The sequence below is a fragment of the Solea senegalensis genome, linkage group LG1 (assembly GCF_019176455.1).
Source record: "Solea senegalensis isolate Sse05_10M linkage group LG1, IFAPA_SoseM_1, whole genome shotgun sequence".
In the NCBI taxonomy this organism is placed as follows: Eukaryota; Metazoa; Chordata; class Actinopteri; order Pleuronectiformes; family Soleidae; genus Solea; species Solea senegalensis.
The window spans coordinates 31,328,017-31,398,647 of NC_058021.1; the positions used below are offsets into that span (position 1 = coordinate 31,328,017).

Here is a 70,631-nt window from a genome sequence, read left to right on the forward strand (position 1 = left end):
TGGAATAAATGTGTTGTTAACAGCTACATAGTACATAAATTAGGGGTGTCAAATGTAAGGCTCGTGGGCCAGAACTGCCCGCCAGGTCCGATCTGGCCGGCAGGATGAATTTGTTAAACAAATTTAAAATTTGGTAAAAAATACTATATTTTTTAACTTCCAGATACCCGTGCCTTAATGCTTGTGCCTTTATAGATCCAGTGTGATGTGTACATTGGTAATTTTAGGCAGAATATTGTTGAAATTGCACTTGTTTTTCACAAGAAATGTCATGTTTTGTAAAAAGATACTTGATTAAATGTAAGTTCTTGTTGTTCATAGGTTATTATGCTATTACTAGTCCGGCCCATTTGAGATCCAATTGTGCTGTATGTGGAGCCTGAACTAAAATGAGTTTGAAACACTGCGTCATAAATAGTCTACAATGACTGTATCGGAATAATATCGGTATTGGTATCAGACACAAACAAGTGGTATCATCCTGTCCCTAGTAGGTTGTTGTTTGGTCGTTGCTTTCCATGAGTTCTGCCACATGCTGTATTCCTCTTTTTCCCGTCTCCCTCGCTCTCTCTGAAGAAGCACTATTGTTTTCATTGCTGCCGTCACTCTGACACACTTTAAGGGAGATTTTTTTGGGTCTGCGTCTCTGAACATTTCACACTCAGCAACTACTCATCATGTGCCGACTAGTCCTGTCTTGCAAAACTTGTTGGCAAGTGGATTATTGAGCTGAAAATGGTGAATAAAAAAAACCCCAACCCACTCCCCCTTTTCCCCAAGGCCCTCAAAATCCCTTGAAGCGCCTCCACACGCGCACACATGATCATGTCTGTCTGTGATCTGTGGACTGTGTAACTTAATACTCAGTGTCTTTACCCAGCTCCCTGTGGAGCAGGTATTACACGAGCAAATTGGATGCTCAAACAGTCAGCCCGTGACCTTGCCTCATCCCGGATGTTGACCCCCGTATAAAGAGAGACATTACATCTCGTTACACAACAACACAGTGGCGGCGCTTTGTTCCAGATAGAGAAAAATGTCTCAATTAAATCTTCTCCTACCCACCCCCAGTCGGAGAGTTATCACTGCCCCCGGTAGCGCTGATCGCCACACTCACACATCCTCAAAAGTTATTTGACATAAATTGCTGGAGTCATATCATTTCCCGCCACACTCGGAGCAGGATTTACGGCTGATCCCATTGACTGGGAGCTGAACCTCCAATAAAATTCCTCAAGAGCCTATGTGTGTGTGTGGGGGGGGCAGTGAGATGCACCTATCTCACTGCACACATTAACCATGCAAACACACACAGCACATGCACATATATGCAACTATAGGCAGATATGGCACACTGTAGATGAGAACAAGACTGAGTCTGATTGTATGTTATCTGATGTGGGGGGGGAAACTGTGAAGAGGCTTATCCAAACAACTCAAACATGGAGGGAAAGTGAAATTATCTGTGGCTTTAATATGAAAATGAGAGGCGAGCGGCTCTTCATGGTCAATAGAGGTGGAGGAGCGTCAAGAGAAGTCATGTCATTAAGAGGCAGCATATGAACCTTTGAGGAAAAATCATTTGGAGCTGAAAATGACTTAATATCAGTGCTCAGCCATAGTGGGGAAAGGTGCACACACTATATTAACTACTAAAAACAACCTTATGGCTGCATTAGTGATATTACATTCCGAGGTGAACCAAAAGTTAATGCTCAAAGCAGCCAAATGGAAAATGTGGCTTCAGCAAAGCCGTTGGTTTAGACATCTCAGGTCGTCTACAAGTGTATTTCAAAATCTGGACCTCTGGACACTCCATCTCCGCTTTTGTTTGGCTTACTGTCTCTCTCTAGTGGTCGTGTGTAGAAAAAGAGCAAGCTCTCGGGTCACAGGCAGCTGCCGACTGTGGATTTTAGTCACTGTGCATGGTTGACATTTGTCCAGGCTGCCTGTGGCACCTGACACGCAAAACATCACTACCATCCACCCCCTAAAAAACAGTGAGGTACCCAGTGAATCTGCTGGGGTGAACACATTTTACAGAATTATATAAAATGATGAAAACTTACAAAAAGACTGGTCTGACCACTGATCCAGGTGACAAATACCCATCCATGCATCTTCTACTGCTTCATCCTCCACAAGAGGCTCACGGGGTGTCACATGCTGGACAGGTCACAAGTCCATCACAGGGACACATATAGAGACACCATGGGACAAATACATGACATTGAATGAATACTTTTGCAAATAAATGGGATAAAAACACTTATCTGAACTTTTCCATATACGCCCTCCACCCCCGTTTATATCTAATGCAACCGTTTCATTAGAAGTCTGAAAAACTTCACATAATTTTGTCAAAAAATCAACTAGAGCTACTGGACACAACGAGGCAGTGAAGGCCTCCTCTCCAGTTTGGTACAGAGATTCGGCAGCAGCAGTGGCAGCAGCAGTGGCAGCAGCGGTGGCTGCAGGGCCTCCAGCTGCTGCTGGCTGCCACTGCTGCCTCTGCTTGCCTACCAGCACCACAGCTGGGGGAGGAGGTGGTGGTGGTCAGGCTGCAGGATTTGCCCTGGGGCACCACACTTATGCACCAGTACAGAAAACTGAAATCCTCCCCCCTCTCTCCCCCCCCCATCTACCAAGAGAGGTTTGCTGCCCTCAGCAATCTGATTTGACAAAGTGAGGTCTGGAGGAACTGGTGCGACGACTGCACACGACACAATCAGAGTATCCTGAGATGATAAAAGAAAGAAGAAGGTAAATGTAACAAAAAAAAAAAGCACTGGACACATTGTGATGTTTATAGTTGTTTGCTTTAAGAGTGTATGGGAATCTACAGTTTGAAGATCTGCATAACAGTACATTATATTACATTTGATGACTAGATTAAGTCTGCACGTGGACTTGGTTTGGGGGTGGTTTTTTGTCAGACGCGTCGAATCCAACAGTAAAGGGACATTTACACTTTGTTCAACACGAGGACAGTTCAAAGTTCAAAGAACACACATTTTCAAGTAAGTCTTTCTTTGTTGTATGAGTGCAGAGGAGACACCACATATGAACATGAAGACACAATTAGAAATCAATGCTTTCGTAAAATGAACAGATCGTGTTTTTGTTTTTTTTAAATACTGATGAACTAGAATTTTCAACTAATACTTTTAATTCAAAAGATTAATTTGAAGGATGCTGTCCAGCTAGAGCCACTGCACATGATGCCAAAAAAGATTATTGCATTTCCAGAGAACAGCACCATCAATCCCATCTCATCAGTTTGACCTTTACAGACACGACAGACGTCTCTGCACCATCGAAACAATAAAACTCACCTGGTCAGCATTGTGTTTAACTGTTAATGACAATCATGCGAGTCAGAGGAGATAATTAAAAAGCAGTGTGAGTCACAGGATAGTACAGGCGAAAAAAAAGAGAGGGGAAAATACTCAAACTGATTATTACAAAAACTGAAGAAGAAAAAAACTTCCTCTGCCCAAGACGCAGGCAGCATTTACAAAATGTACACAACCACGCCTTTGTTACAGGAAGCTGCGACTGCTCATATGACTGCGTCTGTGAGTCATCTTGACGCGTAGGTGTGCGGGCACCAATAACTATCTTTGCTTTAAAAGACACTCCTGGCTTAACTGAAAACTGAGCTGAACAGAGCAGACGGGTCTGCAATACTGTAAAAACATCGGGTTCACAAGCAGGTTTGTCTTCTTCATGCTTACGGATGTAGAGCTTTAACTAAAACTACACATGGCCTTAATGCTAATGATGTGAGATGTGACACTGAGAGCAGAGAGGTAGCTTTAAAATCTGTGCAATTAACACAAGAAGGAGGAGCTGTCAGTCAATTAACCACCACTGCAGAACTCATATTTTGACGTTTGATGAGCTAAAAGCAACATCAGGGGAGTCCTGACTTGTAACAACTCAGTGAGCATGAATAAATAAGCCAGCGAGCCAATCAGATCCTTTTTTCCAGTATACAACTTACAGCCTTATACATGTGAGCCAGAGGCTGAATGGGCTGCAGCCTCCTCTCGCTGGTGTCAGTTTCACCATTTTCTACTGAAGTGACGTCCCTAAGTGAGCAAAAGCTGGGGGAGGCCCGGCTGCTGCCTTGAGAAGCACACTACACACTACATGAAACATACTCTGAGCTCTCAAATCATTTGTCTGAATTGATGAATAAATAATAGTTACAGAGAAATGTCAAAAAAAGGCACACACACACACACACACACACAAATCACAAGTGTAGGCATCAGGAAAAATTGGCACAAAAATCATAGCCTGTTAAAAAAATTATCTGTAAAGAGAGGGGGGGGGCTGAGCTTAATTAGATTCAAAAATGTGAAAAAAAATAATAAAAGAACAATGATTGGGAAACATACCAGAAGGAAAGCAGCCAAAATTATATAAAACTAAAAAAGGCCCAATTCTTAAATGTACACAAAACCAGCCGATGAATACTGAAATGTGCCTGCCACATGTCAAAACCTTCAAAGCAGCCATACACATTTTCAGAATGTTATTTGGTTTCCGGCTGAAGTCCGCTGGCTATGCTTTGTGAGATACAAATGCATTTAGTATATTGTTGTACACACACACAGCCTGTAGTGAGGTTTATAGCACAATATATATTCGCAACTTATTGCGGGATTTACTGGGCGGGCGGGCGGGCAGTCAGGACGTGTGGCTGGGTTCTATGTGCTTCGCAGAGGGGCCTCTAGATTAAGTGTAGGGCTGAGAGGAAGGATTTGTCCGGGACTAGGCTGAGAGATGCTGAGGCTGCAGTTGGATGGGACCTTCGGGAGAAAAAAGGGGACCAGAGGGTATGAACATTGGGAGGGAGGCGGGGGGGTCACCAGTAAAAGGAGCGGGTCAGGAAGTTAGCAGCCGTGCTGAGCCATCCCGCACCGTCTGCAATAGAGCCTACACGTGTGACGGCCTTGTCCTGCTCCTGTGAAGGACTCTCCTCCTCCGGCAGGTAGTCCGGAATGTCCGTGTTCTCCTCCACCAGCTCTGCCGAGTCTTCTTGGAATGGCACAATCAGCTGCACAAAAGGATAAAAAAAAAAATCTTTTGTTTATGGGGAATAAATTCTGCTTTTGTCCAAAGCACGTGTTAATAAAATTCTGAGGTTCATGTCAAACACTGTGTGCGGAACACAGAACCAAATATCATCATGATCATCTGGAATCAGAATACATGACTGAGTCAGGTCTGACCCCTGCTGGCCACTATGCATATGACAACTAGTGCAACATTTTGGCAATTACTTTCAGATCAACAATTATTTTTAAGATTTATCAGACAACAAATACTTATAAAACTGCAAAATACAGCTTCACTGCACAGCTCAGTATGTGTGGAAACGGTCATGAGCCAACAGGCTGAGGCAGAGATGTGACCATCTAATCATGTCAGTGTAAATAAGTCTCTGCCACAGGCAGGAGGGCAACACTTTGTACACATCTAGAGAACATCCAACATAGGACCCATTAGTGGACTGGAAATAAAGCAAGTCTTTGAGCAGTTACAGTTCTACAATCTCACCTCTCCTCCATTTTCAGTCTTTACCACCTGCTGAGCCTTCATGACTTTGGTGGAGTTGATTGCTGTACCCAGAGCCTGTGAGAACAACAGATATGTCTGTCTTCATCTCAAACATGAATACTTACAACAGCACATTTGCATCCATTTTAGGCAAAACAAGATCATTCATGATTAAAATGTGACAAATATAAGGTTCTGAAAACATTTGAAGTAACTCAAAGGAGTAACTCAACAATTAGACAGAGGAAGAGTTTATTGTATACATTGAAACTGGACACATGGAAACAATTGATTATCATATGCTGGGGAATTGTCTATCCCCAACCTGCTGGGTGATTGTTTGTGTATACTGACACACACGTACCTCGGCTTTAAGGTCAGAGCGGATCCTGACGACACATCTCTTGACAGCCATCTGGAAGGTGAAGCTGATGACCCCTCGGATCTTCAGCAGGGCCTCCTCACACAGACTCCTTCGAGTCTGATGAGCAGGGATAAAAAAAAAAAAGGCCAACATGCCATATGTTCAGAAACAACTGTGGCTTAAAATGGATCATTATACAGTGTGATACTTCAAATGTAGATGATGCTGAATGAGTTTCAGTTGAGTGTGGCCACACAAGTATATTGTAAAACATTTTGTTGCGCCATACAAATGAGTATAAAGCAGTTTACCAGCTGCCACATGGTGTGTGTTTCTGCTGTAGTGATAGTGATGCAGCCCACCAGAGGCCGTCTGTCTGCTGTAATGTAATCTGGCTATGTGCAGGCTTCCTGCAGAGCAGCATTCAGGTTCAATCTCAACGTCCTGCTGTTCAATGGCTGACATTTACATCCTAACCACTCCACCCTTCCAGCCCTGTGCATCGCTAACATGCACTGTGATTATGACAGCGACAAACATGAAGCCCCCCCAAAACAAAGACTTTCTAGAGTGCAAACTTACAGAGTCGTCCAGTCCATCGATGTGCAACACCACCGTTTTGGCTCTCTTGTTGTTGGAGCCCAGAAAGAAGTGGGCTTTACGTCGGCAGGAGGCGGCAGCTGCTTCTGCCTGTGCAGCCTCCTCTTTACCAGCTGACTGGAGGATTTCATAGATCTCAGAGGCCAGAAGTTTGGTCTCGCCGGGTGATGTACTCCTAAAATGAAATGGAAGAGAAGGTCAGCTGAGAGAAGAAATGTAGTCATACTGTATCATGATGCTTAAATGTAACTCATTAAGCTCCGAAGAGTGTGGCGGTGTCCAAAATGTACTAATGCGACTTAAGCATACATTTCAGAATTTTACTGTTCATCTAGCAAAAAAATCCATTACAGAGCCTATTTTAGTGGGCTGTTGTTTGCCCTGCAGAAGCCACATGGGGTCAGCTGTAATGCCAGGGATTCCCCTGCAGGCTTTATTGCTTTATATGTCAACGCCCTCACCCTCTCTCTATAGTAACCATATACAACATCCACTGTCTAGCATGGCATTCCTCCGGGAGCCTGGTGCTTTGTGGCACTTAACAACACACTCTGACTCTGTGGAAGCCTGTCAGCAGAGCAAACACTCCCCTCAACCGAATTATCTCATGATCATGGCTTGACATACTGAATAGCTATTTCTTGAGGCTAAGATTGTGATAAAATGAAAGAATAATAGGGGCAGTCACACCTGTTTTGTGCAACTGTGCTACATTCCCCTGACAGCTATGTGTTTCGTCACTCTGTCCAGCTAACATCGACCTCTACTCAAAGTCAGACTGACTGGATTGTGGAGTACAAAGAGCTGCTGCTGTCACTGTAGGGCGTCTCTTGATCCAACCCCCGACTAGCTGAAGTGACTGCTTTTCTCTGAGGTGATCAAGAGCTACCCTGCAGGAAGAGAGGGGGGGGGACAAAATCATGCAAGCTACAGTCAGCCACTTCAACATAGATCTCATCCTATCAGGGCACTAATGATGAACAGCAAACGTTTTGCACAACTGCTGCTGACCCTCTGGTAAAAGCCAGTGATCTGAAGCGCAACACGTCTTCACCCTGGACGTCTCACCAACACTCGAAGTGACTACAATGTGTTTATGTTTTCAGAAAATACAGCACAAATAACATAAAAACAGAGAGTGAAACTAAATAACAACGAAAGATGCTTATAATAAATTACATGCGCAAAGTCAACCACAAAGCAAAACCAGAAACAGCAATTTAACCAGTTACAATCTTTTTTCTAAAATCAGCTTGGATCAGATTCATCTGGACATGACATTTTCTGGCTTTGGGAGAATTTGCAGACAGGCACACATTGTCCACTTTCAAACGAAAGAAATCCTCAGGTATGCGAGTAAAGTGTGCATGGGTGTATGTGTGATGTGGTGACACTTGCTTCTGCATGACATTCTGCAAACTCAGCATCATGCCCAGTTCGTCCTTCATCTTCTCTCTGTTGGCTCGACATTCTGCCAGGTAGCGCACGGCCTGCAAGGGAAAGGGCAGACATTATCTGTCCAGCAGTAAAAAAAAATAAAAATAACGGACCCTCTGAGATGTAACACAAAGCACTTTTAAAATGGGTGCACATGTGCAGTGGTAAGTAAAGTATTACGTAACCAATATAAATACATGTGCACTGACCCTGTGTTTACACTACCATCAAAGAGCAGCTCTTACATAAAGCCACTTGAAAGTATGCTTGCACAACAAGTCATGTACTGTGAAAAAATGGCGTCGGGGTGCTGTACCAAGAGTGTCTCACAAAACATAATGTCGACAGCAGGTGTCACCACTGGACAGGTCATTACCTCTACCACGGAGGTTGTTTTTGGGGCAAACTGTCTACCTGTTAAATGGTATAAATAATTAAAAATGACAGAAGTGATTTCCATGAAATGATGTGTAGGAGTGGACCATGGTCAGAGGAAAAAACAGTACATTTTTAGATTGGGTAGATACAGGAAGTAAATTCAAATTTATTTTAAAACTCATCAGGGCAGGGTGTTCTAAGTGTTAGTGGGAGCATGTGGTCACAGAACACTTTCTAAAATATAGACATGGCTGTTTTAATACAAACATGCATGTGGCTCAGTAAATGAAACTTGCTCCAACATTTGTGACTTGTAGGAGGTAAAACTTTTAATATACATAACCAGTAGGCTCACTTAGATGAACCAATTGAACCCAATAACGAAGGTTATGTTTAACTTGCAGAGCCTTATGTCCCACATTGTAAGCAAAAACAAATTAAAAACATTTTATTATCAATGAAAATACAACCTTTCAAAATCACCGGCAGAGAAAAAATAAATACACTTCAAATTAACCCAAAAGGCTGAAATTTTGTAGTGAAAAAGCACATTTTCATTACAATTTTAGCTAGTTTCATAAATGCACAATTCAGATTCAGTTAGTTATCTGTTTTGGGGGGGGGGTTTAAACTCTAGTTTTAGTTTTATTTCAGTTAGTTTTATTTAGTTTTCGTATAATAGTTTACTATAATAACCTTGGTGCTTGTCTGGAGCTGAGTTGACTATTCTACCAAAATAAAAGTGACATCCTGATCTGCTCTAGACATATAAGCAAAAATGTTTACAAAACAAATTTACAGTGTACTCGAACTATTTTTTATTGTGAGACCAAATAACACTTGAAAGCGATCTTTACTGCCTCCGCCAAGGAGGTTATGCCGTTTGTCTGTTTGTGCACAGCATAAATGATGAGGTAAAGAGTGGATATTGATGACATTTTCTAGGGATGCAATTTATAGCCCAAGGAAGACATTTTTAGATTTTGGTGGTGATCCAGACCCACATTTTCTCAAGCAGATGTTAACCTAGGAAGATAGGTGACTGCACTGTGGGGAACTGAGTAGTTAGTTTATTGCCCCTTGGGGGATTTCATTCTCACAGTTTCTGTACATTTGCATGTCTCACTTTGCAAAAGTCACAGCAGAAACCACATGAATGTATTGACTAGTATCTAGTATTGACATAATGAATACTGCTTACCAGTAACGCAGAGTACACGACCTGTGGGTTGGGATGGTCCAAGAACAGGATGAGACCTGGCAGACAGCCTTGGTCTTCTACTATCGCTCTCCGGTTGAGGGGGTCTGCTGCAAGATCGCGCAGCTGGTTCACCACAGTCAGGGCATCCAGCTCTGCACTCATGGTGCCTCTTGTCTTGATGCCAAGCACATCAACCCAACCTCTTCACTCAACTGAAAGGAGAAAGTAAATCAGAGAGTTTGCTTAACATTAAGGTGATCATTTTTTCATTCATCATTTGCGGCTGTATGTACACATACTTAAACATATTTAAACATACCACATTGTGTACATAGTGTACAGGATGAACACAACTAAATTGAATTGTCCATTGAACTGAAAATAGTAACTTTTCAGTATGACTCTTAAGTAATGGCAACTACATTTCCCATTATTAGTTTTAGTTTAAAGTAAGGCTACAAGGGTTTGTTAATGTTTTCCGCAGAAATAAACATAGTATAAAGCCAATGAAATTCTTGTTTTTGAATGATGAGCTACCAACAAAGCAACTAGTTTTAATATTATACCTGATTGGTATAAATCTAATTAGGAGTGCAGCTTTTCAATGCTTAACCAAACACATGTTTCAGTTAAAACGTCTGTCACAAGTTCAGTGAAAACCACACCAAGACATGTAATTTGCATAAAACTTGAGACAAAAACATTTTTGACGTCTAAGAAGCAGGAACCAGAAAATGTATTTCCTTATCTGAATGACGAGAAAACTGCTGACATATGGATCAATGTGAATCAGGAGGAATAAAACCACACATGTTTATATTACTTTACAAAATGTAAAATTATGTGCGTGGCGTGAAACTAGGAAACCTGTGTTCAATTGCCTTGAGTGACTTTTTGCTCAGTTGGTGAAAGTTTCTGAGGGATTTATATCAACAATAAACCCCTGAATTGACTCTACCCAATGCCAATTCTCGCTGAATAGTTTAATGTAACTTACTGATTAGACCATTCCTCTCACACGACTGACGTGTTCAGTGGGCAACATGTAACAAATTCTGCCGTTTACACCCAACGCGACCACAAGTGATTCCCAGAACCCAAAACACTAACACCCGTTTCTGACAAAGACACTTTCCACGACCCCCAACCTCACCTTAAATCACGCCCTGTGACACGGAGGGGATTCGGCAGCTACGCTAAGCTAAGCTAGGCTAGGCTAGCCGACGTTAGTTGACAATGACAGCAAACCTTTATGTCAGTTTGTTTTAAAAAGTCCGTCACAAGAGATGAGACAACGACGTAGCAACAGACGGTTAAATGTCGACGACACCTTCGCAAAAACAAGACTGACAAAACCAATTTCAGTGTCGTGGGGCCTTCGTCGCTTCCATCACTTCGGTTCTTTAACTACTAGCAGCAGAAGCTGAGCTCGGTGTTTGGGTTTTTTGGGTACGTCAATGGGCACGGTTGTTTTGTGTATCAGGGCGTCCCGGTTTTCCCATAAGGATCCCAACGATTCATGTCGGACACAGCTACCGCCGGGACATGTGGAGAAATATAACGAACACACACACACGATTCCTTACCCGTGATTGGACAATGTAGTTTGATCGACAGCTTCACAACCCAATCATGAGACGGTTTTGATTTACAAAGTCCGGGTGTGTTTGGTTTTACTTTCTGTCACTCACGTTGAAAAACCAATGACGATTCTTACGTGGCACAACTATCCACCGTGTCATTGGCTCCAAGTGTTCATCTTCCCCCCGCACTCGCAGTGGAAATCCAACAAGGTGGAAACATTCCCGAAAGTTACTAGCTCGACTCCAACCACTTGCTCGGTAAGTTTGAGTGTCAAAGTCACACACACATTCACACCCGTTCACTTACAGTGTTCTTTTAGTCGGATTGTGTGTTAATGTAAATACATAATGTAGTCGGGTTTCCCTTGTTAGTCAAGTTTTCATAAAGGTATTTGCGGCGGGTGTACAAGTTGGCTGTCGATGTTAGCATCAGTTAGCCACACTGTCCGCTAGTAATTTAGCGCCATACGGTTTGTACCTAATTCTGTTAATTTGAGTCACATGTACTACTGTGATAAACTCAGTACAAGAGTAAAAGCACGACAGAAATGTCAACAGTACATGTCAGCAGTGTTGAGTCACATCGCATCTGGATGTGCTACAGATGTTTCCACTCTGTCAAACACTGAGTCAGATCTTCATCACTTTACATGTTTTTCTTCATGGAGATTCTGATGATCTGTGGAGATGTTTTTTTTTTTTTTTAAAAAGGCAGCTTGCGGAGACTTACTTTGGCCTACAATGACAGTATGAGGCTGCTGCTAAAAGCTCCAAGAAGCTATATATAGATATATACACACACATATGTATCTCTCTCTCTCTCTCTATATATATATTTATATATGTATATATATATATATATATATATATATATACACATATATATACACACTGTAAAGCTTCATAGTTCATAAATCTTCAAAAATAAGACTGTATCGAACTAATACTGGTGTATACTCTATAATTTGTGATATGAGATCGGACACAAAGTATCTGGACATCCCTAACTGTCACCTGTCAGATATTGGCTAATAACAGTTGAGGCTTACACAGAAAAGTATGTCATCCATGTATAATTGTAGGTTATCTTTGCTGGGTATAAGACAAGATGATTGCTGAACTGTAATGCTATGCTTGTAATGTTTTTTATTTTCCTTTTCACGGGCAGAACTTTTAGGATACTATCTACATTCATTTGGCTTGTATCTGTAAGCTTTGGTATCGTGGACCATGTATTGTATCGTAAGGTACCCTGTGATTTCCACCCCTAGTGCACATTTCCTCAATATTACATAAACATATTTTTTTTGTCATTTTAAAATGTTAGAAAACATTGTTTCAAAAACATGTAACTAATGTTGGATTTGTTCTTGTAGCACTTCACTAGAACTGTATGTTGGCGAGTTGGGACAGTGGAAACTGAGTGCTTTTTATCGCAATGCACTAACCTTTTACATCATCTCACCCCTGGTCAGATAAAAGCTTTAAGCTGTTTGTGTGGTCACTGTTCCACTGTCACTCTCTCTGGTTCTAGATGAGCGTCAGGTGATGATTCCCTTGGTGTACAGGCATGTGCCCATCTGCCCATTAGAAACTTATCAACAGAGATGAGTAACGACAATGAACAAACCGACATGGACCTGGTATGTCAGAGACTTAAATTTATGTATCTATAAATAATAATAATTGTGTCTTTTACTCAGAACATGAACACTGCTGTCATTGTCGGGCTGTGATGTGACATCTGACATGTAGCATCTGTGAACTAACATAGTTTTTGCTGTTTTCTCTCAAATGCAACGTGTGAAGTTTTCATTTATTTGATTACGTCTAACATGTTGTGTTTCATTGTGCAGGCTTCTGGAGCAGCCAAGCCGTACGGGTCCTCCAGGAGTATAGTGAGGAGAATAGCCAGTAGTCTTCCTCTTCAACCCTGCCCCAGGGTCCATTTTCAGGTGGATATTATAATCCTTATCCTTTCTGATGTTGTGCAAATTAGTCTTTGAAAACATCTTAAAGTCTGTCACCTGTGACACGGCCCTGTCTTCTCTCTTTCTCTGCTCGTCTTCCACTGTCATGTGACAGCAAATCTCACACCCTCTCCTCTTCAGCTTTTGTTTACCTTTCCTTGTCCAACTGTTATCATTTATGAACCATAAACAGAGCGAATGGAGTCATGAGAACAGAGAGAGGTGTTTTCGATACATTTGTTTGTGCGCTTTAAACCAATAACAAATCAGCCTTTTGTGAAAGGTTTGAACTCAGTGGCGAGTTTTTTTTTTTTTTTACCAGCCTGTCTTTTTTCTCTCTCCTGTTCTTTCAACTTTCTTCTCTCCTGTCTCCAGCCTCCCACTCTCTAGCTATGAGGAATGCAGTATGTCTGCTTTAGGTCAGTTTGTTCAGCAACCTTCAACAACCTTGCGTTGATAAAAGAGCTACTGTGCTAGGTGCACCTTTCATTACTAACAGCCCCTCCTTCCCCTACAAGATAATGTAACTGAATAATGCACTGCTATAGTTCAGTTTTCTGAATGTTTTCCTTATTTTTGGGGTTGTCAAAATGCTTACTGTGGCCGGTCTTTTTCTCTTGACAGCTTTATCCGTACGCTGAGAATGTCGGTGTCCTGTTTGGCTCCAGGAGGCAGAAGTGTCAGGTGGCCTCTCTGGCTGACGTCGGCTGGATCGACAGGGAAGAGGAAGAGGATGAGGATGAGGATGATGTAGAGTACTTTGACAGGCCCAGGTAAGAGGGACAAGAGTTGGCTATAAACTATTTTGTCAATTTAGGGTGTCCAATTTACCTAATCCCCATATTTCACATTGAACTGTGGAAGCCGGAGAACCCAGAGAAAACCCACACACACACACACACACACGAGGGAGAGCATGCAAACTCCATGTAGAAAGGCCCAATGAAATCAGATTATTCCAGATATTCCAACCTTAGCACCATAAGCAACTCTTGTTATGACATCTTCACTTGTCACATACCTGTGAATTCCCCTTCATTCTGACCTATTATTTTATTTTTTTACCGTCTTGTTGAAGCAGGTCAGGGATTCCACCAGGACTTGTGTTCCGTGCGCGACAGCCTCATCCTCAGAGAAAATCCTTAACCCGCCAGAGTTCGCTGCCCAGCCTGCATCAGGTGGCCCCGGACCCCCAGGGGTCAACTGTCGCCAACGACGAGGCCTTTCAGAAGATCAGCGTGCTGGAAACGGAACTCGCCAAACTCAGAGCGCAGATAGCACAAATTGTGTTGGCTCAGGAGAAGAGCACACAGCCAGGTACTGGCTGCCCACTGCAGTAATACAATGTCTCCCCTAGATGGCAGCAGAATGTCATATTAAACTAATATCCCCCTTTTTCTTCATTTCACTATAGCTGCTACCACAGGGCCCCCTCCTCCTCCTGCACCCTGTGGCTCTCTGCCTCCCCCTCCACCACCACCACCACCACCGCCTCCTCCTCCTCCACTACCACCCCCAAATCTCCAGCGGACATTCTCTGCCATTGATTTGATAAAAGAGCGCAAAGGCAAGAAACCGGAGGGCCAGACAGTTTTGGAATCAAAGGCAGCAGAATTCCCCAACATGCTCGATGTCCTGAAGGACATGAGTAAAGTCAAGTTGCGATCGGTCAAGAGGTAAGGCCTTCACGATACAAGACTTATATTAATACTTATAACTACTGTATATGATAAGTGTTTTTTAAAGTCAGCAGAAGTGAAGTCAGTCGTTCATTTTACAGTAGAAAAGCAAAATATTGTAGATTATCTTGATTTTCATCTGTGTAACTTTTATACTAGTACTTTCTCCGCTTATTTTTTTTGTATGTGTATTTATTTTGCACAATGAAGAAAAGTTTGCTGAAGTTTGCAAAAATATTGTGTTAATTTCACTGCAGAAGTCAGAAAAAGGTAAATATCGGTTATCGGCCCAGGTTCTCCTGATATGGCAGGAGCAATATATCAGATATTGGCAAAAAAAAGCCTAGTGTCTAAATATAACTGAGCCATCGTCAGACAAATGTCCTAATCCCTGCTGTAAATGAAGACACGCTTGTTTACAACACAAATAAGTCGGCGTGTGATGATGGAGTTTTGTCCCTGCCCCTGTCGCCCGTGTGCTTTCAGTCGTCCAAGTGAAGGTGACGCCAAAGTCAAGTCCAGAGAGCCTGCAGACGCCGCCACGCTCATCGCCGAGGCCCTGAAGCGCAAGTTCGCTCACCGCTACCGACACAACAGTGGACAAGAAGACAAAGACGAATTCACACTTCCCGTTCCGGACGTGAAGCCTCGAACCGAAACACCTCTGGTGAGCGATCGCTCTGTGGTTCATTGGTGTAGTAAATCTAACATAGGTGTGTTTTCATGTGCTTATCATGCATCTTGTGTTTATTTTAACAGTTTGGTCAGCACATGTTGAAATCGACTGGAAAAAGGACACATCACTGAACTGTAGAGTCTCTCATCAGCACCCTTTTGAACAGCTGCTCCTTCTGTGGAAGGAGACTCGTGTCGGGACGCTCTGCGTATGAAGTCCTCTCACAAGTGCTCCCGTGTCTTTTTGCACTTTTCTAACATAGACTTCCTTCCTATTTTTCAAAAGGGATTATGTTTTGTTCAACTGAATGTTTTCGCTTTGAGGTACACACACCTTTTCAATCTATTTTAAAGAGCAACACTACAGAATCTTTTAATGTGAGTTAGATTATTCAGTCTTTTGTTCGTATTAAAGTCATTTGCACATCATAGGTGAGTCAGTTTCACATTCCAGTTTGTTTTTTTTAATTGTTCTGTGAAAGAGTGGACGTTCCTCTAACACAGAAGAAGAAAGCGAGCACTTTCTTACGCGTGGGATATCGTGATGTCACGTTTGTATGTGTATACGGACGTGCAGAGTAATTTATGTTTGGAATCCACATTTATTTGTGTGTGTGCTTTAAATACATCCGTTTTGTCTTAACTATCAATCATGTCCTCGATTAATCCGTTTCTGTTTCTGTGTCGAGCAGCAGGTGTACGTTGTGTCATAGTTGTCAAGTCTTGACGGGGCCTTTTACTGGTTCAAATATATCCCAGTTTTAGTTGTTTATAATTTATCTCTCTTGACCACAATCCACTTTTAAGAGCCAAAGACATTCCAGTGATGCTCTGTGCCTTTTACTGCCAAATCTGACCTTTTCATATCCATTTTTTGTATTGCCCTGGTTTCCCACGACGCTTGGATGAGTGAGGGAAAGATACTGTAACTGTTAAGTTCATCTATTCAGGTTTCTTTATCAGTACCTTGTAAGATTTGCTTTAACATCTTCAATCTTTCCCGTAAAATAGTTGACCGATTGCACATTTGTTGCCTGTCCTGAACATTATTTATGTCAGTGAATTTGCTGCTTAAAGTCAACTTGTACTTTTTTTAAGGGAAGGTGGACTGTATGTCAGTAGTAATGGACTGATTTAAATCGATTATTCAGTTTTGTTGAAGAGTTGTCTTCCATGAAAATGTACTTGAATTGTCAAATCTAAATTAAAGTTTATGGTCAGTTCTTACTTTGTGTTTTCTTTTGTTTTTTTTAAACATGACACTAACAATGTTGACATTCATTTCAAATAACACATGCATTGTGTGTGAATGTCTATTATTAGTTAGGTTTTTTTCCTTTATGGAGTGAATAGTTGTTTTATTCTTTATTTTGTTTAAGTTGATTGGCTAAGTATCTACTAGATTTGTTGCCATTTTCAAAGCTTTCCAAGCATAATCTCTCCAGTTGGAACTGTTCTTTCCATTATTTAATTTAATTCCAGTTCTAATTGTCTTATATTGTGATGTTATGTGTTAGTGTGATTTTATATTGTGAGAAATACAGTCTCTTTAAATGTTCTGTTCTAATTCAAGCAAATTGAGTGAGAGATTATACCTGTGTTTGCTGTATCCCAGAGGAACACATGATGTTCCTGGTAAGTTGTTTATGTCCAGAAATATTGTCCACTCCCTTTCAAAGAATTTGATAAAAGTTTGGGTCATTTAACAATAATGTATTACATCTCCAGTTTCTGGTTGGTGGTGGTGGTGTGATGGCCTTTTTTAGTTATATGCAGGGAAAAGAGTGATAGGGCGAGTGTCAGTGATATCAGATAAAATTGAGCTGCTCATCAAAAATACATCGACTCATGAACAGTTGTGTACAGGTGAGAAGGTGTTTTCTTTGACAGCTGGATGATAGGAGCCATGTTGAGTGTTGTTGCATGAGTGGAAAGTGAGGAGAAAAAGTGTGAAATAAGGAAAGGTCATCAACATTTGGGCCATATATGTTAGATATGCAGATGTATGTGCCACTGATGAATAAGTTACCTTCTGGGATCCCAGAGAAAACTGTTATCCCTCATGCTTTACGTGTTTATTTTCCTTCCGTGAGATGCCTCGTTTCCTCTGTGAGAAGCATTTTCAGTCACAAGCAAGGACTGCTGACTCAACTACAGGGAGGAGGCGAGAGGAGAGGCTGCTCCAGGTCAATCCTCCAGGCAGGTTCTTTTGGAGGAGGGAGTAACCGAAGTTTTGGGTGTTTTCCCCCATGACTCATCGGTGAAAACACTCGTCTTCTGCAAAATGGGATCAATCAAACATGGTTAACTTTTACAAGCCTTAAATGGTAACACCAAGCAATTTTTTTTTCACCTTAAAATAACTACCTGCAAATAGTCTGCACTAGGTCACTGACCTGTGAAATTGGGGGGACAGCACTTCTTTGATTCCCACTTTGCTCCATGAATCTCTTTCCTTGCGCTGTTGTCATGAGTGGGGAGGGAACATTATGAGAAGCCTGTGGAACTGGGGGGGTCGATTAAAAAGAGAGAAGTCATCAAAAGTCCACTTTCAGTGAGGTGTGTTATTCTATCAGTGCACACTTGAACCATGTGAAAGTCAGACATTTGTCAACAACAGGTTTTATTATATTCAAATTGTAACTGCAACAGGCATGTATCAAAAATGTCAATACAGCAAAGCTCTTACAAAAATCTGGCTCGACACTGAAGTCTTCCCAAAAATGGCTGTCGCGACAAATTGTAAACAGTTTTATCAACAGTCTTACAGCACTTACAGCAAAAATACAAATCAGCTAAAGTAAGAAAAGCACCTGTCATCTTCCAAAAATGTCTCAACACAAACACACAATTTGTGCCACTGTACAGAATCAAAGAAGACAAACCAAAAACACAAAGAAATGGAATGTTCGAAGTCACTCGACCATTTTTTTACGTACAAATAATAATTATTATAATAATAATAATAACAATAATAATAATAATAATAATAATAATAATAATGAGAGTAAAAGACAACTGGAGTTGTTCCTCACAACAAAAAGGCCGAGGGATTGGACAGTGCATTCAAAGACAAGCACACCATGCACTTGGTGGGAACAAGAGTTGGTTTGGTCACTTAGCATAGTTTGTGCATAGTTGTAAGGCATCAGTTGAGCAGTCCTTTAGGTTGCATGTGGCTGTGAAAGACATTCTGCAGAGAGGAAGAGTCTCCTCCTGGAGATCTTAGCCCACCCCCCCCCAAAAAGAAAAAAAAAATCACCCAGAGTCGCCTCCTCCACACCTCTCTCTTAACAAGAGACTGGCAAAACCCTGAGCGAGTCGCGTTGCGTTGAGTTCCAGGTGAGACACGTGTGCAGGGAGAGTTTACTCATCTCCAGTCTGGGCGGGAAGCGATCCCAAGTTCAACCAGCACTGGAAGATAGAAGAGAAAAAAAGGGCAAATTCTATAATACCGTCGTGGAGACGAAGCTGCACCTCCAACAGCAGCAGCACCACCACCACCATCGTCGTTATTTGGGAGTGCAAGAACACAATTTTTTTTTCTAGGAGTTACTTATGGCATCTGGTGCGTTTGAATAGGATTCTGCTCATGGCTTCAACAGTGGGATGACAGTTCAAAAACGAGTGGTTTCTTCACATCTGCGTTTCGAAGGCAAACCGTAGAGTCGACAGGATTCACTTCAGTTCAACGGAAAGAAACGAAAAATAAGGAGATGTGTAAACAGTCTTCATAGAGGCAGCAAAAGGACTGGGCTTGTCACATTTTTTTCCATTTTTTTTTGTTTGTTTTTTGTTGTTGTTTTTTTTTACATGAGGAAGAATTTTCAAAACAAATGCAACATGGCATTACTCTACAGTCTGAGGAGAGTCACAAGTCTGAATACTCCAGTTGTCTCAAGTCAATTCAGTTCAGGTCATTCTTCAAATCTTTGTTTTCAAATGGCACTTCAAAATACCAGAAAATGTCTTCTTCAGTTCTTATACCGCTTTCCCCCCATAAGGTTAATCAACAAAGGAAGTGGCGTGTTCAGTCAGTAATGCCAAAACTACAGTGAACAAATAAATAAAACAAAGCAATTTAACAGGAAAAAAAAAAATACAGCAGTAGCCAAATGAGGTATCTATGTATTGCTCTATGCCAAAAAAAGAAAAGAAAAGAGGAATTAAAAATTAAATAAATTAAATAAAATCAGTGGTTTATCAAGATGGAGGCAAAAGCAACAAAACATAAACAAGGATGTGTTAGGTTCAGGTGCGGCAGCGGCAGAGTTCCAGGCAGTTGGATGCACCGCCCGGCTCCCAGTGTGTGTGATGAGACCTTAAGGCCGGGGTCACGAATCAGGAGGTCGGGGTGAAAGGGCACACGAGGAGTGTCAGGATTCTCCGTTTCCCTGAGGTATTTCTTTGGAGCTGGTTCCTCCCGCAGTTGTTGCGGCGCTGCCGCCTGGAGGGGCAGCGGCAGCGGCGTCTTCCGTGTCACTGCTGGCTTTGCTGGACTCCGCCTCTTCGAAGACGGAGGTTTGTTCCTGCTGCAGGCCTCCCCAGGTGGCCTTGTTCAGCCCCATGTGGCCCAGCATGGTCTGAGACAGACGAGTGTCAGAAAAACGGGCCCACTCGGCAAACAGCGGCTCCGCCACGTACGTCATGAAGCCTGTGGGGAGGGAGCGGAGGAGACAGATGCAGTTTAAGCGTAAATATCAGATACGGCAAACAAATGCACAACTGCTGCTACTTACCTATCTGAATGTTCCCCACTGTGTTTGTCAGTCTGTCGCATACTGGACTGACTTCAAGTATGTGCTTCTTCTCAATGTCTCCTACAAGATAAAAAAAATTAAATATAGTCTGTTATGGCAACAGTTAAAGCTCGAGTGTGTGACATTTAGGAGGGTTTATGGACTGGACAGAAACTGTTTTTTTTTAATTCCCAGAGACCGATCTCTTTCCTACAACAGTTAGTTGGGATTGAAAAAAATAAATAAAATTGACAAAAAGCCCTGCACTGCTCTTCACTGTGTTTCTGTCAGTGATAACAAACTTTATAAGGAAAAGTGATAACAGAAAAACAGGCCAAATTTAATTAACATCTGTAGTAGAATGTGAATCAAACAAACACAGCAGCATTGGAATTGCTTTTAGTTTACTTTAAGTTTACTTTAAGTTTACCAAGTGGAGGGAAAAAAATGGGTCAAACCGCACTTTAAGGCCTTTGCATATCAATGGTGATGCAAATAAATTGCACACAACTGCAAATTAGGTACATTTGATATGTCCTCCAGCTCTACATGTTTAAGTAAATGAATAAAACACACAACATGAATGTTTGCTTCACTAGAAAACAGGTGGAGTCTATGTCCAACAACGATCTGGTTCTCAAGTCATTTTACTGGGAAAAAATAGAAAATAAATTCACATAAATAAAACTGTTTTCAGCTAAGAAGGACGAGGAGATTGCTTAGTAAATACATTGTACACGTGAATAAATATCAGGCTTTTTAACAGTGACTGTTGATCTGTCCCCCCACACCCAAACTAACAAAAAATGGGTTAACAGTGCAATATTTATTAAGTTTCAGCTTTATATCTGTTTTTTGTTTTATACTTGTGTACTTATACTTATAACTTATAATTAACATGTCAAGATCTGCTGGACAATGTGAATTTCCCCCATGGGGATTGAAAAAGTAAGTTTCTATCCATCTATCCATCTAAAACACATCTGGTGTGCAAAGGCCTTTTATATGTACTTCAGGTAAGGGAACTGCTTTTTCAAGGCCATGTTGCACTGCTATGTGCCTACAGGAGCTTGAGTAGACAAACCAGCCAGAGCACACTTTTCACATTCTGAGGCAGAAGCTTACAACAGAAATGAAGGAGAATAACATTGTGGCATGCAAAAGGCCATCGTAGTTCCCTGGCGTGCTTGGAATCAGGAGGGTAGGAGTGTAGGAGTCCTCCATTTGTTACAGTCTGCAGTCTCACTGTTAGATATCACTAATCCCACACACTGGAAACCTTTAAATGTGAAAAAAAAAAGAAAAACAAAGAACAAAAACCTTGTTGGAAGAATTCCTCGGTCACTCTCTCGCTCCACTGTTTGCTCAGCTCCCAGGGTCTGCAGGGGTTACAGATATCTGCACACTTCAGAGCCATCTGCAAGAGTGCGAACAAAGACAAAATAAGAGCCGGGAGATTTTTCTTCTTTCTTTTTTTTCTAAAGACACAGAAGGTGTGCTAAAATAGCAGAGGGAGGTAATTGACCTGCAAGATGAAGTGTCGGTGGCTGGCTTTACTTAAGTACAGGTTGTCCTGGTTCAGGTGCATGCGAAACCTGGACAAGTACTCATTCTGTCTGCTGATGTCTGTGGCCAGAATTAAGGAGCCCAATTCTCTCTCCAAGTTCAAGCTGTGGGGACAGAAGGTACAGTTACTCAACTATTGTTTGCACTGACTACGGCATGTTAGCATCGTCTCCATACAGCTAAACAGTAAAGTCCTAAGAAACGGATTCATTTCCTGAGGTAACGTTTATTTTATTGTCAAACTGACCTGTCCTCAGGAGGCAGATGGGAGAAAAGCCCCGTCTCTCTGATGAGGCCCACAGCTGACTTCCAGTGATGGTTTTCCAGAACTGAGGTATTCTGTGAGTTCAAAAAAAGAGAGTAAACAAACCCTTTTTTAGCCCATTTATAAAGTCAGTTGTTGGCTGGTTAAACAGAGATTGTTATGAGGTCCTTACCCGATACAGTGTGGCTAGATAGTGGTCAGTCTTGATCAGGAAAGGTTGATTGACCCCCGGGTGGTCCAGGTCATGGGTGACAGCTGCTAACAGTCCCAGCAGAATGTCATAGGAGGTCAGAGATTTTGCGAGCTGTAAACAAAAGATGGTATAAAAATGTAGAAATTCTACTCTGGAGATGCCTGCCATCCACGCTACTCTGGGTGCTTTTGGAAACACTGATGACTTTAGTTTAAAACGCCATAACACTGCATTTTTAGCCGAGAAAGGCAGACTGTGAAGATTTCAGAAGTCGATGCACAGATATGGATGGGTGCTTCTTCGTTCCCATCCTTCTCACTTTCACATTTCCTAGAAGAAATCAACACTTATTTCCTCAAGATTCACGCTGCTTGGAAAGTGCATCTGAATAGTAACGTTTTGGTTTTTTTGCATTACATACTGGAATTTCTTTTGCCCAGGTGCCAAAAAGAATTGGGCTTTTCCACAGATGTACGATTTATGAACGGTACATGGTGTTCGCATGCAGCTGAAACCCTATTCATTTCTGTTCCTTGAGCCTTATATTCAGACAAAGAGTCGCAAGAAAAACAAAGAGAACTCTGTGGAACTGGTGATCTGATCTTCATCTAAGTTCTGCGTGAAGAAAAACACAATGTTCTCAGGCTAATTATATTTACAAAAAAACGTAAAAGTAAACCCCTTTCGTGCGGCAATAACCTGCGATAACCAGCAATAACCTAACCTAACCTAAGATGAGCGATTTACAATGACTGAATTTTTAAAATAAAGTGCTCCTTACTGTAAGTACAGCGGCTGCAGGAAGATATTTTAATGCAGCAATGTTACATATTACACCCTTAAGTCCAGCAGCACTTGTAACACACACTAACTGAGGTAAAGGCTAATTGTCACATGACACCTTGTGTCTGGCGTGTCTCACCTTGGGCTCCCGCATGTAGCAGTACATGGCCTGTGTGACATCTGCGGCATGAACAGCATTGTGATAGGGGTTGTCGCTGTGGTAGTCCTCCTGGACCATGACCAGGAACCTCCAGAGTTTGACCATGTCCAGCTGGAAGAGCTCCACTAGGCCATACTGGTTCAGCAGGTGACAGGTCAGGGTGATCAAGCCGTTACCTGAGCAAGACAACACGAGAGTGAGATCAGACTGACTGTGAAATATCACCAATCTTTTAAGTGTCTACCCCAGGAGTTATTTTTGGGCCTTTCATTTACTGATGCATTCTCTGCCTCTTCAGTACTTTTTGTGATTTCTCCGTTTTCTTCTAAAGGCATCTCATGAGTCTTAAGAGATTCACAAACATGTCAAGACAGGCACACATGTCAAGACAGGAGAGCGAAACCTGAGACCAGAGCACATTCTGATCTATTGCGGCTGCTGTCAGTATAGCAATGTCGGTTCCGTTTCATATGCAGCCAATTTCAACATTAACTTATGGATCAAAATAATCATAATGAAAGAAGATCGTCAAAACATTTCTCATTTTGTAGCAGCATTGGAAATGATATCAAAAGGCGTTTGTCCTCGTTAAAAAACCCCAAACTGCATTAATACAAGGTGTTGTCTGACTTTGTAAAATGTAGAACTTACTATAACAGTGTTAAGCTTCATACAGTAAATTCTCTGTGTTGACCATCCAATAGATGGCACCATTGGTATCTATGAATCCAAAGCTCAGTTGACAAGTCATTCTGACTTCTACACAGTTGTTCAGGTCTTATTTTACCTACCGTTAGTCAACCTGTTGAAGAGGAAAATGTCAAAATTCCAGTTTCCGACTTTTTCCAGCATGCACTGCAAGAGAGAGAGAAAAGAAATACACAGGTCAGGCTACATTTATATGGTTTAAAAATGTATAAATTCTACTCTGGCGATGCCTGCCATCCATGCTACTCTGGGTGCTTTTGAAAACACTGATGACTTTAGTTACAAACGCCATAACACTGCATTTTTAGCCAAGAAGGGGAGACTTTTGAAAATGATGACGCAGATATCCACATTTTGCTTCCTGACTGGTTCTTTTTGGCCACAACTCACCTGTGAACGAAATATTTTTTTAACATTTTCACCATTGTTGTTTGTCATCAGTGGTACTTGCTGAAACCAACTAACAAGACAAATTGCAGAGAGGATGTACTGCCTGTTTACACTTGCACGTGCATGCCCAGTGTATCTGCATGATAAGCATTTTCCGAGTGCGTTAGTATGGACGCAGATCACTTCTGATACAGAACTGAAACACTGGTCTGGATGGAGATAATTTTAGTTTAAATCATTATATCAAGGCATCATTAGATAAACACGAGTGTCGTACTCTGGCCTGTCCAGTGTAGTCTTCATCGAGGATGTGGAGAGGGATCTGCTGCGGGATTCCTCGCAGCATGCGGGATGAGTGCAGGTACCTCTGGAAGCTGAGGAGTCTGTGGACCCTCCGTTCAGGAGCAGAGCTGGCGCCACAGCCCAACCGTGCTACACACACACACAATGCAATATTTAAAAAAAAAAACAATGTACCATGCAAGAAAGGCAACAATTTCAAGGATGTGTTTTGTTTCAAACGCTCATTAGGCTCAGAGAATCATTCGGGTCGCACAAACTCTGCGGGGATCTGACACCAACACGGCGATATGCAAACAGTCGCTGCTGACACAGCCACCCACTCGTAAGCCTTTCGTCTGGTATCACACAGCAGACATGCTTTGTCAGTGGTCTCTCCCTCCCTCACACACACACACACGCATGCACACACACACAAAGCACAGCGTCTGAATAAACCATGGCTGTAATCCGGAAACACGTCAGCATGAGGTAGGATTACATTTGAGTGAAAATCTCTCCCACTCATACACATGTACAAGCACACACTACTTCTTTGTAAGTGATGTATTAAAAAAAAAAAAAAAAAAACGGTTTCTGAGAGTATGAATGCGTTGACTTTATCACACCTATTCACAAGGCTTTGATAAAGAGCCTTTCACAAGGTTTACATGAAGACACACCTTGGTCTTTATCATCATGTGAAACGCTGAACAAAAGCACAGCACAAGCATCTGCCAATCTTCCTCCAGACTGTGTGCGTAGCTACGGTTTGATTCAAAAAAGAAAAAGAAAAAAAAAAAACCTGGAAGGTCAATGTCATTGGCTTAGACTCATTGACAAAAACTCACATTCATACTCACTGTGAAGATTTCGGAAGTCGATGCACAGATATGGATGGGTGCTTCTTCGTTCCGGTTCAAATCCAGCCTGACTTCTCACTCTCACATCTCCTAGAAGAAATCAACACTTATTTCCTCAAGATTCATGCTGCTCGGAAAGTGCATCTGAATGTGTTCGGCCTAGTAGTATTTATAATAACGTTTTTGGAATTTCTTTTGCCCAGGTGCCAAAAAGGATTGGGCTTTACCACAGTTGTACGATTTATGAGCGGTACATGGTGTTCGCATGCAGCTGAAACCCTATTCATTTCTGTTCCTTGAGCCTTATATTCAGACAAAGAGTCGCAAGAAAAATAAAGTGAACTCTGTGGAATTGGTGATCTGATCTTTATCTACATTCTGTGTAAAGACAAACACAATGTTCTCAGGCTAATTATATTTACAAAAAAAAGTAGACCACTTTCGTGCAGCAATAACCTCAAAGGAGCGCTTTGTGTAGCTGTGGATCAGACCTGAACATTCAGGAGGAACTTTAGGCTGTTCATCCTTAAACTGCGACTTCAGCTCAGCCATGTTTTTGTGATGTATGATGTGAAAATCTCTCTGGGAATCATTCTTCAGCCTCTCTTCTAGATTAACTTCGGAGCTCTGACTCCAAAGAGACAATGCTGAGTTTGAAGTCCTCCTGTAGTTGATTGTAGGAGATAAAATAATGAGGACCAGCTTCATTACAAAAAGATTCTCCTGATTTTCAGCTGGTGGACAGTCACTTGGCAGTCCAGATGCAGCCTGAAATGACTCTCTCTCACTGTAAACTCCTGGGGTGATGTTTAAATATTGGTAATGGTGATGTTGGTCAGTGCCCTTTTAACCCCAAACATTGTGCTTTGTGTTGTATCAAACTTCTTCAGGTCCTAGTGATGTTTGTTTTTCCGTGGTGTCCTACTATGGACAACAAGCACCATGCAACTATGCAGTGATGGGATGAAAAACCAGCTCTGTTGACTGGGGTTAAGAGTTTAGCTGTGACTTTTGGATTCTTTTTAAATCTCATCGAGTGTAACCAATCAAAATGTGGATTCATTCACATCTACAAATGTGAACAATTTCCATTTTCTTGCAAAATTAGGGAGATTTCCCTCCTGTGAGGCACCTTCCAAACCTGCAGATTGTTTGAAAAGTGAAACATTAGCCTGAGGTGTTTTACATACTTTTCTCAAATGTCTCAAAAAACAATTAATAAAAAAAAACTTTTAAACGATTAAAACGTTTAACGATGCAAACGATTGTTTACACATGTTTTATGATGAATGTACGTCAATGGACATAATTCCAAATGACTCATTTTTTTCTTGTAACTCTTTTACTCTTTTTTTCTTTGTTTAACACACCCTACTACGCTCCTCACTCTGCTTAATTATTATTATTTATTTTCTGATGTTCCCTGTCAAAGAAACTATATTTATTTATCCATATGTTTGTTACCATCATGCCTGTGCTAAATTACAGTTCATTATTGAATTACGCTAAGATGCACGAACAGTACAGCTTAGTAAGATTTATGCAATTTGGATAGAAAAACAAAGAGTTTTATAGCTATTCATGTATAATTGGAGCTCTCTATTGACTCACTGTGGTAAAACCCAACATTTTGGAAGGCCGAGCAAGCACAAACAAGCAAAATGGTGTAATTTGTAAATACTTGTTGACCTAAGTATGGTGCACACGATCTATATGCGGGCATAGTCATACACAAACACACACTCCCGCCTCCCGGAACAGATAATTTAATGGACAGATGAGTCGATCAAACAGTCGGGCATGCAATGTCATGTCAGGACAGGACAATCTGCTCTACTATTAGTACTCAGAAATGCTGAGAGTGATCTATAGTCCAATCTATGACTGTTTTATTAGTCAGGCAGAGGAACAGGGAGAGGCCAGGCTGCTTCTGGACTTGAATCAGGAGCAGTGAAAGCATAGTCAGGTGACAGGATGATGCTATGACACTGATGCAATAAAATTCTAGTGTGTCATTCCAGGCAACAGTATATATACAGCAAGACGCTTTATGACAATATACTGATCAAGGTGCTTAAAAGTGCAATGGTATGTTTCCAGCTCGTTATGTCTGATTGTTTGTCGTGTGCATAGGAATTGAATTCAAAGCAGTCACACGGGTGTTTTTCCCCCAACCAGCATGTTACTTACTTGCAAACAGCTGTTTGAATATTACACAAGCTCCTATCAAGATATCAAAAACTAAGAATTACAATTCAAGGCATAATAAATTCTCAACAGTGTTTTCAGAAGCTGTATGTAAAGTTGTGGACAGAGATTAGCGCCATTTCACATGCAAAACTAAATTAAAAAGAAGACGAATAAAAAAAAAAAACAACTGTTCTTCTACTTCTCGCATGTGCCACGACTCAGCACATGTGTTTGTGTGCTTGTGTGATTAGTATGTTTTAAGAGTCACAGGGTCCATGTTTCCCCCTGCAGTGCATTAGTGCTGGTGCTCTGGTGTGGATGTAGGTCATGTCATTATAACTGATGTGGTGAAAGCTTTGAGTCTCGCTATTTGAAAGCACATCAGCATTAACTTGGCAGACTGAACCCTGGCCCCGCGCAAACACCAGTCTGCATTAGCGTGCCTCACCTCACACTCAATTTAATATAAAAATTTACAGAGACAGATGCTTTATGCTTGTGACGTATGAGACAGCCATCATACTTAGCCGAGTAAAATTATTAAAAAGCAGAGCTCCTACAGTTACAGCTCGATAGATTGCTGTTACTGGGACTAGACACACATGGCAGCTGTCAACTCAAGGGCATTTTCATGCTAGAGAGACGTAAAGTACAGCAGAATAATGTAAAAGCCCCCCCCGTCTACTCACACTGTTCAGCTCTATAGCCTGTCTTCACAGCTGCTCACCCCTCAGTTAACAACATTGGATCTATTAATTAGGGTGGTAAAAGTTGCATGTGGAGACACATCGGTGTGCTCTAATCGCACCTTATCTGCTATAACTTTATTGATTGGGAAGCTGAGGCTGATCTGGCACCATCTGCCTCACAGACCTATGGGTAAACTTCTAAACTGCTTATCCTGTTTGTGGATGCTCAGGGCAGCACTGGGCAAAATAGACATAAGCATGCCGTATGTACACACAGACACTTGTACAAGTGTCTCCTACACTAGAGTTAGTGGGTATACATAGATTTTTTCTGATAAACAACATTCCCATTGTCCATGGTATTTCTGCCCTGTGGTGGGTTTTTTTTTTCTACCCCTGCAATGAATTGTGATTTCACAGACGTGCTGAAATGGGGGAAGACAAAGACACCATCATCATAGCTCTCGGTGATAATGTTATGGTGGTTAGGTTTGTCACTTTCATTTAACTGTTTAGAATTGTTGAAATGAATTATATTGCGCGCAGAGTCTAAAAAAGTAAGGATCGCTACAAATTTTAATGCTAATGGTTTGAAAATGAAGGCACATCGCAGCGTTGCACCAAAAATGGCAAAAAAAGAAGAAGAGTAGACGAAAGGGAAAGGGGTATTAGAGGACAATATGATGAGCGACATGTGATACAATGTTGATACAAATACTTTTTTGTTATTATTATGGAACGATTCAATGGGATACAATTTTTTACTCAATGCAGACATTGTTTTGAATTACAAATTGGAACGAGCCAAACTGATCACTGCTTACCGTCAAACACAGAATCCTATGTTTTATTTAGTTAATTTTATGCTCATTTCCAAGACAAAAACCATACTTGAAATGCATTAGCATTTCAAGTATGGTTTTTGTCTTGTATTTTGTCAAGTATTGTTTTTGTCAGTTCTGTGTTCTGAGGTAATTAAAATCATTTTAGGGACATCAGCTTTTGCATTTCTTTAATGTCTTAAATGCTTCAGCCAAATCGTTTGGACCTGAGAAATATGGTGACAGTAAGATCAAGTTTTAACACAATAGGTCTTATGGCCACAATCTGTCTTGCAAGAGTTATTCATTCGAAAAGAGAGTCTTGCGAGAGTCTTTTTACGAGAATTTGAAGACAATTTACAGGAATTTACAGCATAGCAGCTTCATGACACATAAAACCAATCAGTTCATATTGTATTTACATTGATACACACGCGGTCCTTTATGATCTATAACCCATTAGTATTGGTTAATTGTTACACCCCCAAATGTTTAAGGTTCAAATGAAAACCTGTACTCGAAAAACAAATTTGTTCAGTCTTTAAAAACACTTCACTCTCCAGATACAGGGAACCTAAGCCTGTTGTGATTGGGAGATTATCAAAAGGTCAGGGATTGAGTGGACACTTGACGTGCGCTCTTAAGAGTCCTTCCCCCTCCTCATGATCTCTACTTTCTCATCTTTGTTTCTGAGTCTTCCATTTCCCCATCTTCTCACTTTTTAAACCACTAGAAATGGACATGATCATGGAAGAGATGAAACTGCTACTGTGTGTGTGTGTGTGTGTGTGTGTGTGTGTGTGTGTGTGTGTGTGTGTGTGTGTGAGCATGTATACACAATAAAAGTGGTGAAAGACTTACCTAGCATACGGATGTACAGTGCTGTCTGGTCGGAGCTGTCATAGGAGATGGCCCCTCGTCTCTGAACAAACACAAACAAACATCATCAATAACCGTCCATGGTTTATACTGGGTATAATGTAATTATATTATGACATCAACAGAATTATTACAGCCTCACATGCCCCAAACACACACACACACACACACCTCAAAATACACAAAACACAGGCTCTGTTTTTATGCATCCACATGGCTCGATTAGTGGAAACGGTGTAACATGGTGCTACTGTTCTAATCTGCTGTTTTGTGTGTGTGTGTGTGTGTGTACATAAACCGTTACACTGATAAAGATGTTCCAGCTCCATATCATGAGCCTGATACGGCACTTTCACTGCTGCTATCAGTCATGTGGGAAACATCCCGTGCCTCACGGGCAAACAAACATACAAGCGCTAAACAAACACCCTGTTCAATATTGGATAGATTCTTGTAAACAATTTAATGATTTAAATCATTAAAAGCAGCAGCTTTAAGCCTTTAAGTAAAGTCCCTTCCCTGTAAGATCAAGGTGATAATCTAAACTCTACTCGCTGCATCACAAGTATACTCCTCATTCAGGAAGTGGGCTGGTGAACATCTGTGAATTGTTTACTCAAAATCAACACCGAGATGTGAACATTTGATTTAGATTTTCTCCGTGTACTGAAGACACCCAGAGAAAGAAGGCATGCCTCATTGAACTTGGAAGGCATCAATTTTGCAGTTTATTGGTAAATAATGCTCATATAAAAGGTGCCGTACGAATTAAAATATATCTGTTACCTCAAGGAACTGTTCATCTCTATAAACTTTATTAAAACACATAGATTGGAATCAATGTGGTAGATCATGACTGAACCTTCCCAAAACCACATCCTACAAGAAAAACACAGACCAAAATGTTTCTCGTTCAATAAAGCTGGTCTTCCAACTGATTGCCTCCTAGTGGGAAGTAATCATGATACACAACTTGTGTCCATTAACAGGTAAGAGACAAGAGTTTTCTGGGTTGACAATGAAAGAAAACGTAGCAAAACTGAACATTTATGCTGGTATACTTTTGGATTTAAAGCCTCCTTGTAGTGGTGCTGCCTCACTATATCCTGACATTTGCTACGCTGGTCCGGCCGAATGTTTGTTTCAACTATTTTTCAAAAGCCCAGAAAATAGAGCAAAAAAAGCTGATGAGTTGGTCCATTTCATTTCAGTTTGGTTGCGTGTAACACTATTTAGAGGCAACGGTGTGCCATGGCAGGAGGCTGCAGCAGCAGCAGAGTCAGAACCACAGTCATAGTTGTTATGAGTAGAACTGTGGTTACTGCATATTTGCATTGACAACAGACTGGCTCTTGGTTACACTAAGGTGTTGGCTAACCTCCCCGTGCACACCACACATCCTGGACCCCTTCCAGACCGACTCTGCCGTACGGGGCTACCCTCATTTAATCATACCCTCATTCCAGTGTTTGCCCAAAGAGTCTTATCTGTGGCAGTAGCCAGTGAATCCACTCACGCACTCGCAGTATGCTTTCATGCACTCAACTGAACGACAGGTATGTAGATCTGTGGTTTTGGAGTTCTGTCTGCTTTGTGAGAGCTACTGTCAGTGTGTTTATGACAGAGATCTAAAACATTTTTGATGAAAGTGTGACAGGCAGAATTCTAGTTTGGAAATTAAACTGGTTGGCTTATTGACCACTCTTACTGCTAGATTTATGATTACCCTACAAATATAGATTGTTTAAAAATGGTTTCATTCTGCTCCAGATACACATACATTTGAGTGTGGACAGGCAGACATTTTTTTTAACTGACCACATCTTTAAAATCAGCGGTCAAACAACTGCAGAGGACAGAATCAGCTTCCTATTTACAGTGGCACTCGCATACCCACTGTACCTGAATGCTTACATGATTTCTTTTTTCCTTGGTGTGTTAGTATAGATGTAGATTATTTCTGATATGGATCTAAACAAAAAAAAACCTGTATTATCTTTTTGTCTTCTGTTCTGTCTCTTTGAAGAAAGGGCTTCATTCACATTATACTTGCCAGGTCTGCCCGTGGCACTGCAAAGCTACCACAGAAATACAACAAAAACAGAGGCGTCGAGTGAAGTTATGGGTTCACTTTCTCCCTCAAAAATAGTGTTTTAGGGCTCACAAAATGCCAGTAACATGTGGGTAAAAAGCCAATACGATACAGAACTTCTGCAGACTTTCCTGGACTCTTCTTGTGTGTATAGGCCCTTGGATGTAGGCTGAATAAAGGCGCCGACAAGCCTGATAGCTGACAATTATCTCTGGCCACACCCAGACCAACTAACCTGCAGGGGTCCTTTCATCACTCAGCAAAGACATGTTTTTAATTAAACCCCCACTTATTCTTCAAATGCTGGTGAGTTATTTCTGGTAAGTTAAAACAATACAATATGGACTCTTAACCAGAGCATAGTGAAGGTTTTTTCTATAATCTGGGAGTATCTGGTCACTCTTTAACACAAATGAATACGTTTGTAAATGTACACTCATTACGTCACCTCCTTCATGCACACACAAATACACAAAACATCCACCTGACACGGTCTGTCCTCTAAGCTCATGACAGCTGCCAATCCAAAGATAATATTTTACCGGCTGGCAAACAGCTCAACTCAGGGAGGGTAATCTGCAAAGCTGTATTTTAGTGTCAACAGGCCTGTGTGTTTACACAGCACCAGGTTAGTGTGAGCATTATAGATTGTGTGGATGTATGCATGAGCTGTGTGTGTGTGTATTGAGTTGATATCAGCTGCGTGGGAACTGTGTATTGCTGGCTCTAGGGCTGGGATTGGAAGTGTGACCAGCCCAAACAAACCTTTTGGCCAAAGCTTGAAGCACACACACACACACACACACTTTCGCATTCACATGTTGTGAAAGCTATTGTTCTTACGACACTCCACTGACTTTAATTCATTCGGACAGCTTAAACAAAGTGTTATCCCTAACCTTACCCCATAACTAGTTCATGCCCAACCCTAATTGTAAGCTCAATTCAAATCTCAGCCCTATAAAACCTAACCAGTTCCTTGGAAATTAGATTCTGATTCATTAGGACCGGGTTTTGGTCCACATTAGGACTCCTGGTCCTGACAAGGTCAGTGTATATGCCAGAAAAACTCCTAAAGATGTAACAACACACACTCCACTAGCTGGAACTGAGGGTGATACTAGCATGTGCTCCCTCGTGAGGGGGTGGGGGAGAAAACACTTTGTCAATATCACATTTCCGACTGTGAATGGAAGGGAGAGTCGCATTTTACCCTTGAGATGACCAGCCCACAACTCTCAGCCCTGCTACGGGAGACACGGGCTGCAGGGTGCCACAGACAGGACTTGAACTTGATGGCATTTTTTTAATTAAGTTTACTTTTAAAAAAGTTTGAATTGCTGCAATTCTTTGAAAGATACTCTTCAGAGATCATGTGAAACTTAAGTAATGGAGTGCAGCAGTGGTTTATTTGGTGGTTGAGCCACCCATCTGATATAAAGGTTTCCCCTACAGTATTTCACATTTAAATATCAGCAGAATAGAAGCAGTCTGTTCTTGTTTGTATATTTTAGGGGACTATATTTTATCAAGGCTAAATGGAGACAAAACATAAAACAAGCTGCGTTGATTGACAGTAAACAGACGAGCACAATGTTTCATGAAAGGAACTATTGAGAGGTTAACATTTTATTTTGCTGCTATTCCCAGCCAGTACAGGAAACATTTGACAGGAAAGCATGTATTGACTTGATGAATGAAGATATAGTATACAATAACTACTTTGTTTAATAAAAAACTGCTGTGCCTGTATTTTTGCAAAGCTATTCTGTCAGTGAGTCAAGCTTGTTCAACGTTAAACTACAAAGCAAAACAATATACAATGAAAAAAGGTGCAACATGAGGTCAATCTGTTTCCTCTAAAAATGTGGTGTAATGCAATTACAAAAATACCTCGGGTAAAACGGGTGAACAAACATCTCCCAAATGATTTGCGACAGTCTCAAAATGGCCACAAGAATATACTTTAACTTTACATTTCAGGTTGTTGGATTTTTAAATGGCATTGCTGTAGCAGGAGTTTTTTTGTGCCTAGTGGTCCAGTGGTCATTACAGAAATTACAGCTTTAGGGATTTCAGCTAACTTGTTGCCAGTTTGCATTTGACCCACAGCCTCTGGCATCAGACAAGACAGAGGTGGGACCAATCTGTTGGTCCGGTGCATATTTCTCTTCGGGCTCATGCACAAAAGGTGTGTTAAGGGAACGGTTTTACTCACATGGCTATTATGGAATGTAGTCATTATCCACTCATCTCTGACGCAATTCGGAGAGTGATCAACCATTTAAATATGCAGAAAAACAACAAATCTTTTGTAAAAAACCTCTCCCAAAACAGGGATATACGTGTATAGCCAAAATCAGGTCAGAGATATAGATCAGTAGTAAACAGTTAGGTGCTTACACAAACCAAAGCACTGTAAACTCATAATTGACCGAAGAAGACAGTCTAGCACCCTTTACAACTGGCATTAATATGTGTATCCTGTGTCCGCATCAAGCTCCGACTGCTATTTAATCACGATCATCCCCCCCTTATGTCACCTGACTCATGAGGGGAAGAAGTGGTTTTCAAAACTTTGAAAACCGATGAAAGTAGATGAAACTTCGCAGTTTTGTTACCGCTTTCACATTAGCTGTGCTTGTACTTCTGCTCACATAATTATTATGCGTGGAGTGGAGACGCATTGCAGACTGATTGCATTTGCACTTGTTTAATGTGGTCAAAATGCGTCTCCAACCACCTCCCAAAGTGATTTGGCAGATCGAATAACAATCCGTCCTCAATGTGTTTCAGGTGTATTGTACTTACAATGGTCAGGCCATATCTGATTACAATCCGATCACAGAAAATGCATTTTAATGCCAGGTATAAAGGGGGCCAGTCTGAAACAAACCCATTAATACATTTAAAATAAAGCCTCCTTTATTTATTTATATATTTATATAATTATTTTAGCAAAACTCTCTTATTTGTGAAAAAAACATACAGAAATATGGTCATGTGGTCTTGATTCCAAAGACCCAATGCTATATTCAATTAGCTTGCAGCAGTCAGAGAGTGAGTCAAAGTCAGTTTTGTTTGGAGTTTACTACTAGCAAAACAACCCATTTATTGTGCTCCCTGCAATTCCTCATGAGCTTGTTTACATATGGCTCTGGTTCTTATCTCTGCTCAGTCTCGCCGCCTGGGGTCATGCCACTCAGGTTTCTGAGGTCAGGAGGTCATGTGATGTCAAAACATCTTACCCTGTGACAAACTCCAGGGCCTCAATGCTCGTCATCTTTCTGCCATTAAAACAGCAGCTAATAGCATCAAATGTGAAATAAAGTGAGCCTGGAATCTGCTGAAATTATGTCAGTAAAGGTGTTTTGAATACCACATACTTTTAGTTCCCATGAATGTTTGCTCAAAACAAACAGACTTGTACGGTGTCTGTGCATCTGAATGAAAAGGCAGTAGCTGACTGAGCTGCAAGAACTCATATTGACATGCATGTTCTCTTGTCGTCATAGCATTGTGATTGAGCTGATATTCCAGGGCACAATATGGTGCTCCTGGGCTTCTTTGAGTGAAACACAAGACATAATACCTGCCATTTAGCTTTAAAATCACCTATTCCTGAGACCGTTTGTCAGGGGCCAGGCAAATGAGGAAGCCAGCACTATTCCTATGAACTGACCTATCAGAAACAAAACAGTGCACATTACGCACACACACACACACATAAATTCCTCAGATAAAAGCAACGGGGCTCAGCATGGTTTCATAAACTGAAAGCTTCCTTCTGAGTTATAACCTCTTGTAGCACAGTGCTGTGCAGGAAGGCACATTCCAGTAACCGAGTGCTAAACCATAAACGTGGACAGGTTTGGAATGAGTGAGTGTGTTTGTTCACCAGTCACTGCATACACAAAAGCCCTAGATGGAGTCTACCTGTTGTAAGAGTGTTTTATGAGAACATTCTCCACTGTGACACACTCCAGCTGCAGTGCATGTTTGAGAGAGGGCTGCTGGTTTGAAGAGAGGCCTGGGGTGAATTGGCCCAATGTCTTAGTCGGCAAATGACAGGGCAGAGTTGCTGCCAAAGAGCAAAGCAGTGTGCTTGTTGAGCGGTAATATATCTGCAACCAATGAGGTTTTTAAGTGGAAGGTAAACGGTCATAAAAATTATTTAAGCGTTCTTTACACAGATAGCTTTAAGAGCTTTTAACAATGCTCTATGAAACACGCAGAGTTAAGAGGTGGGGGAAGGGGGAGATTTATTTCATACTGTATTCCAAGAAGCTTTCTACCCTGCGCAGAAATTTAATTCATTTCAAACATCATCCCAAGCTCTAATTGCTTATGTGGGGCAGCTTATAATGTCGCCTCCTGGTAGAAGGGCAAACAAAAACCAGGTCTCAAATGAGTAAATCTGTGGTCAACTCCTTGGGGTTTAAAATGCATAACTCTGGTGAATTATTCCCTCACACGTATATGCTCATCAGAAAAATGTGATTAATATTCAGCCGAAGCAGATGGCCCCTGACATTGTGTCCCTAAGTTGATATTGATATGTGGAGCCACATTCTCACGGCCGATTGCACTCGACACTGCTGCACAAAAACAGAATGGTCATGTGATAAGAGGGGCCCCATTCAGCAAGAGACAGAGCAGCAGAGGAACAGAGTTTGTGGATGTTTAACTGAAGACAGGATGTAAGGTTTGGCTTTGGTATGTTTACTAAATAATACACATCCTCACTTTATAACAAACATCACCCTGCTTTCCAGCTCACTCGTGCAAATTTCGGGGAAAAAGCTCAACTATTGGCAACACAGGGGTTAATGTTTTTTGAGAAAGGTTGTGAAACTCCAGGCTTAGAGTCTGAACAACTCCTTCAGCATTCTTACCACATCCTGAAACGACGTCAATCCGATTGCACTGTTCAGAAAAAAAGACACCTTATCGGTTCAGTTAAAATCAACAAAGTAACACCCTCAGAAAGAAGCACTGTCGTGTATTCCTTATCAGGCTCTGCACAGAAACATCCATAGTGTGGATGAAACAAGCAGCACTATCTCCCACTCTCACGCACAGACCTCTCGTCATCTTGAATAAGAAAGAGTCGATCTAGGGTCAGTTGCCAATGTAAGCTTGATGGTATCTCTCTGACTGATATGCTGGACTGAGATGACAACAGATCAGCCTCTCCAGTCTAAGCTTCTTTCCTCCTATTATCACCAAGAGCCATGTGACTACTGACACTGCATCAATATTGTGTATCCGTTAAATTGATTCTTGGAGCTCTGATGAAGTATTTGTTTTTCTTTCTATTTTGTGGAAAACGTTGGCAAACTACACATTCTAGCACAGACTGTAACTCGATTTGCAATATAGCATATAGACATATTTTTATGTCAAGCTCAACTTCAATATTCACTGTGTTAGATAAATATTTGCAGGTATTAATTGGTTATAACACACTTTGTTTGCCTTTGTAAGTTGCATGGCTTTAAACTGTGATTCCAATTTATAAACCATCAATCCATGATAGCCATCACATGTAGCTTATTTTTATACTGAGATGTCCGCAGTAATTCCACAAAAAATAATGTACAAATACATGTGTGACCTGAATGTGAAACACATGACTTATGTCGTGTTCTCCTCCATTCTGCGCCACTCCAGAGAAGCCATCACTATATTCAAAACAAAATTTAAATCATCTGCCACCTCACTTTGAGGAACTAATCAACAAGCAGCCAACATCATACTGTAAACAAGAGAGGCATTGTTACAGATAAAGGAGCCCATTTATTTAAAGCCATTGCCGTTTTCAACGCCTCTTCAACAGCATATTCACACCCATAAGCATTCCATGATCACAGAGTGACATAGTCTTCTGAGACTCCGTCATGTTCTCAACCCGACTTTTTCATCTACTGTTTACAAGAGGAAATGTCTTCATCGGTAGTGGGGGGTGGGGGGGGAGAGAGAGAGAGGCGCTTGTGAGTGAGCAGAACAAGATAGCCAGAGAAAGAAAAGAGACTGAGACTCCGGCCATCTGTGTGTCTGGCAGCAGGCCAAACCACTGCCCACAGAGCCCAGGCACATGCCTAACTGCCTCTCTCTGCAATGGTTGTCCAGCTCTGCTTCCACAAACAACAGGCTTGTGGAGACACACACAAAAACACAGCAGCCACCAAGGACAAATGTACCCTTATGGTCATAAATAGGGCCCAAAAACACAATATTTGTTGAAGTGTAATTGCGCTGTAACACAGGCGGTGTGACACTGCTGTATGCCTGTACGCATGCTCACCCAGAAAGGACAAATGTGAGTGAGAGAGTTGTGTCGGCAAATCCTGTGCCCTTTAATAACGTTTCACAAAATGACACAGATCATTATTTCTTCACTGGAAACTCTCTTAACACAACATAGTGCTCATTGGAAATAACATATTTTTTCCACAACAAAAGGAACAAAATAACCAATACAGCATATCTCATACTTGCCGGTTGAAAATGAACTCTGACCAACTTCAGAAACCAAATGGAAAACCCAGAGACAAGATAACTTAACTAATTTGGCCTTTCGCCTACTTCAGACTTTGAGATTCAAGCAATCTTCGATCATTATATGTCACGCTGTGTGACATGGATGTAACAATTGTGGAAAACAATACGTCGGCAACATAATCAGCGGTGACACAAGTTGTCAACGTCATTAGCACACGCCGGTGGTAAGAAGAGATTGCGGCAACTCTGCTGAGAAAAAACCAAAAGAGAAGCGACGGATCCTACATACACATTTTATCCAACCTTGAGGGCTGTTGACCATCAAGACAATGCTATTCTATGTAGGGCCATGAATCGGTCTTTGACATAGTTCCCTGTGTACGTTCAAAGCGGATACACATGGGTGGTTATGTGGAGCACAAAGAACTAATGGACAGGCCATTGAAGCAGGGTTGCTTACACAGTCAAAGATTGTGACTTAATGCTTGGTTAATGTGTTTGGGAACACCATGCAACGCTGTGGAAATCTCTGTTCATGAGCAACCAGTGCAACATAACCCGAAGAGACGACAATACACTTTACTGCTTTGACGCAAAACTGCAGATTACATGAAGTGTAGCACTGCTGGGTGTTCACCGACTTCTGGCTTGATGTACAACTTCTCTCTGAGCTGAGGTTGCAGGCTGTTTGTTATACAAGTGTACTGGACATAGGCCTAATGGACGGTTCAGCTTCTGAGACACAGACAGTGACTCAATGCACCGCTGAATGCATTACGGGAGCGTTGTTCTGCCATGCCAGCGTGCATCAAAACACTGTCAAAATGTTACCTCATACCACAAAGTTTTTGTGGGCTAATTTTGTTTTTTCCTTTGCTGCAGAGCAATTAGATAAACCATGGTCTCCAATAACAATTGAAAAATTAAATGACATTTTCAAAAAAAGGGAGTTTTGGAGAGCAAAGTTAAGGAATGATAAGTTTCCCTCACACACAGTCCACACATACCTCCTCCCACCTGCCATTTTTGCCATTTTCTGCTGCAGAGAATCCACTGAAGGAACTTGCGGGAGGTGGAGTGCATTTCTTGACATCTTTGCTGAATCTGTTTCCATTGCACTTCTTTGCATTTTTCATTTAACAACTGTTCCACCTAATTTGAGCTTTAAAATTGTATGCCATAGTTTAAGTTTGGAGGAGGGTTTCTGTGTTTCAGTTCAGTTTTTTTTTTACGTACTAAAAACAATTGCATAAATACAGGCGACAAAGGTTTAAGAGTCTTAAGAAAGCAGGAAGTTCAAAATATGACTCAAAGATTCATGTATTTTCTGTCAAAGTGTCAAATGATCCGAACATAAATATCATGGCACGTTCCCTCTGACAAATGTAGCAAGTCACAGTAGTAAACTGGTATACCACCACCCTGAGCCTGGAGGCCCTTTTATCTGTAGTCAACATACAGCAATGCAAATTAGTTTCAGGAGAGGGCTAGTTGGTGTGTGTTTAAGGTCTAAAATAGATAAAAAAAAATGTTGCATGAACGTGTGCAAGTGAGTGTTTACAGTGTATGAGTGTGTGTTATGGCCTAGATAATCCAACCACCTGCAAGATTCCTGGGGAACATTTAGAAATGTGCCAGCTTTTAAGTAAAAGAGAAAGTCAACCACCTGCACGAAACAAGTATTATTCAGTCCTCAATGTTTTGTTTTAAGGCCAGAAAGAACATCTGTGTCTGAATGATTGACAGAGTAAGATTACATGATTGTCTTTACATTCATTTACCTACACACTCATGAACCATCTGCAGGAATCTTGAGGGTTATTCATACAGTGTTAGAAACATGCATTGGCATTTTATGGTCTGTGTGATTCCCAGAGAGAATGCCATTGTCTGAATGACGCACAGATAAGGCTGATTATTTAGTTACTTATTTCTTAAATACAACCAACAACCACCTGCAAGACTTCTGGGTTCTGGGTAAAACTATGCAATTTGTAAGGCATGTGTTATTCCCAGGGAAAAATAGAGTGGCTGGAAGATACACAGATTAGGATTCATTACATTTGCTTAAAGTTTCTTTACCTGTGACAGCTGCCTTGGATCAGGGGAACCAAAGAGAGAAGAGCTGGAGCTGAAACTAATGGCTCCCCTCCGGCTGAGGACATGCTTGGGAACCGGCCTGTCTAGAGGCAAAACCGGCAGCTGATAACATACTTCCATTGAATATTCGGGGCTGGATCCGGGTCAAAAATATATTTTTTTTTAAAAAATGAGGAAAAAATTCGAAACTCAATTTTTCTTGTTATGAAAAGGTTAACAAATGCAATGCAAAAATAGACGTCTAGTTCATTAGAAAACCTCCTCAAGCCAAAAGCAAATTCTTTCAATATTGTGAAAACGATCTGCTATCAAGTGTTTCTGTTCATTATAAGCAACACACAACTTGTCCAGATCAACCTTCATTGATGCTGCGTCTTCTCTTCTCCTCTGGTGTCATCCTTTTACGAGAAAGAAGCCACGAAAATCATTATGTTGTTGCATTTGCTCCTTTCCTTCTCATTTTACTCAGATCCGGGCCCACGGACGACGAGACCTCCTTGACATTTTCTCTGTCTTTATGAAAACGCTTCCTCATTTTCAAAGCCGAGAGAGAGAGAATGACGTCCGCTCATTTGCGTTTTCGTGGCGTTTAGAGGTCCGCGGCTCGCATTCTCCCAAAATGAACACAAAAGGCACGAAACGCTTCCCAAAAAAAAATGTCACCACCAACAACATATCATGTTGTCTGTTCCGGCGATGGAAGATGAAGTGAGGGGAGCTCCGGGATGTGAGACGGTCTCAACCGCTGCTGGAGGAGCCTCTTTTGTCTCTCATTCACACTCGAAAAGATAAATAACCAACATGTTGAGCTTTTCCGTCTTTTTCCAGAAGCTGCATGATGAGAAAGGAGCAGTTGTTTTAATTCGCCGCTGACCCAAAGCAGCAGAGAGGTGTCTGGCTCTGAGAGGGGGAACCCCGACCTTTTCCTCTCGTTCACGGCGATCCCGGTGGCTTTAACGGACACGTCATGGCACTCCACGCGAAAACTACGCACCCAAAACACAAAATACTATCCTAACGTGTGCTTATTTCCCTACAGCTACCTATCTATCGTCCTAAACATTAGCCTACAGTGTGGTTTAAAGCGCACTCACCACCTGCCAGAGATGGTGCTGTTGGAGCGAGCAAAACGCCCTTGTCTCAAATCGACCAATAGCGAATAGGCAGCGTTTGTAAGCTCGGTGTTGATTGGACGGTGCTACTCCGGTGGTATAGAAACACGTACGCGATTAGCTGAGTGGCCAGGGCGATCCAATACCTATATGAGCAGTCGTTTGCAGACGGCGTGGACTTTCTCAAGGGTATTCCTCCACAACGGGGCTTGCCCTGCAGCGGTCCACATCATTGCCTGTGATTACCTTCCTCTCATGACTCATACTACTTGGGAGCTGAAACTCACTGGGAGTTTGAAATGCAGTCAAAGAAATGCAGCTAAATACTGCAGCTCTGTTAAACTGAGGCACTTTGTGACTGCATGTGGTACTTTATAATGCCTTGTGTCTGCATGTGTGTTAACACATGCAGACACAAGGCATTATAAAGTACAAGAGTTACTCATTTTACAGCAGGCAAGCACTGCTTGCTCTTAGATACTGGATTTTTTTCACATGATGATTTGGCTTGTACCTCACTGCAGGTGAGTGCAGTACTCAATAAAACATGCAGCATTAAAGGGATAGTTCATTTTGTTGTGAATGTGGTTGTATGAGTTATTGACAGTGACACATTTGCCATTTCTATGAACCCTGGACACTCACTCCTATGTATGACATGGCTGCCAGCAGGGACAGAAGGGAAAACAGAATTTAGCAACTTAACAAATGGTGAGATCTAATCTGCTCAAAACTACAATATCTTGAGAATACTGTACATTTTCTGCATTTCTTAATATAAACAGTGTTTTCTGTGTGGAAAATAAGTTCACACATATGATTTTGTGACTTCATTGTTTGAAATCCTTTGTTCAGATTAATTTACGGGTGGAAAACTTAAGGTGGCAGCTTCTCACGAGTTAGAACCTTTCAATGCATAACATATAGAGATAAACAGCCAGTCACTTATATTCATACCTATGGTCAATTTAGAGAGTCCAATTAACCTCTGCATGTTTTTGGACTATTGGAGGAAACCAGAGAACCTGGAGAAAACCCATGCAGGGAGAACATGTAAACCACATCATATTATTAAGTGGCTAAATAGAGTTTTAACTTTTGTTTCTGCTGGTGGCATGTTTATCAGTGACAGTGTGAGGTTCCCAGTCTGGTTCACAGAAATGGCACAAACATGACACTTGACTTTTCTGTGCCATATCCATGTGCTGGTGGACAATAGATGTGCCATGGCAACAGTCAGGCCGTGCGCCAGTGGAGGCATAACCCCACTCCCTGGCCATTCCCATGGGCCTGAATGTAGCGCCCCACAATCACACCCCTCACTAAGAAGTCCAGCATCTTTTCCAGGCAACTACGGCAACACTGCAAAACACAAGGACAACAGTGGTAGAGGTGGAAAGAGAGGTGCGACTGCAAACTCAACCAGTTGAAAACGTGATTTGACTTGAGTTTTATTTAAGGTGACATGTTTGGAACAACCGCAAAAGCAACAATTACTAAGGTAAACGTAGATTTCTGGCTTCCAAAAGTGGTCGGAGGATCAGAAAGGTTATTACACGTTAAATAAAATTACACATTGTGATTCACATTTTCATATTTGTTGAGTTTGTACTGTATTTAAACACAGCATAAGACTTCTCAGTTACGGCTAAAAAACTATAATTATTCTAATTATTTCTGATCAATATTGAGATTATGATTGTTTATTGGTAACTGGGAAAAAAATGATGTCTAATATCTTCCTAAATTAGAAATAGTTATAGCTTTCTCATAAATCAAGGACAAAGTCATTCTGTAACTTTCTGTTATGAAAGCTGAATTCATAATATCAGTACTTGAAGATTCAATGACTACGTCTAATTAATTACTTTCCACTATGATGGCGAAACAACACATTCACTCCTCAATGTGGTCGACTGATGTGTCACGTCTTGGGTGGTACTGTACTTGCCAGTTTGCAAACCTGTTGTTGCCAGACAACTCTGAAAGTGCTCAATCTGGCGGTACGATAACGTCAATAGTACGTCACACGTGTGTGCTAAGGACGGCACTTTTTTTTTTATATAATACTCAACCCCACTAAGTAAACACATGGTAGAAGGCTTTGTGAGGCATTTTTCTCTCAACTAATTTCTTCCTCAGCCTCTTTTTCCACATTCACACACAGACACACATATGCAAATGACATTTGTATTATGACAGGTGTGTTTACCTACTTGCGTATCAGCCATGGGAGCTACATACCTGCTGATTCCCCTTGGGGTCACAGGCATTGTATCTGCCCGGGGCCCTCAATGCTCCACTCCCCCTGACTGGGGTGTTCCTGATTGCTCTCAGGAGATTGTAATCTACCGTGGTGGTGCCCCTAATTAATTTACCTGTTACCTTCTAATGACACAGAGCATCCCTGGAATTATCATCTACACTCACTGGCAACATTAAATTAAATAGACATTCTGGATATATATAAAAAAATCTGTTTCTTTAACAGTTTCAGGCATCATACAATTTTAAAAATATAAACTAAAGATCCATCCATTCATCCATCTTCTATGCCAATCTCAGCTGATTTAGGGCGAAATAAACTTAAGATATTAGATGAAATACAAATAAACATGAAACAGAAGAATAATATATATATGTAAAACATATGTTTAAAGAAAAAAAAAGCAAATTCATGCATGTAGACATGGTGAAAAAAATTAAACTGAGCATTAGGAAGAAAGATAATTTAAGTGAATTTGAATGTGGCAAAGAGAAAATACCAAGTGAGCAGCAGTTCTCTGGGGGAAAATGCTTTGTTGATGCCTGAGGTCAGAGGAAAATGGCTAGACTGGTTTGAAATCATGAAAAAGGCAACAGCAACTTAGGTTAAGGTAAGCATTGGAACACAGTGGAAATCTGAAGAAAAATTAAGGAAAATTCAGCTCAATCTTCACTAACAATATTCATAATTCCCCACTGTAGAGCTGAAACTAACAATTATTTTTATAATTGATTAATCTGTCAATTATTTTCTCGATTCATTGATTAATCGTTTGGTCATAAAATGTTGATCGGTGTTTGTCAAACCTGGAAATGATGATGTTCTCAAATGTCTTGTTTTGTCCACAAACCAAAATGATTAACTTTTAATGATTTCTTTGTTATCCAGAGCAAAGGAATGAAGAAAATACTCACATTTAAGAAGCTTAACAATCAGAAATCTTGTTTTAATCATGAAAAAAGCTTTGAACCGATTAATCGCTTATCAAAATAGTTGTTGATTAATTTAGTAAGCGATTGATAACCGATTAATCGTTTCAGGTCTACCCCACTGTGAAATATTAATAAAAAAAAAAAGAGTCAACTTTCAAGCTATTTTACTGAGGAAATTTAGAGAAAGTTAAAGTCAAAGTCAGCTAAATCTGTAATTCCCTATTTTGTATCTTCTATGAACAAGGGTAGTTAAATCAGAATGAACTGAACACTTGCTAAAGTTTGCTATATGTTCACACAAATGTGTCGGTGTGTGTGTAGAGCCATCTTGTGGTGAAAAAGGGGACTGAATGAATGATCTTCTTTCGGCTTCTCTCTTTACTGTAGGGGTCACCACAGCCATTGTCTGCCTACACCTTGCCCTATCTGTGATTTGTCCTTTTCTGTTGTTTCCCAATCCTGGTCCTTGAGGAGGCCTGTCCTGCATGTTTTAGATGTTTCCTTGCTCCAACACACCGGATTCAAGTCAGCTCATCTTCAACTCTACAAACGCCTGATATCGATCTAAAACCTGCAGGACAGGCGTCCCCAAGGACCAGGATTGGGAAACACTGCGTTACACCAACTGCCCCCTATGTCCTCTTTCACAACATCACCATAAGTCATCTCTGTGGTCTTCCTGTTTTCCCCCTGACCGGCAGCACCATCTTACAATCACTGTCCCTCCTCCACATGTGACCAAACCATCTCAAAGCTTTTACAACGAGAATGATGAGAATTAAAAATAAAATGAGGATAACTGCTGTACACTGTATGTCAAATTTGCTTTGGTTGTTAGCACGGTTTGTGTTCAGAGGATATTTCTTGTGCTTTGAAACAGATATTAGGCTCATAATAGGCTTTTATTATCCAACACAGTGACGAGTGCGCTCTTTAATGTTTCAAAGCTGGCACATTTTTTTGTGTGTTCACACTTAGAGTTGGATGAAAGTTTTCTGTCTTTGGATATGTGCAATGAGGGAAAAAAAAAAGAAGTGTGAGAAGTATTCCGAGTGCTGGACAGCACCGAGGTGTGATAGTTTAAATTGTTTTGTACGTGTTACTGAAGTGAAGAATCTCGTTCCCGTCCACAATATTCAAACTTGCTGAAAGGAACATGAATCATAATCTAAATTCAACAGCACGGCACCCAAGTACAATATAAGTGTTATCATGTTTAAGTGCAAGAATGCATCTACTTGACATTATAGCCTGGCCTTTTTCTACCACTAGATAGCACCATTTTACCATGTTAAAGGCCAGTGGGCTTTACAAGCACATTTCATCAGTATTGGCAAACCAGCAGTAAAATTTAGATTGGTAATCAACTGGCTGATAACTTCAAAAGGAATCAGGCGAATAGGAATATTCAAGATTGTGGTCGTGGCAACAAAAATGTACCTTTTCTTCTAGACATAAAGATCCAGATTTAAGTGTTGTGCAACAGAATGTACATGATTTATGTCAAATATAATCCGTAATATTTGCAAAACAAATCATAGAAACTGTGGGAAGTAGTTTGTTTAATCTAAAGCTGAAACAATTACTTTATTAATTGATTATTAATCGATTACTAAAGTAATTGTCAACTATTTAAATAATCGGTTTGAAGCTTTTTTCACGATTAAAACAAGATTTCTGATTGTTTTAGCTTCTTAAATGTGAATAAAACAAGACATTTGAGAACATCATCATTTCCAGGTTTGACAAACACTGATCAACATTTTTCAACATTCTCTGACATTTTACGGACCAAGCGATTACTCGATTAATCGTTAAAAAAATAATTGACATATTAATTGATTATGAAAATAATCGTTAGTTGCAGCTGTAATGTAATCATACTTTTCTCTGTGTGAAAGAAAACTAGCTGATGACTTTACGTTCCACTTCTGAGTCTCTATCTCTGTGTCGTCTCTGCTACGCAGTTAATACACTTTTTTTTAAAAGGACAGTTTGGAGATTAAGCTACACATGCACCTCTGTCTACAGAGAATAGATGACAAAAGATTCATAACTGTAACCTGCTGAGTCTTAATATCTAAACACACAGCTGCTGGACTTTGAAATCACACTTCAACGATTCAAATGAAAGTGCTGAACATGAGAAACTATGAACTGCACTTGTCAGTGGTGCAGTGAGTGTAATGATAAAGCCAGAGCGCAGGGAGCACTTGGATACTGAGCACATCTCTGTTTCCCATGCTGCAGCGGTGCCTATTAAAAACGTACTGACGTCTCTTTTACGTCACTGAATGGGAGAGGATGTTACATAAAATCCCATGTGAACATCCGGCTGTTTGATTTCATCCTCTAATCATTATGATGAGGTGACTACATATGAAATATAGTTTGACATTGATAGAAGTGTGAGGTTTACATTTTATCAGACAGTGTCACTGTCAATTAAATCAACTTAGCGGAAAAAAAAACATCATGATAGATTATAGTAAAAATGGTAAGGATTAGTACGACGTTAAATGGGGGGAATGTTTCATTGATTTTACTCATTATACGGTACTAAATGACCTCAATTGTAAAAATTGCTTTTCTATTGTAATTGCATCCCTTTGTTGTTGTGAATGTGATGTTGGCACAAGAGAAAGGGAACATGTGGACATGATACTGACATTCATGAACAGCCTTATTTATTTATTTGTTTCTGTTTCGTGTAAGAGGCGCTCACAAGTGCAGTTTTAACTTAACTAAAATTTATTTATAGAGCACATTTTAGAACAACCGAGGTTAACCAAAATGCTGTGCAGATTGACGTCAAATAACAAAATAAAAATCAGTAAAAATAGAAAGCATAAAAACAGAGCATGGTAAAAAAAAATTCATAAGAAGCAAAACAAACACACAAAAACAAGGGGAATCCAACTCAACCTGTGTTAAATGCCATGGAGTAAAGGTAAGTTTTTAAAGACCATTTAAAATGCTCAACAGTCTGGGCGCCTCTAATGTGGCAGGGCAGGGCGTCCCAGAGGCAAGGATCTGCCACTGCAAAGGCTCTGTCACCTCTGGTTTTTAACTTGTGTTAAAAGCATTATCGAAGGTCACACCGAGGTGTGGTCTTCTAGAGGGGCCTAGAAGACCAAAGAGACAGTAAGGGGTATTGTGTCCAAAAATAATGATTTCCGTCTTGTCATGATTTAGATTTAGAAAGTTCCTGTTCATCTAAGATTTGACATCTCTTAGACAATCGAGCAGAGCCTGAACAGAATCATTCAATTTGATTTAAAAGGCAGGCAGATCTGTTCATCATCTGCAAAGCAGTGAAAGGCGATTTTGTGTTTCTTAAAAATGGACCCCAGTGGTAGTATATATAATAAAAAGAGTATATGGCCCAAAATGGATTATACATTTATACATCATCAATCATAAATGAGACATGTGTCTCTGTCTACCTGTGTATCGATGAATCTAAGCTTTCCACTTGATGGCCTGGGAATCATGTCATGTCATGATATTCTGAAGCTTGAAGTCTGAAAACCTAACAAGAAGGAAAAACATTTATGAAATCCTCTGTTTTGCACATTGTCATAAAAATAAGCTTTAAAATTTCCCTTATACCATTAAATGGACTGTTATCATCACAGAATATGATATGTGAGAAAAAGATGAGCCTTTCACATTGTCAGACATTAATCTACTGTCAGATTTGTTTTCACTGTTCAAATTAAAAAAATAAGTTTGAATTTCCTCCTTTTAAAATATCGAAAATACCTCTTTTTAAGTATGATAATTGCTTTAATTTCCACAATTATTAATTTTTTTCATCCACAATACAAGTTAACTTTATAACTATGAATAGACGTTATTCTATCCAAGGGTTTCTCACCATATCCTAACTGATGCCATGTGATCTTTTTACGATGAATGTTATAAAGTCCATAATTTCTCATATGTCCTGCAGACAACATTATCTGAAAATGCCTCCCATGACCTTTTCAATCATAAGGAGTGACAGGTTACCATCTGTATGAATACAATATGACTTAACTGAAATATTCATACAGGGGGAGCAGATGGCAACCTTTGCTATGCTGGTCCCATATACACTTTTATCTATCTTACAGGCCTGTAGACCTTTGCATGTGCATGCATATGGGACATCATATGGTGAGTGTATTTTGTGGCTTTGGTATTACCAGCAGATCCTTTTACTATTACACTAACATCCTGTGTCACCACTGTGGAAAAGGAGAGGAACACAAGGGTCACACCAAGCTCTTTAAAAATGGCAGATCCTCTCCTCAAAAGCAGCTCTGTGAGGCATCCACTTTGACTTTAAAAAGAAATCTCTTCACTGCTCTTAATTTGTCAGGCTGCAATTTTATGAGTCAGACAGTAATGGCCCCAAAAATTACAAATTGGTTTCAATCAAAAGACATAAATAAGAATATCTTCTTAATTGATCTCATTTGAATTCACTTTTAGGAGCCATTTAAATGTTGAGCAGTTGGCAAGCCTTTGCCTGATGCAAATGAATATGTAATCACACTTGTTCAGCTTTTTTAAAAAAAAAAACCTAATTTAAACCAAATTAAGAGGTTTTACCCACAGTATCACAGAGTGACATGAAAACATAATTTTAAATATATTACAGGAAAAGGGTATAAATGCATGTGCCAATACTACTCTGACAAAAAGCAATAAGTCTGCTATTTTGCATTATGCAAATTAAAACATGTTCGTCTATTTTATCTTTTCAAAGATGCTACCAAGATTAATTGATTTCTGTCAGATGCTAACAAAATAGTCATGTAACGTTCATGAACCTACAAAATAATAATAATCACATTTTGTATTTCTATACATTTCTATGCATTTCAAAACGGGCTGTTACAAAGAGGAACAACAGCCACAGCTACTGTGTATTGATGGGAAATTATGAATACCTTTTGTTCTACGTATGGGGTCATTTGTTGTCAGTGGCCTTGAACATGCCTGCTGCTTGTGTTGTTCTTTAAAGAAGACGAACACGCACTCGTGTGAAGGCTGTGGAAGATTAGTCACTTATAGATAAGGAGGCAGTCTCTGTGGAAAAAAGTTTTAGATGAATAAGAATGCAAATCCACAGCAATAGTTGATACCACATACCGTAGGTTATGTTCTTAGGAAGACATTCAGTCTCAAAAATGTTTAAAACTCAATTATAACAATTATAACACTTACAAAACAAAAGCACTTTTGTGCATTGCTGCAGCATTCAGCGCAGCAGCTAATTACTGTTTACAAATCATCCACTAATTGTGCGCAGAACATACTTATAAGCCATTTCACAGTCAAAACCACTGATGTCTGTTTTCATCACAAGCTGTATGGAAGTCAGACACTAAACAATCACCTCTAAACTCCCCTTATGAACAGAGTGCTTGTAGGTTAGATCATTCATTTGACTTAATACTGTATATCAACACCACAGAGCATGCAGTATGCTTACTGATGAGAGCTCCATTGTAATTAAGTTGAAATCCAACCTTTTCGAGTGAAATATATTGTATTCTTCTCACCCAATCAACAAATATTAAACAGCTGGGACAGTTGTGGTAAATAATCATCAAGATGTTTCTGAATCTCGACATAACAAGACACTATTTCTATTATCTATAATGTCAAAATCTCAAAATCCATATATTGGGCACTGTGTTTCAACTTCCAAACAATTGCAAAAAAGCTTTAACCTTTATTTGACTAGGACATCACATTGAGATTAAAACCTCTTGTACAAATGGCCAAATGAGAAAACATTACTTACTTTTAGTGTCTACTGAAATCTTCTTTCCTCATTTCCCCTGAATTTCTTGTTATTACCCTATTCATTATTTGTTGGTTAATGGCACAACAGATACAGGAAAATGCAGGAGCTATTTTGGCAAAACCGCTGACTTCTTCGAGCTGGGTTAGAACCAGTGACCTAAGGATATATACAGACCTATAGTCCGCCACTATACCAACCAAGGGGATGGCGACTTCAAAGGTCAATACTTCCTCATTTATAAGTTACAGAACTAAGTTAACACACATAAAATTATGTACAGACACTACAACTGAAAGTTATCGTCGGTTAGGACAGCAACCTACATAGCTAAATTAGCTATTGCTTACATGTTATCTTTCCTACAAATACAGTTTTTCACCAGGAATTTTAAGTGTTTCCAAAACCTTTTTATATGGGGACCCTTTTTTTTTCTTAAAGATGACAAACCATCAACCATAATTATGACAAGAGCAAATTCCTGTAACACCTTATAAATAGAAGGAATTACATAAAAGTTGAGAAACAGAAAGGATTAATAGGGTTAAAGTAATTGATGGAGTGATACTTCTATGTCTTTTTTTCCTTTGTATTATTGCTAAAAATAAATAAAAAATCAAATATATTAATAACAAGCTGAGTGTAACAAATGACAATCAGATAACTTGTTTACGTTTTTTTCCACTGATGTAGGTTTTAACTGGCACAAGTATTCAGGCTGGAAGTCAGCTGTTCAGTGCTGCCCTGCTCGGTTTCAAATATGGGCAGGGTAAAAATGGCAACCTTTTGACGTGACAGCAATAGCTGCTAAAAACAGAACTGACACCAGTGAGATAGGAGCCCACACCCGCCAGGACAGGACAAGAGGAGCAGGCAGGCCTACTCCTCTTAGCTGCCTCAAAGGCGTTGTAATTTGTTTTCCTTCGGTTTGCTCCCTGACAAAATGAACAGCATGGAGAACTTGGAGAAACAGCTCATTTGTCCTATATGTCTGGAGATGTTTACCAAACCTGTGGTCATCCTACCCTGCCAGCATAACCTCTGCAGAAAATGTGCTAATGACGTTTTCCAGGTAAGCAGCTGAATTTAGCACCACTGATCTGCTTTTATCAGTAAAGTGAACAGGTTGTAATATATTTACATCTCCAACTGTCTATTCAAACCATGGATTATTTTATACAAGATTAACATGTGTTTGACCTCACATGAATATAGTAGTTTCAGTCAGAAAATAAAGTATGTATCATGATATAACCTTCTTTATTAATTACATAAGAAAAGACCAGTTTCTCGGCCTAAGTCTGTGCTTTTAAAGACGTTTGAGATCACAATTTCATCAACTTTGACTCTGGAGCAAAGATCAATATTTCATTAGCTGACATTAAGGCTATGTATACAACCGTGATTAGAACAAAGTGATTTAATTGTCATTTAAACACTTCTCGACCAATATGAACATTTGTATTATTGGGTTACACTTTTGTAATGTTATTAACATTTGGTAAAACTGCTAAATGAAACCCTTTAATACATTTCTCTCAGTCCAGATCCTGAAGTGTGATCGTACTAAATTCAGGCAATTCAGTTGAATGTGTGTGCTCACAGGCTTCAAACCCTTACCTTCCAACCCGAAGTGGCTCACTGACGTCCGGTGGCCGCTTCAGATGTCCCTCCTGCAGACACGAGGTGGTCCTGGACAGACACGGCGTTTACGGCCTACAGAGGAACCTGCTCGTGGAGAACATTATCGATATGTTCAAGCAGGAGACGAGCAGGTGAGAGCAGATCAGATTGATACATTTTTAGTTTTGAGTGAAAGGAAACAGTCATCACATGTGCATGTGTGAGTCATAGAGCTGGAGTGGATGACGGGAGGTTTAGAGTTCTAGTCAGCTCTCACAGAAAACTGAAGCTATAGCTAAAAGTGACATGAGATCCTCAACACTCACGGTGATCAAACTTTATTGTGTAACACCTACGCCCATCCCTGTATACTGCACAGTGAAGTGGTGATCTATTGATTACAGTGCTGATGGTCATCAATAAACTACTGACATGTGTACCCAAGCAGACAAAAAAGAAGTATCTCTGTCGTCCTTACACCTCAGCAGCAGCAAGCCTACGCCAGAGAGAAAGGACGAAACGCCCATGTGTGAGGTCCACGAGGAGGAGAAGATCAATATTTACTGCGTGACCCACGGCATGCCCACATGCTCCATGTGCAAGGTGTTTGGAGCACACAAAGACTGCGAGGTGTCACCTATTAGCAGCATTTACCAGACAAAGAAGGTGAGGCCCGGAAAGAGTCGATCACAGAGTAAAGACAGATACATGGAAGGACGGATTGACAGTCGAAGCATGTTTGCCCTTTTTCTGTCCAATCCGTGTAAATCCCAGAGATGGTTGTGCATGAAAAATCCCAGTCGATCAGCAGCGTCTGAAATATTCTCACATCAACAACCATGTCATGTTCAAAGTCACTTAAATCACCTTTCTGATGCTTAGTTTGAACTTCAGCAGATCGCTTTGTCCATGTCGACACGCCTAAATGCACATTTTTGATATTTGCGTTAAAAAGAAGTTGAACAGGTGTGCCTAATAAAGTGGCAGCTGAGTGTAGATTGGCAATTCCATTGCCCATGAGCTGGTGATGACGCTATTTATTGATATTTATGGACAATGTTGTAAATGTTATACTGTGGCAAATGTTAAATATGAAGAGCTTCCTGTGCATATATACAGTATATACACAGAACATCAGTAGAAAGATGCTCAGGGCCACATACAATGATGCAGTGAGGTTGCTGCTTTTTGTGCCCACTGATGTTGCTTCATCTGAGGCCCTTCTATTGTAGGGAATAGAAGAGCTGCTTTCAATGCTCATCCACACTCATCCAAAATGCTGGTGAGATCATGTGATATATTATATTCAGAGGTGGGAAAAAAAGAGCACTGAAATATTCTATATTCTATCACATTTTCACTTCACGTTATGCCATAAAGTAAAAGGACTGGTCTAAAAAAAATGTACTCATGTTCAAGTTAAGTTATTAAACTTACTTAGTTACTTTAATAACAAGGTTAAGGTTCTTTCTTGTGTCGTGCAAAAAGGACAAGGGGACACAAATCTCACATGAATTGTTTTTAATTGATTTGTTTAATATTTAATAATGATTTAATTGCTTTTAAAAATGACTTGTGCTAATAAGTACAACTACACAAAACACCTACTCAACTACAGCAACATGAGTAAATGTAATTCATTAGTTTCCACCTCTGGGTATATTATACCTATATTTATTGTACCTGTTACCTCAACCCTCTTGTGATTCTCCAATTAACTTTGAATTTAACTGAGGATGGATTGATCCTCGTTGCTTGTTCTAATGTCTCTCTGTTTCATGTCCTTGCACCCCAGACAGAGCTGAGTGACGGGATCGCCATGATGGTCGGTAACAACGACAGGATGCAGGGCATCATTAGTCAGCTGGAGGAGACCTGCCGTGCCATAGAGGTCAGTGTCCGACAGCGTCTGGCCGGGCCGCTCTCTCACTCACACAGCAGGCCTTGCTCAGCACACTCCCACTAATGCACCTGCATTCACCTGCGCTGACATACCAGCAAACACGACCGTGTCCTTGTCACCGCCACACTTTTATCCGCCCGTGAGAGTGAGATAGTGAGGTGGAGAGAGAGAAAGAGAGAGAGGGTAAAATGTTATGTCTGTTACGTCTGTCTTTACTTTCCTCTGTCCTACATGCACTTAGCCGTGCACTCCATTTTGTCTCTTGTCCACTGACATTAAAAACAAGTGGTGTAATTGATGGGAGGGAGGAGAGACAGCTCTCCTATGGTTCCTGTGCAACAGTTGGATGAGAGAGGTAGCCCTCGGCGGCGCCACCACTCAGGACGCTGCTGGGTTCTCCCTGCACATATGGCACAAGACTGAGTTCACAAATGGTTATTTTCAGTATTTTCACTACTGTGAATACAAGGCAGCAACAACAATCTTTGGCTTATAATTGTTGTGAGCTGGAGCTGCATTTACATACATATATCAGCCCAAATACTGTAATAATCAGTACGTTATTGTCCCAATTAGTCGATTAATCGTTTGTTCCATAAAACGTAAAAGAAAACGTTAAAAAATGTTGATCAGTGTTTTGTCAAACCTGGAAATGAATGTCTTGTTTTGTCCACAAACCAAAACGATTCAGTTTTTAATGATTTCTTTGTTATGTGGAGCAAAGAAACAAAGAAAATATTCACATTTAAGAAGCTGAAACAATCAGAAATCGTGTTTTAATCATGAAAAAAACGATTAATCGGTTATCAAAATAGTTGACGATTCATTCAGTGATCCATTAATAATCGCTTAATCAAGTAATTTTCAGCTCCATGTCAGTCAGTCTGACATTTATCTTAACTGCTGCTTAGCTGGGACTAAATATTATTCAATTTTTTGGACATTGAGACCGAGACTCAAACAAATGTTATTTTAAGTGTGTTGTACTGTTCAAATTTCAAATTTAGCACACAAAATCTGGAGTTCATGTACAACAACATTTTTTTTTTCTTCATTTTAAATTGTTAATACACCATTTTAACATGCAATAAATTGTAAATAACTGCCAGATATTGAAAGTTATTCTGGAAAAATGGGCAAAAACACTTTACTCACAGGATCATTTTCTGGCCCTTTTCTGGTTAAAATAAGCAAAGTGCAGACCAGACGTACATTTTAAGTCTTAGGTGTTAAAGGGTTAAAGAAAACTGGCAATTGTTAGTTTTACCTGTTTCTGTTTATCAAGCTAGTAGAAATATTTCTTCTTCTTTCCCCTCATACACTCACATATTCACAGGAAAACAGTCGGAGGCAGAAGACCCTGGTCTGTGAGAAGTTTGACCAGCTGTACTCCATCCTGGAGGAGAAGAAAAGGGAGATGAGTCAAAAGGTGACGGCGGAACAGGAGGAGAAGGTGAACTACATCCAGGGGCTGACCAGGAAGTACGGAGACCACCTGGACGAGAGTTGTAAGATCGTGGAGCTGGGCATACAGACCATGGAGGAGCCAGAGGTGGCCTTATTCCTGCAGGTCAGAGTTCACAATCCTAGCATCTAAGGCCACATGAACTTATTTAAATGTGTGGATGTTAGTCTTTACTGCTCTTGTCTCTTTCAGAACACAAAGCCTCTCCTCAAAAAGTGAGTCCATGCTTCTATGAATCAGCTACACTGACAACGGAGGGAGGGAGGGAGGGAGAGAGGGAGGGAGGGGTATTAGTTTGGGTGTGTTCTTGTCTTGTGCCCTTTTTTTCTGTTTTCCTCACATTCCAGTGACTCATTTTGCCAAATTAACATCTGCACCTACACGTGTAAGCGTCGGCCTAATATAGCTCACGATCACACCTGCTGTCTGGGAGCTGTCGAAAGTAACGTGGTGCGAAACGCAGTGAATCCCTATCTTTAGTAGTGGCGTCCTGAAATAACTGTTCACAGACTGACTGACTGACTGACAGATTCGTAGATGTGTCACATCGACTAAACGGAGTTTTGTCCCTGTAAAAAAAACACTGCTCAGGATCTCAGAGGCATCCAGTACGGCACACTTGGATAAAGTTGAGCGTGGCTATGAGAACATGGATCACTACAGCGTGGACTTCAAGAGAGAAGGCAAGGCCCTGCGCACCATCGACTTCATAAAAGGTGAGAGGGCAGAGGTCACCGTAGCCACATTTTTACTAATGAACCCACAAATCCTTCCTTTTAAAAAACAAACATTGCATTGATTTATTTTCTCCTCAACATCTCGGGGAAAACAATTTCCAGTGAATTAGCATCAGTTAAAATGAGTGTCTCCCTCCTTTTTACCCCCACAGTGTAAACATCAGACAAAGTCGTGACAGTTGCTGATGATACAGATCAACAAATTTGATTGACGTAAAATTACAATTTCCACACACTTAGCATCAGGAGATAGCAGCCTTTGTTCAGCAAACTGTGACCAAATAACACAATTGGAGGCCGACGCTGTGGAGATTAAAGGTCTCCGAGCGAAAAAGGAGAAAGAATTACAAGTATTTAGTTGTGGTTTGTTTTGTTTTTTTACTGACAGGCTCACGTGGAATGACCGTGTCAACTCTTTGATGTAGAAACATAGTTTGAACTTATTTTATTTTTTTTTTACGAGGACTTTTAACTTTTAGGGGGAATTTTCTGGTGTCACGAGGATGGTTTTTTAAGTCGGGTAAATTCGAATCTTCAGCCAACTTTAATAGCCATAATTTATGATAAGACACAAACTAGGCCCCTTTCATTTGGACCAGATACACGAACTCAAGTCTTACTAACTATGGTCGTTTTCACACCTAATAGTCCACGAGACTCGGTACGAATGGGGACTCGACGAACCCGAGCTGCATCGAATCCTATCGTTTTACGCAAACATATGACACAGTCATTCATTTGTAGCATTCTGGAGTCTCACCATTAGATGGCACTATTTAGGATACACTGGATTTTTACAGTGAACATTCTTGGTTTGTGTTTGTGTCAACATTAGCGTGTTAATCACAAATAATCAGGGTGGCGAACATAATGAGTTTTCTTAAATTTAGAGTGTTTTAATTGCGCGTAGCCTCTCACACATGAGTGTGTCCGCTCCTGTTGGTCGGTGTTACGCTTTTAAAAACAGCTGATCATTGCTCTTTGTGTAGCATACGCAGCTGTCTGCAGGACAGTGTCATCACAATGGAGAGACCCCACAACCTTAAACCACATGTAAACAAGAGAAGGCAACTAAACTGCAACTTCTGCAAAGTGCCAGTGCTGTTGGGTTAACCTTTCTGTAGGAGACGTTGTGTTACTTTAGCCTTATAGTATACTTTTGTTCTACAAATAAAATAAATAAATCCAAAAAAAATGTATTATAAAGTTTTATGAACGTTATTTGCTGGAGTTGAAACTGAAATTAGTCAAGATTAAGGAAAAAAAAACCTTCAACAGTCTCAGTTTGTATATTTTGTAGGGATGAGACGATACCACTATTTTGTGTCCGATACCCATATCAGTCATTTCAGACCATTTATGAGTCATTTCAAGGACATGATTCTCCAGCTTTCTAATAAATATTGTTCTCCCCCCAAAAAAGAAATAAACAGCCCAAACATGACTCAGCTGAAAATGCTTTTGCTGATTTTTGATTTACATTTCAACAGCTCGTCTGTGCATAGTGAAGCATGCAATATATATATATTTATATATGGGCCGATACCGATACTGACCGATACCGATTCCTGTCTCCTAATATTCATCATGTCATTGCTCTGACCTTTTATGTTGTATTATGGTGAGGAATAACTTTAATCACCACACTAAACTTGACACATATACTTTGACTTTTATAGATGATGAGGACGATGATGACGAAGATGAGGACGGAGAAGCAGACGTTGAGGATGGAGAGGAGCCGCACACTGTTTCTGGAGGCAGTGCCGTCACTAGCGCGTCCGTCCAACCTCCTCCTGCTCCCGCCCAGCAGATAAGCTCCTCCCCAAACACAGCAAAGAGCCCCGCCTCCACCCAACCCCTGACAACACCTAAACCTGGAGTTTGATAACTGTCGCTCCTATGTGTTGGTTTCAGTTCCAGTTGTGATACTTTTCCTCTCAGATGTTGGGAACAGTGAGCCGGATCTGCACATCCGTGCCAGAGGGAAAGTCGTAGCAAGTTGCTGACGTAGATGTAAATGAAGAGGCATCTCCTTTATCTCATATCGTGTTCGCTTGCGTCATTTCATACCGACTTGGTGTCATCTTCTTTTTTTTCATTTTGGACAAACTAAATTACCATCAGGCCATAAGAGAGTATTAGTTATTTCCAGGACTTAAAGGTGATCATACTTTTTTTTTTATGTCACTGACCTTTCCCATGCAGCTCACAGCTTAAACTACATCATTAGACAACACGGCATGACAAGCCTCCCGGTCGTATAGTTTATGGCTGATATAACCTCATGATTATGGAAGCTTGAGTAAAAAAAAACTTTCATTACCGTGACATTTACGGTATTTCATACACACAACGGCCTCAATTATTTGTCAATGTTACGGGCAGAACAGTTACATTTGCATTTTGTTACCGTGTATTATATACATATAAATATATATTATGTGTCATTAAAAGTAAAAGTGTACAAACGACAAAGTATTTCTCAAGTCTCAGTCTTTTGCGGTGTTGTGTGTGTGTCCGTTTTAGCAAGGAAATAGATTCTGAAAATGTAAATATTACAAGAGTCATGTCATTTCGAGTCGAGTCTGAAGTCATGAGAGTCAAGCAAGTCTCGACTCCTCAAAGAGGAGCCTGGTTGCTGGTGACGCCTGAACATTTCCGGTTTCAAAAACAAACAAACAAGATGATGCCGGTCAAATCGCAAATCCAGAGGCTTCAGAAGGACAGTTTGTTTTGCAACCATTTCCTGATACACATTTCTGTGTACGATTATTGCCCACTTGCTCCCTCTTGCATCAGATCATGTGACACTGACCATTTCAGCTTGTGTAAAATCCACGTTAACTCCTGTTTTATAAATAAACCGACACTTCGCGACAATGGCTCCCCCAACTTACTTCATCTCTTTTATAAGCGACACATTGTGTGTTCATCAGCTCATCCAAACAGTAGAAATAGATTTTGTGTAACACCCCGTGTCTGTCACTTTTCCTTTTATCCCCTGTCTTCACACTCCTTTTCATTTAGGTCTATCAAAAGAAATCCCTGGAAGAAAAGGGAATTAGAGCCCTTTTTATAGCGGGTTCAGGCAGTTAAAGAGTGTGGCCACTCCTGCCCACACTCCTACTGTACACAAGAGGCTGCAGTGGACCTCAGACCTCGTCTATGTGCCGCCCCGGTGATGGTCTCACCTTTCTGTGCCACGGAGTCCCATCTAATTACTGTACACTGTCTTCCTTCCCGAGTTGGATCCTTTACAAATGTGCTCAATACGCCACTAAGCCCCCAGTTGCTAAGTGGGCCAAACACAAAAGAGGATGACTCACATCCACACAGCTCTTGCTTAGTTTGCCCTGACACTGCGGGGTCAAGGATCATCACAGCGAGCACATACACACCAACACACGCCAACACACGCTTGTCTTTCACACTCATTGGGTGCCAGTGGAGCATCTTTGTGGTTTGCCTCTCGCCAGTGTGATGAGAACGGCCTCTTGAGGATTAAAGGGTTTATGAGAAAGGTGTTTATGTGCTTCACCTGCATGACTGTGGGTGTGCTTTTTGTTCTCATGTTGGAGGCAGAGGAGGAAGAGGAGGACATACTTTTAACGGATCAATGCCACAGTCAGTAACACCATGTATGATTGTTATATTCAGTCAAAATATAAAATAAAGACTCTCTCTATCATTATCTGTGAAGGCGCGTCTTAACCAAATGTTGAAAATGTATTTAACCAGATTATCAATTGGTGATTGGATTTTATTATTAACTCATTTGTAAGAATGTCCAAAGAGAGGTGTAAGCAGTGCTTTTAAATTCTTATCTTTTTATTAAAAATAGAGATGTAAGATGTTCCCTTGCACAACAGAAAATGACTGGTTGCACATAAGTTTATTAACAAACATAAATTCCATAAATACAGAGATCCATAAACTAAAAACAAAACAAAAAAAAAACAAACTTTTTTGTCAATGCAATTATTTTTCATGTCTTAAATAGAAATGTTGTGGAAATTCAAAAACAGAATTTTGACACCAACATCATCAGAATGGCAAAAATTACAATCGGATCATTATCATAAGTCAAGCCCGTTTTATGCTCCACACTGTGAGGTCAAAGCTATAAATAATAGTGTGATACAACAACACTATATTGTACAGAGCACTTTTTGTGCCGATGGTAAAAATGCATGAAGGAAAAAGAGGTAAAATATAAGAAATGATAATAATATTAATTAAAAAAATAAAAAACAAGGGAAAGGAGATCTTTGGCGGAGTGAAAGGAGCTCCTCATTTCCCGTAGCGCTCCATCAAAATCTCGTTATTTTTCGCCTGCTCTGCCAGCTGTTCCGCTCTGGACATCTCCATCATCCCCCGTAGCAGGTGGAAGGTCAGGTCCAGGGAAATCGCCGGGTCTTCGGACCTCCTCCCCCTCTCCATCGACTCGTCCCCGCGGTCATCGAAGCCGCTGAAGAGCGCTCTGATGTTCCCAACTTTCCCTTGTAATAGACGCCGCGTCAGCTGCAGCTGCAAAGCTCTGTTGTAGGTCGCGGGAGCCCCACCGGGATACATGGATGACGAGGAGGAGGACGACGACGACGGCAAAGAGTTAGAGTCCTCGTTGCCAAGTCGGACGAAATACTCCTCTCCAAGCCGCTCCAGGATTGGAGCAGACTGCTGCTGCTGTTGCTGCTGCTGCTGGGAGTTTGGGGTTTGTGGAGCCAGGACGCGCAGGGCACCACCACGACTGTCAACAGCCCGACATTCGTGGCGCGGTAAGAAGGCAACTAGCAGAATCACGGTGGTACCAAATAAATTGAGCTTCATGTCAGGATATCAACAGGAATCTGGGGAAAAAAAAGTAAAACCCAGGTGTTATTTTCATAGCGTATGCTTATGTTTTTCATTTTAACTTTTGGTGCGTAAAAAGGGATTTAGGGACACAAAAACGGGCCATTTTAATGGCGCAACGGCTAGTAACTATACGGATTAGATTATTATGCAGTTTATTTAGTATTCATTCATATTCTTGTCTATTAACAATGCACAAATGACTCGTGGAATCGCTCTGCGATGCGTAATCTTTGCGCGTAAAGAGAGACCGTGTATGGATGAGAAATGGATGTGGAAGTTAATAAACACAGTAAATATGCTGTTGCTACAAAATTAAATCAATTATAAAGGTATAATTCAATGCCTACGTCTAATATACACGTATAAAAAGCCTTTATCTCTACAGCCAAAGCGCAATATTTCTGCTCTTCTCTATTCGGTTATGATAGAGCCAAATAGACGCGAGGATAAAAGATGTTAAATAATGAAACTCATAATGTTGGATGAAAAGAGATGAAGCTTTCCATACCTTCTGTCTTTAGAGGAGGTCCTGTACAAGCCTAGAAGGTTGCCAGGTAGTTGGCGAGATGTTCCTCCTTCGCTCCGTTGAGGAAACAAGTGTGTAGTTACTTGCAGAGGAGACGCTGAATGGACTTATATACAGAAGCCAGCCTCACTATAAATGTCGCGCTCCGAGTCGAGATGCGCGCTGCCTCCTGGGTGTAACGTGGACGGACGCCTCTGACAAAAAAAGTGCTTCAGCTCAGATGAGATGAGTCATAATGTGAGCGTGCACGAGCTACCTCTGTGCTCTCGCGCAGAGACTTGGTGCCACACCTGCTGGCATTTTTCATTCCAGTGATGAGCAACTTTCTTTTCTTGAAGTTGAGGAGGATGAGAGTGAATTAGAGATGGGTTAGTTAGATTTTTTCTTTTGTTCCTCAGTCTCTGAGTCCCAGGTCATTTTTGAATTATGAGTTATTTTTTTAATCTGCCTCTGCAGTGGAAAAATACTGCTCGGTCTTTTCCATCAAACTCCTGCAGTGTCATGTTTCCTTCAGTGAGGGATGAATGAATAAGAGAATATAATAGTGGGAATGCATCAACAACAGGTGCATTTTTTTATTGACTTTGTTCATACTGGACCACAGTAATGGCTTCACTGCAGTTTTACATGTAACCTGTGTTGTTCAGTCATGTCTGCCAGTGATTCACTGCAGCTGCACTTACACCACGCACATCACTGCCAATGCTATAGTGCAGGGGTCGGGAACCTTTTTGACTCAGAGAGCCATGAAAGCAAAATATTTGCAAATTTATTTCAGTGAGAGCCATATAATATATTTTAAGACTGAATTTAACTAAATGTGAGTATAATAAGCCTCTGAATTTATTCTTTTAAATAATGTTGTTATAATACTCACCATTAATGCGACTTCTGGTTCTTGTGGACCCTTTTATTGGCAGAACAGCAAGACTTTCTTCGCGCAGTGTGTCACCAGCAGCATATCTTGCAATCACACTGAACTGCGACAAATGACTTACGTCTGTTGACTCATCCAAAGCCAGGGAATAGAACGGTGCTGCATTTATGTCATTCACTTGCGTTTCCTCCACTTCCAAAATCGATGGATGGATTAAAACAAGTGATAATATTTTATGTTTTATCTGAAAAGCCGAAATCTGTGAGCCAGATGCAATCATCAAAAGAGCCACACCTGGCTCGCGAGCCATAGGTTCCCTACCCCTGCTATAGTGGGTGCCTAGCATTGGTACCCATGTAAACACTATCAGAAATCTTACCACCTAAGCCTCAAAATGTTGTAAAAGGCCAGAAGATTATCCTGTAATTGCTTGTTAATTTTTCCAGAATAACCTTCAATATCTGGCAGTCATTAATAATTAACTGCATGTTTATGTGGTGTATTAACAATTTAGAATGAAGAAAAACTAAAAATTGTATTTAGAAAATTCATACAAGATGTTGTCATTGTAAATGTTGCACATGTGTCTATGTCTATGTAGAAAAAACACTGTAGTTGTACACGAAAGCCACATTTTTGTGTGTTATATTTGAAATTTGAACAGAATAAAACATATTTAAAGTAACATTTGTTTGAGTATTTGTCTCAATGTCCAAAAAATGAAAACTATGTACAGGCGATTTTCCATCTCTCTCTTCTCTGGTGACAAAGACTCGCCTGGTTCACTGGCTTCCTTCAATAGCACGAGTGAAACTAGTGTAATAACTACACATTGGCGTGCAACTTCTCAGTTTTCAGAAACTGTTGGCATTTTTCCGATGGCACAAACCGCCGCGTAGTTGCGGTCATGCAAAGTGCGCTTGCGCAAACGTGTCTGAAAAAAAAAAACTACTGATCTTTTTTCCAACATCATGTACTTGTTAAGTAACCTTTCCCAACATGACAACACCCACCACAACCTCCCCCCCCACACACACACACACACACACTTCCTCCAAATTTCTTAACAGCAAATCCATTTTACCCACCCATCACATTAAGCTCGAGGGGAGAAAATAAGTCACAGTGAGCAGAGGTCAGAGTGACTTCATGCATAATGTTTTTGCACTCAAGACATAAACAGCCCACTTTTTTTTTAGGGAGGTGACAAAAAATAGATTTTGCAAATGTAGCCAGGGAGTACTGGATGCTTTTTAAAAAATTTTTCCCCGTTGTACATTTCTACTCAGATCTCACATCGCCAATTAGTGACAGCGAGTGTGACCTCTGCATTTAACCCGTCCCTGTTGCACACAAATGTGTTGACAGTTTTGTGAATCAGAGCGTAAGTCTGAAGTCGGTTGTTGTTGTTGTTTCTCCTGCCGCCTCTTCCTTCACTTTGCGGCTCTCCGTGCTCCTGGGGGGAAAGTGTCAGGTCCCATCATGAGAAACACATGTTGGCCGACACAAATAGCAAACACCGGCAGATGAGAGAGCGACTACTCGTGGTCAAGCTCATGTCACCTCATTTTCAAATCACTGTGTCCTCAAACACAAAATCCTCCAGAAAGAGACTCAGGCGTCACTGATAATCCCTTTGTTTCCTTTCAGTTAGAGTGAGTTCTCTTAGGTGATTAGATATAAATTTGACGATTGCATTGTGTGAAGCATAGGGATTTAAAAGAATTGGAGTTCATAGAAAGAGAAATTTCCCCCAAAACTGCACGGTCACGTCTTTAACTGATGATTCGCTTTTTCGACGTGTGATCTGCACATATTACACTCGCTGAACCGACACCCCCTTCTAAAATAATTGGGCCACTTTCCCCCAGAAGATTTATTTTTCTCCTGTTTTCCACTAGAGCTGGTCGAGTCACGAGTCATCCAAGTTATAAACCCAGATCCATCTAACTAAACAATGACTAAACTACGAACCGGCTGACACCCCGACTCCCCTGCCCGACTACCTTTCAGCTATGAGCCGCTCGAACCAGAGGGAGCTCCGTCCTCGATGACGTCCTATTCCCTGTGTTCAGACTTGTACCACCACCCGATGGTGACGTAGGATACTACAGGACCCTGACAGTAGTATACCAAGTGAGCTGAGTCTAAGCTTAGCATTTCGTGAGTGAGTGAGTCCTCTGGTTATGGCCGAGTCTGAGCCGCTTTAATGACACTGACTCAAGTGACTCAAGTGACTCGTACACCCGGATCAGTTAAGTGAGTGACTCAGAGGGAGCCGAATCCTAAAAAGGAACCGGTTATTACAAATCAGTATATCATTCGTTTTTCAAAATGAAACAAAAAATGAAAAAAAAAACAGGTAACAAACTGTTAATTTGATTTTCAAAATAAAATAAAAAATTGAAAAAAAAAACAGGTAACAAACTGTTAATTAGATTTCCAAGTTACGTGACCTGAAGGCTGTGTGACCCGGAAGTGACCTGTGACAGGGGGAGGAGCTTCACACGGAACAACGGTCATAAAACTGTGTGCAAATCAACACAAACATTTAAATTTTTTATGATTTAATGCAGTCATGTTTGCAGAAAGTTTGATGTTATTGAATATTTTTAAATAGCGTTTTCCGGGTGTTGCACTTTGTAGACGGTCCCTGCTCTCCTGTGTCATTGATGGATGTAGAGATCGATGTCATTTCTCCAGGCCTTTTTTTATGTAAGCGATGCTGTAGCATGTCGTCCACGTTGCTATTCAAAATATGTCTTGCATGCATTTCAATGTTTGCTTTAAATGTTATTGATCGATCTGTGAATTATCTTTCTAATTTTACTTAACTTTCCGATTATGTGACATGCGTGACTTGAAACGGGAAATGCTCGTTATCCGTTTTTGTTTTTTTTATCCATTTTTCATTTGACCACAATAACGGAAATTGGAAAAAATGAGTCATTATCCGTTTTTTCTCATTGAAAATCAAATCACAGTTTTTCATCAGCTTTTTCACTTTTCATTTCCTTTTTTTCCAAAAAAACAGAAATGATACACAGATTATTAATAGCTCTCTTTTCCACTCACTTGACTCTGATGCACTCATTTTAATAATCAAAGATCACGCTGAGTATGAACAGGTATTCTGGTGCTGAACACTGGGACAATCTGAGCCCAAAGCTCAGCACTCCGATCAACCACCAGACCACAGTCCTGTACCTCAGGTGTCCTCCTGATTTATAGTCCAGTGATGTAACCTGTTATAAAACACCACTTGAAGACAAGTGCCGTCTTAACCTTTCATCTTTAGAAGGGACAAAAAAACCCAGACAGAGATGAGTCTTTTTTTAGAACTGATCTCAAAACTTAACTAAGCAGTAAAAATGTTGAGTCATGGCAGTAACCAGTCTCATAAATATTATATTTTACTTTATTTATATATACATCACATGTACTGTGGACAAGTTGAGGATCTAAGTATTGTTATTGTACCCATTCATGTATAGTAACAATAAACTAAGAGTGTGGCAATCATTTTGTAATAGTATGGTAATGCCACCCTTTTTCTACAGTAATCACAGAGTTTGAGGGAGGGACATGAGGGAAGATGAATTTCATCTAGAATATAGTGAACATTTTAATGTGAAGGTAGAACACCAATTGACGCCTATAGTACTTCTTATTACCTGGATATTACTATGGTAATTACTCAGGACTTTTTTGTGTCTGATATCACAAACTCAAGTATCTACCAATACCGTTATTAGTCTGATACAGTCATTTTATAAATGTGTGAAGACATTGATGATGAGTCGTTTCAAAGACATAACTCTCCAACTGTGTAACAAATGTTGCTGTAATAAACGGCCCAAACATGACTCAGCTAAAATGCTTTTGCTGATTTCTATTTCTATTTTTTTATAGTGTGTGCAAAGTGAAGCATGTGATATATACAGGATTTTTGGATTGTATCAGATTTTACATTTTTTATCTGTCCAATATCGGATCCAGTTATTTAACCATAAAACTACACACACTGCTATCATTAGACTGGATGAAAGCTGCCTGTCAGTGTTTGTTTTTGAGTTTGAGTTTTGAGTTACTGTCATTGCAAATGTTATATTACCTTGAAAGTGCCTTTGCCAAATGGTGAATAAGAACAGATGAACATAACAAAGATCATAACAGCATTCTTGTGGAGCTTCTTCAAATGATCACATTCTGAAAAATTTAAAGTGAGCCAGCTGGGCTTTTTTCCCTGAGCCTCTACTTCAACGTTGTTTGCATGCCACCGCGTTGCAGAGCCCGCATGAGAACGTGTGCTGCGAAGCCGTCCATGTACTGCAGTCAAACCCTCAAGGGCCCTTCTGTCTATATGAATCTAGTGTGTGTGTGTGCGTGTGTCCCCTGACGACGGCGTCAGATTGGAAGCTTCCCTAACGATCCGCCACAAAGTGGATTCCAGTCTCTTCAGTATTGTCACGTTTGAACAAGCGAACCCACGTCAATGACTGGCCTTGAAAGTCTTGAGTTTAAAAAGAAAAGCACTGAATATGTGAATCCAAGATAAAAGTCTAGATTTGTTTTATTATAGTGTGAGAATAAATCATATGGAAACTTCTCACCAACACTGAGAAGCTGTCAAACCCATCTTTTATTACAATCTGACATCTCCAACCCAGGAGTGTCAAACGTAGGCCAGAACCAGCCTGTAAGAGGGTCCAAAACCCCCAAAATGGTTCAGTTTTTAATGATTTCTTTGTTATATGGAGCAAAGAAACCAGAGAATATTCACATTTAAGAAGCTAAAAAATCATGCTTTAATTCCCTAACAACAGACCGATTAATCAATTAACAAAATAACGACAACAATAGATTAATAATCGATTAATAGAGTAATTGTTTCAGCCCAAGGGTAAACAGTAAATTTATGCAGAATAATTTTTGGAATTGCACTTGTTTTTCTCAAGAAATGCCATGTTTTGTAAAAAGGACACTTTACAAGGACCATTAAATGTAAAACAATTGTTGTCCATGGTTATTATGCTATTATTTTACTGGTCCGGCCCACTTGTATGTGGCCCCTGAACTAAAATGAGTTTGACAGCCCTGCTCTCACTGGTTTCTGACGAGGATATAAATCTTTTTTAAAAGGGCTGCAACAATAATTTTCTCAAAACAGCTGCAGTTTTTTGTAAAGCTTTTTGGGGAGAGAGAAGAGAAAGATACGAAAACAGGATCATAAATGTTATCAGTCACAAATCGGACACGTCACACATTGAGTCATATTACTTTACGGGGCCTAGAACACCTCAACTCTGATGTCTGAAATGTTAAATTTGTCATGTTTCTTGCAACGTTTCCACTTCAGAAGAAGATTGTCTGTAACCCCAGTCGTTACACACACACCACACACACACACAGGATGTGTCACTCACTCCTTTGTGGAAATAAAAAATGTAGCTGCAGTTGTTAAGTCTATAAATCGTACATTTTTGTGTTACCGTTTCAGTATTTACCCTCACACTTTTGTGTTGATAGAATGTGATGTGATTTAAGGTTTCCTCTCAGGATTCGCGTCCCTAATGACGGCTCTGCCTCTGTGCATGCTTTCACGTCATTAAGTGACATTTTTGTCCCACCGATACGTGACACACATGCGCGCCGCTTTACTCAAAAGTCGCCCGCGTCGCCTCTCAGACTGGGGGGAAAATTTGTTTGCCTTTAAATGTGACATGTAAAAAAATTGCAATCTCGAGAGAATCTAGGGCAAAGCTGTTTCACCGAAATTGTAACCCAGTTTGCTTTGCTCTTCAATAACACGCCGGCCATAATTGGCTCTTTGGAGCCCCCTTAATCTGAACATGTAATGTCGATCAGTGCATAGTGTCAAGGCTCGGGGTTTTGAATGATTTAGAATGCGGTGTTTTCTGTCTAATCTTTAAATCGTGGTACACTGTGATATGTGACAGTAGAGCAGGAATAACTCCGGGGTCTCAGTTCAGACTGACAGACATCGACACTGACAGTCGTCATATGGGTCAACATGACAGAAAACAGCCAGAGAAAATTAAGATTTGAAATGGTTTTCCCTTATTTTAGACTTGAGATTGTCTCGAAGCATCAACGACCTTGAGAATCTCTAAGCTTCGCTCATACAGTGGAACATTCACGAGCATAAGGCTGAACGGACTCTGTAACCTGTAGTTTGTAGTAGCTTTTTCTGGGTTAAAATCTAAAAAACAAATTCATGAGACGATAATAAAGCACTGCAGATTCAGCTGGCCTTTTCTCTGTTATTATACAACCAATTTTCTTCCTTACGTAACATTTTATTGTGTGTGTGTGTGTGTGACAAATAACACCCTATTCTCTGTCAGGTTTGGTTGAAGAAGGAATTATTTATTGTCAATAATGAGATAAAACTGTCAGTTTTTTTCCTCCCCCTTTGTTCTTCGTCAACCAAGCGTGGCTGTTGCGGCTTTTCATGGTTGAGTGTGAAGAAAGCCAAGAGTGCATAACAATAATCATAGAAACATACATCTATCACCAAACAGAAGTGACCAGCTTCCATCTAAAAGCGATCTTGGATGCAAAGTCCCCATTCTGAGTGGTGATGAGTGGATTTTTCTGACAGAAAGTTGCCAGGTTCCCAGAAGGCCTTGGCCTTTCTTTGTGCACACACACACACACACACACATAGGGTTTCCTGCTGCCTCTTAAAAGCTGTGTGCACAAAACCCTGAGTCCGCTCAGATGATCGTGCCGGGCATTTGCCCCATAGCACACATAATGGATGTCCTCCACCACATTAGACAGGATGCAAGCCAGTGAAGATGCAGTGAAATCAGCTGTGTTTGTGCAGGGTGAGATGCAATGTTGTTTTTCAGAAAAGTGTCCGATGAGGAAAACAATAAATGCAGGCGTTGGGCAGTGTTACATATTTGCGATGGCAAGGCCAGAACAAATATCTGCGTGGAGTGGGGGAACATCCTTACCCTGAAAAGTCTCGGTGACGAGATAATTACGAGAGTTTCAGTGCAACGGAGCCATGCCGTACACAACAAAGCTTCCTCTAAACCTGATTTGCTTTTCAGTAAATCAAATGACTCATCCTTCATTTTCCGGTTATATATTTTACTGCTTCGGATCGGAATATGTCTGAGGGTTTTTGTAATGACCTAATTGCCTGTGCAGGTGTCTGTCAGTGCGGTTACATTTAGGTAATAAAGATTCCCGTGGGCCAACAGTAAATGATACATACAAATGCAGTTTTATACACAAAGCCGTCGAAGATGAATGCATCCATTCAGCTTTGACGGCTTTATTCAGACAAACAACCATTCACTCTCACATTCACAGTCAATTTAGAGTGTGTCTTTGGACTGTGGAAGGAAACAAGAGAACCCGGAGAAAACCCGCACACAAACGGGGGGAGAATATGCAAACTGACCGGGTTGTGAACCCGGGTCTTCTTGCTGCAAAGGCAAGAGTGCACTATTTTATAATAATGTTATTTTCTTTGTTACAATTATCATTTTGAAATGGCAATTGTAACAAGGAAAATAACATATCATCATATAAAAACAATCTTCACATCTGGAGTCAGACATCATAATAGTAGGTACAGTAAAAGCATGAATCTGTGTATCACAGTTGGGTTGCAAACTCAGGAATCTGGCTTTAAAGCCCAACTCCTTACCAGCTAAACTAATGGGGACAACATGTGAGGCTGAATTTTTGTCCCACTTTAACGTTGTTGCTCTGCAAAAAAAAGACCCCGGTTTACAACCCCGTTTGGGACAAGGGCTCTCCCCATGTGCGTATGTGTGCATGTGTTTTCTTCAGGTTGTCTGGTTTGTTCCA

The 70,631-nt window shown here is 40.6% G+C and overlaps 5 protein-coding genes and 1 long non-coding RNA gene across 12 annotated transcripts; 2 read left to right on the forward strand and 4 right to left on the reverse strand.

Moving 5' to 3' along the window:
- Positions 1-2,800: 2,800 nt before the first annotated feature.
- armc1 (armadillo repeat containing 1) lies at positions 2,801-11,003 on the reverse strand. Of its 3 annotated transcripts, none has more exons than XM_044040150.1 (7): positions 10,800-11,003; positions 9,552-9,763; positions 7,934-8,025; positions 6,518-6,710; positions 5,936-6,052; positions 5,572-5,646; positions 2,801-5,068 (listed from the first exon to the last, which is right to left on the reverse strand). In XM_044040150.1, the coding sequence occupies exons 2-7, from the start codon at positions 9,711-9,713 to the stop codon at positions 4,877-4,879; spliced, it is 831 nt and encodes a 276-aa protein (XP_043896085.1). In that variant the 5' UTR covers positions 9,714-9,763; positions 10,800-11,003; the 3' UTR covers positions 2,801-4,876. The 3 variants fall into 3 exon arrangements, with proteins under 3 accessions (XP_043896085.1, XP_043896076.1, XP_043896096.1); XM_044040141.1 differs by having other exon boundaries at positions 10,705-11,003; XM_044040161.1 differs by lacking the exon at positions 10,800-11,003 and adding an exon at positions 10,549-10,671.
- Positions 11,004-11,309: 306 nt separating this feature from the next.
- Positions 11,310-16,685, forward strand: mtfr1 (mitochondrial fission regulator 1). 2 transcript variants are annotated; one of them, XM_044027197.1, is made up of 8 exons: positions 11,310-11,392; positions 12,669-12,777; positions 12,991-13,089; positions 13,729-13,877; positions 14,183-14,421; positions 14,519-14,780; positions 15,270-15,450; positions 15,543-16,685. In XM_044027197.1, the coding sequence occupies exons 2-8, from the start codon at positions 12,742-12,744 to the stop codon at positions 15,588-15,590; spliced, it is 1,014 nt and encodes a 337-aa protein (XP_043883132.1). In that variant the 5' UTR covers positions 11,310-11,392; positions 12,669-12,741; the 3' UTR covers positions 15,591-16,685. The 2 variants fall into 2 exon arrangements, with proteins under 2 accessions (XP_043883132.1, XP_043883176.1); XM_044027241.1 differs by having other exon boundaries at positions 14,186-14,421.
- A 1,379-nt stretch (positions 16,686-18,064) lies between these two features.
- On the reverse strand, positions 18,065-41,776 carry pde7a (phosphodiesterase 7A). Of its 3 annotated transcripts, none has more exons than XM_044035387.1 (12): positions 40,662-41,776; positions 29,966-30,026; positions 25,393-25,491; positions 24,540-24,694; positions 23,956-24,019; positions 23,144-23,340; positions 22,201-22,332; positions 22,011-22,102; positions 21,723-21,867; positions 21,518-21,614; positions 20,198-20,278; positions 18,065-20,112 (listed from the first exon to the last, which is right to left on the reverse strand). In XM_044035387.1, exons 1-12 carry the CDS (start codon positions 40,797-40,799, stop codon positions 19,835-19,837), a joined length of 1,539 nt encoding a protein of 512 aa, XP_043891322.1. In that variant the 5' UTR covers positions 40,800-41,776; the 3' UTR covers positions 18,065-19,834. The 3 variants fall into 3 exon arrangements, with proteins under 3 accessions (XP_043891322.1, XP_043891330.1, XP_043891314.1); XM_044035395.1 differs by having other exon boundaries at positions 25,405-25,494; XM_044035379.1 differs by having other exon boundaries at positions 25,393-25,494.
- A 6,618-nt stretch (positions 41,777-48,394) lies between these two features.
- LOC122761498 lies at positions 48,395-52,502 on the reverse strand. Its single transcript, XR_006358561.1, has 3 exons — positions 52,410-52,502; positions 49,930-50,068; positions 48,395-48,521 (listed from the first exon to the last, which is right to left on the reverse strand). It is a non-coding gene; the product is annotated as an uncharacterized LOC122761498 (long non-coding RNA).
- Positions 51,598-58,960, forward strand: LOC122761351 (tripartite motif-containing protein 55-like). Of its 2 annotated transcripts, none has more exons than XM_044016605.1 (8): positions 51,598-51,861; positions 52,395-52,564; positions 52,898-53,078; positions 54,208-54,303; positions 55,652-55,885; positions 55,973-55,995; positions 56,372-56,496; positions 58,197-58,960. In XM_044016605.1, exons 1-8 carry the CDS (start codon positions 51,733-51,735, stop codon positions 58,403-58,405), a joined length of 1,167 nt encoding a protein of 388 aa, XP_043872540.1. In that variant the 5' UTR covers positions 51,598-51,732; the 3' UTR covers positions 58,406-58,960. The 2 variants fall into 2 exon arrangements, with proteins under 2 accessions (XP_043872540.1, XP_043872601.1); XM_044016666.1 differs by having other exon boundaries at positions 52,901-53,078.
- Positions 58,961-60,327: 1,367 nt separating this feature from the next.
- crhb (corticotropin releasing hormone b) lies at positions 60,328-62,134 on the reverse strand. The gene is made up of 2 exons (XM_044020092.1): positions 61,883-62,134; positions 60,328-61,367 (listed from the first exon to the last, which is right to left on the reverse strand). The coding sequence occupies exon 2, from the start codon at positions 61,345-61,347 to the stop codon at positions 60,811-60,813; it is 537 nt and encodes a 178-aa protein (XP_043876027.1). The 5' UTR covers positions 61,348-61,367; positions 61,883-62,134; the 3' UTR covers positions 60,328-60,810.
- Positions 62,135-70,631: the final 8,497 nt, after the last annotated feature.

What these genes read in the sequence shown, in the direction of transcription:
- armc1 (XM_044040150.1), bottom strand. Translation starts at nt 9,713, where the DNA reads ATGAGTGCAGAGCTGGATGCCCTGACTGTGGTGAACCAGCTGCGCGAT. An exon ending in TTGCAGAATGTCATGCAGAA is followed by an intron (nt 6,711 to 7,933) that starts GCAAGTGTCACC and finishes ATTTCATTTTAG; the next exon opens with GAGTACATCACCCGGCGAGA. An exon ending in TCGATGGACTGGACGACTCT is followed by an intron (nt 6,053 to 6,517) that starts GTAAGTTTGCAC and finishes CCTGCTCATCAG; the next exon opens with ACTCGAAGGAGTCTGTGTGA.
- mtfr1 (XM_044027197.1), top strand. Translation starts at nt 12,742, where the DNA reads ATGAGTAACGACAATGAACAAACCGACATGGACCTG. An exon ending in GAGTACTTTGACAGGCCCAG is followed by an intron (nt 13,878 to 14,182) that starts GTAAGAGGGACA and finishes GTCTTGTTGAAG; the next exon opens with CAGGTCAGGGATTCCACCAG. An exon ending in AAGTTGCGATCGGTCAAGAG is followed by an intron (nt 14,781 to 15,269) that starts GTAAGGCCTTCA and finishes GTGTGCTTTCAG; the next exon opens with TCGTCCAAGTGAAGGTGACG.
- pde7a (XM_044035379.1), bottom strand. Translation starts at nt 40,799, where the DNA reads ATGGAAGTATGTTATCAGCTGCCGGTTTTGCCTCTAGACAGGCCGGTT. An exon ending in CTTCAACAGGTTGACTAACG is followed by an intron (nt 23,341 to 23,955) that starts GTAGGTAAAATA and finishes TGTCTTGCTCAG; the next exon opens with GTAACGGCTTGATCACCCTG. An exon ending in CATCTGCCTCCTGAGGACAG is followed by an intron (nt 21,868 to 22,010) that starts GTCAGTTTGACA and finishes CTGTCCCCACAG; the next exon opens with CTTGAACTTGGAGAGAGAAT.
- LOC122761351 (XM_044016605.1), top strand. Translation starts at nt 51,733, where the DNA reads ATGAACAGCATGGAGAACTTGGAGAAACAGCTCATTTGTCCTATATGT. An exon ending in AGACCTGCCGTGCCATAGAG is followed by an intron (nt 54,304 to 55,651) that starts GTCAGTGTCCGA and finishes ACATATTCACAG; the next exon opens with GAAAACAGTCGGAGGCAGAA. An exon ending in CACCATCGACTTCATAAAAG is followed by an intron (nt 56,497 to 58,196) that starts GTGAGAGGGCAG and finishes TGACTTTTATAG; the next exon opens with ATGATGAGGACGATGATGAC.
- crhb (XM_044020092.1), bottom strand. Translation starts at nt 61,347, where the DNA reads ATGAAGCTCAATTTATTTGGTACCACCGTGATTCTGCTAGTTGCCTTC.